The 72,089-nt window shown below is 36.3% G+C and overlaps 1 long non-coding RNA gene across 1 annotated transcript; it reads right to left on the reverse strand.

The window, feature by feature from the left end:
• Positions 1-24,925: 24,925 nt before the first annotated feature.
• Positions 24,926-37,941, reverse strand: LOC139363646 (uncharacterized). Its single transcript, XR_011624359.1, has 3 exons — positions 37,817-37,941; positions 28,152-28,224; positions 24,926-25,209 (listed from the first exon to the last, which is right to left on the reverse strand). It is a non-coding gene; the product is annotated as an uncharacterized lncRNA (long non-coding RNA).
• Positions 37,942-72,089: the final 34,148 nt, after the last annotated feature.

The following is a 72,089-nucleotide window of genomic DNA, read 5'->3' on the forward strand; positions in this document are numbered from 1 at the left end:
ATTAGCCAGGCATGGTGGCGGGCAACTGTAGTCCCAGCTACTCGGGGACTGAGGCAGGAGAATGGCTTGAACCCAGGAGGTGGAGCTTGTAGTGAGCCGAGATCACACCACTGCACTCCAGCCTGGGCAACAGAGCAAGACTCCGTCTCAAAAAAAAGAAAAAAAGAAAAAGAAAAAAGGAGAGAAGAGAGAAAAGACCCATATAAATAAAATCAGAGATGAAAAAGGAGACATTACAAACTGATACTACAAAAATTCAAAGAATTCAAAAATTCATAGCTGCTACTATGATCAACTAAATGACAATGAACTGGAAAATATAGAAAAAATGGACAAAATTCTAGACACATCTAACCTACTAAGATTGAACGAGGAAGGAATCCAAAACCTGAACATATCAATAGGAAATAACAAGACTGAAATGTTAATAAAATGTCTTCTAGTAAAGAAAGCCTGGGACCCAGTATCTTCACTGCTGAATTCTACCAAACCTTTTTAATAGGAACTAATACCCACCTATTCTGTTCCTTTTTAGTAGGAACTAATACCCAACCTGTTCTGAAAATAGAGGAGGAGGAATAACGTCCAAGCTCATTCCATGAGGCCAGTATTGCCCTGATACCAAAACAAGACAAATACCATAAAAAGAAAACTACAGGCCAGTATCCCTGATAGATATTGATGCAAATATCCTCAACAAAATGCTAGCAAATCAAATTCAATAATACATTAAAAAGATCATTCATCATGACCAAGTGGGGTTTACCCCTGGAATACAAGGATGTTTCAACATATGCAGAACAATCAATGTGATACATCATATCAACAGAATGAAGGACAACAACCATATTATCATTTTAATTGATGCTGAAAAAATATTTGATAAAGTTCAACATCCCTTTGTGATAAAAACTCTAAAAGAACTGGGTATAGAAGAAACATATCTAAACATAATGAAAGCCACATGTAACAGATCCACATCTAATATTATACTGAATGGGGAAAAGCTAAAAGCCTTTCCTCTAAGATCTGAAACACAACAGGAATGCCCACTTTCACCACTGTTATTCAACATAATACTGAAAGTTCTAACTAGAGCAGTCAGATAAGAGAAAGAATAAAGGGCATCCAAGCTGGAAAGCGAGAAATCAAAGTATCCTTGTTTGCAGATATGATCTTATATTTGGAAAAAAAAACTACAGACTTCATTAAAAAAAAAAAAAAACAATTAGGGCTGGACTCAGTGGCTCACGCCTGTAATCCCAGCACTTTGGGAGGCCGAAGCAGGTGGATCGCTTGAGGTCAGGAGTTCGAGACCAGCCTGGCCAATATGGGGAAACCCCATCTCTACTAAAAATAGAAAAAAATTAGCCAGGCATGGTGGTGCACAAATGTAGTCCCAGCTACTTGGGAGGCTGAGGCAGGAGAATTGCTTGAACCTGGGAGGAGGAGGTTGCAGTGAGCTGAGACTGAGCCACTGTACTCTAGCCTAGGCAACAGAGTGAGACTCTATCTCAAAAAAGAAAAAAAAAACTATTAGAACTTATAAACAAATTCAGTAAAGTTGAAGGACACAAAATAAACATTCAAAAATCAGTAGCCCATATTTATGACAACAGCAAACAACCTGAAAAGAAATTTAAAAAGTGATTGCATTTAAATAGCCAAAAATAAAATAAACAACCTAGGCATTAACCTAATCAAAGAAGTAAAAAATCTTAGTATAATGAAATTTATACAACACTGATTAAAGAAATTTAACAGAACACACACAAAAAATGTAAAGATATTCCATGTTCATGGATTGGAAGAATCAATACTATTACAATGTCCATACTATTCAAAACAATGTACAGATTCAATCTAATCTCTATCAAATTATGAATGGCATTCTTCACAGAAATAAAGAAAATCCTAAAATTTACATGGAACCACAAAGACTCAGAATAGTCAAAGCTATCCTAAGCAAAAAAAAAAAAAAAAGAAAAAGAAAAAAAAAGAGGAATTACATAATCTGATGCCAAATTATACTACAAATCTATAGTAACCAAAATAGCATAAAAGTAGCTTGGTACTGGCATAAAAGTAGACACGTAAACAATGGAAAGAGTAGCAAACTCAGAAACAAATCAAACATCTATACTGAACTCATTTTCAAAAAAGGTGCCAAGAACATATACTGGAGAAAAGACAGTCTTTTCGATAAATGGTGCTGGGAAAACTGGATATCCGTATGATCCATATGACGAAGAATAAAACTAAACCCCTGCCTCTCACATTACGCAAAAATAAAATAAAAATGGATTAAAGATTTAAATCCAAGACCATGAACTATGAAACTGCTACAAGAAAACCTTAGGGAAAATCTCCAGGACCTTGTCCTGGGCAAAAATTTCTTGACTAACTTTGCTCACAAGCATGGGCAACCAAAGCAAAAATGGACAAATAAGATCACATTGAGAAAAAAAATTTCTGCTCAGCCAAGAAAAGAATTAACAAAGTGAAGAGATAACCCATATACTAGGAGAAATTATTTGCAAACTACCCATCTGAAAAGAGATTAATAATCAGAATATCTAAGGAGCTCAAACCACCCTATACGAAAATATCTAATAATCTGATTATAAAATGGACAAACGATTTGAATAGACATTTCTTAAAAGAAGACATACAGAATGACAAACAGGCATATGAAAAAGTGCTCAACATCATTTATCATCAGAAATGCACATAAAAACTACCATGAGCTATCATCTTACCCCAGTTAAAGTGGCTCATATCTAAAAGACAGGAAGTAAAAAATGCTGGTGAGCATGTGTAGAAAGGGAACCCTCATACTCTGTTGGTGGGAATTTAAGTTATTACAACCACCATGGAGAACAATTTGGAGGTTCCTCAAAAAAATAAAATTGGAGCTATCATATGACCCAGCAATCTAACTGCTGGCTATATACCCTAAAGAAGGAAAGTCAGTATATTGAAGAGATACCTGCATTCCCATCTTTGTTGCAGCACTCTTCACAATAGCCAAGATTGTGAAACAACCTAAGTGTCCATAAACAGATAAGTGGTTAAAGAAAATGTGGCATATATACACAATGGAGTACTACTCAGCCATTTAAAAAAGAATGAGATCCTATCATTTGCTACAACATGGATGGAAATGAAGATAATTATGTTAAATGAAACCAGGCACAGAAAGAGAAGCATTGCATGGTCTCTCTTATTTGTGAAATCTAAAAAACAAAACAATTAAACCCATGGAGATAGAGAGTAGAATGGTGATTACCAGAGGCTGGGAAGGGTACTGTGAGGGTAGGGGGAAAAAGGGGATGATTAATGGGTATAAAAAAAGTAGAAGGAGGGGCGGAGCAAGATGGCCGAATAGGAACAGCTCCAGTCTCCAACTCCCAGCACGAGCGACACAGAAGACCGGTGATTTCTGCATTTTCAACTGAGGTACTGGGTTCATCTCACTGGGGAGTGCCGGACGATCGGTGCTGGTCAGCTGCTGCAGCCCGACCAGCGAGAGCTGAAGCAGGGCGAGGCATTGCCTCACCTGGGAAGCGCAAGGGGGAAGGGAGTCCCTTTTCCTAGCCAGGGGAACTGAGACACACAACACCTGGAAAATCGGGTAACTCCCACCCCAATACTGCGCTTTAAGCAAACAGGCACACCAGGAGATCATATCCCACACCTGGCCGGGAGGGTCCCACACCCACGGAGCCTCCCTCATTGCTAGCACAGCAGTCTGTGATCTAACGGCAAGGCAGCAGCGAGGCTGGGGGAGGGGCGCCCGCCATTGCTGAGGCTTAAGTAGGTAAACAAAGCTGCTGGGAAGCTCGAACTGGGTGGAGCTCACAGCAGCTCAAGGAAACCTGCCTGTCTCTGTAGACTCCACCTCTGGGGACAGGGCAATAACAAATGCAGCCGAAACCTCTGCAGACGCAAACGACTCTGTCTGACAGCTTTCAAGAGAGCAGTGGATCTCCCAACACGGAGGCTGAGATCTGAGAAGGGACAGACACCCTGCTCAAGTGGGTCCCTGAACCCTGAGTAACCTAACTGGGAGACATCCCCCACTAGGGGCAGTCTGACACCCCACACCTCACAGGGTGGAGTACACCCCTGAGAGGAAGCTTCCAAAGCAAGAATCAGACAGGTACACTCGCTGTTCAGAAATATTCTATCTTCTGCAGCCTCTGCTGCTGATACCCAGGCAAACAGGGTCTGGAGTGGACCTCAAGCAATCTCCAACAGACCTACAGCTGAGGGTCCTGACTGTTAGAAGGTAAACTATCAAACAGGAAGGACACCTACACCAAAACCCCATCAGTACATCACCATCATCAAAGACCAGAGGCAGATAAAACCACAAAGATGGGGAAAAAGCAGGGCAGAAAAGCTGGAAATTCAAAAAATAAGAGCGCATCTCCCCCGGCAAAGGAGCGCAGCTCATCGCCAGCAACGGATCAAAGCTGGACGGAGAATGACTTTGACGAGATGAGAGAAGAAGGCTTCAGTCCATCAAATTTCTCAGAGCTAAAGGAGGAATTACGTACCCAGCGCAAAGAAACTAAAAATCTTGAAAAAAAAAGTGGAAGAATTGATGGCTAGAGTAATTAATGCAGAGAAGGTCCTAAACGAAATGAAAGAGATGAAAACCATGACACGAGAAATACGTGACAAATGCACAAGCTTCAGTAACCGACTCGATCAACTGGAAGAAAGAGTATCTGCGATTGAGGATCAAATGAATGAAATGAAGCGAGAAGAGAAACCAAAAGAAAAAAGAAGAAAAAGAAATGAACAAAGCCTGCAAGAAGTATGGGATTATGTAAAAAGACCAAATCTACGTCTGATTGGGGTGCCTGAAAGTGAGGGGGAAAATGGAACCAAGTTGGAAAACACTCTTCAGGATATCATCCAGGAGAACTTCCCCAACCTAGTAGGGCAGGCCAACATTCAAATCCAGGAAATACAGAGAACACCACAAAGATACTCCTCGAGAAGAGCAACTCCAAGAGACATAATTGCCAGATTCACCAAAGTTGAAATGAAGGAAAAATCTTAAGGGCAGCCAGAGAGAAAGGTCGGGTTACCCACAAAGGGAAGCCCATCAGACTAACAGCAGATCTCTCGGCAGAAACTCTCCAAGCCAGAAGAGAGTGGGGGCCAATATTCAACATTCTTAAAGAAAAGAATTTTAAACCTAGAATTTCATATCCAGCCAAACTAAGTTTCATAAGTGAAGGAGAAATAAAATCCTTTACAGATAAACAAATGCTTAGAGATTTTGTCACCACTAGGCCTGCCTTACAAGAGACCCTGAGGGAAGCACTAAACATGGAAAGGAACAACCGGTACCAGCCACTGCAAAAACATGCCAAAATGTAAAGACCATTGAGGCTAGGAAGAAACTGCATCAACTAACGAGCAAAATAACCAGTTAATATCATAATGACAGGATCAAGTTCACACATAACAATATTAACTTTAAATGTAAATGGACTAAATGCTCCAATTAAAAGACACAGACTGGGAAACTGGATAAAGAGTCAAGACCCATCAGTCTGCTGTATTCAGGAGACCCATCTCACACGCAGAGACATACATAGGCTCAAAATAAAGGGATGGAGGAAGATTTACCAAGCAAATGGAGAACAAAAAAAAGCAGGGGTTGCAATACTAGTCTCTGATAAAACAGACTTTAAACCATCAAAGATCAAAAGAGACAAAGAAGGCCATTACATAATGGTAAAGGGATCAATTCAACAGGAAGAGCTAACTATCCTAAATATATATGCACCCAATACAGGAGCACCCAGATTCATCAAGCAAGTCCTTAGAGACTTACAAAGAGACTTAGACTCCCATACAATAATAATGGGAGACTTCAACACTCCACTGTCAACATTAGACAGATCAACGAGACAGAAAGTTAACAAGGATATCCAGGAATTGAACTCATCTCTGCAGCAAGCAGACCTAATAGACATCTATAGAACTCTCCACCCCAAATCAACAGAATATACATTCTTCTCAGCACCTCATCGTACTTACTCCAAAATCGACCACGTAATTGGAAGTAAAGCACTCCTCAGCAAATGTACAAGAACAGAAATTATAACAAACTGTCTCTCAGACCACAGTGCAATCAAACTAGAACTCAGGACTAAGAAACTCAATCAAAACCGCTCAACTACATGGAAACTGAACAACCTGCTCCTGAATGACTACTGGGTACATAACGAAATGAAGGCAGAAATAAAGATGTTCTTTGAAACCAATGAGAACAAAGATACAACATACCAGAATCTCTGGGACACATTTAAAGCAGTGTGTAGAGGGAAATTTATGGCACTAAATGCCCACAAGAGAAAGCAGGAAAGATCTAAAATTGACACTCTAACATCGCAATTAAAAGAACTAGAGAAGCAAGAGCAAACACATTCGAAAGCTAGCAGAAGGCAAGAAATAACTAAGATCAGAGCAGAACTGAAGGAGATAGAGACACAAAAAACTCTCCAAAAAAATCAATGAATCCAGGAGTTGGTTTTTTGAAAAGATCAACAAAATTGACAGACCACTAGCAAGACTAATAAAGAAGAAAAGAGAGAAGAATCAAATCGACGCAATTAAAAGTGATAAAGGGGATATCACCACCAACCCCACAGAAATACAAACTACCATCAGAGAATACTATAAACACCTCTACGCAAATAAACTGGAAAATCTAGAAGAAATGGATAATTTCCTGGACACTTATACTCTTCCAAGACTAAATCAGGAAGAAGTTGAATCCCTGAATAGACCAATAGCAGGCTCTGAAATTGAGGCAATAATTAATAGCCTACCAACCAAAAAAGGTCCAGGACCAGATGGATTCACAGCTGAATTCTACCAGAGGTACAAGGAGGAGTTGGTACCATTCCTTCTGAAACTATTCCAATCAATAGAAAAAGAGGGAATCCTCCCTAACTCATTTTATGAGGCCAACATCATCCTGATACCAAAGCCTGGCAGAGACACAACAAAAAAAGAGAATTTTAGACCAATATCCCTGATGAACATCGATGCAAAAATCCTCAATAAAATACTGGCAAACCAGATTCAGCAACACATCAAAAAGCTTATCCACCATGATCAAGTGGGCTTCATCTCTGGGATGCAAGGCTGGTTCAACATTCGCAAATCAATAAACATAATCCAGCATATAAACAGAACCAAAGACAAGAACCACATGATTCTCTCAATAGATGCAGAAAAGGCTTTTGACAAAATTCAACAGCCCTTCATGCTAAAAACGCTCAATAAATTCGGTATTGATGGAACGTACCTCAAAATAATAAGAGCTATTTATGACAAACCCACAGCCAATATCATACTGAATGGGCAAAAACTGGAAAAATTCCCTTTGAAAACTGGCACAAGACAGGGATGCCCTCTCTCACCACTCCTATTCAACATAGTGTTGGAAGTTCTGGCTAGGGCAATCAGGCAAGAGAAAGAAATCAAGGGTATTCAGTTAGGAAAAGAAGAAGTCAAATTGTCCCTGTTTGCAGATGACATGATTGTATATTTAGAAAACCCCATTGTCTCAGCCCAAATTCTCCTTAAGCTGATAAGCAACTTCAGCAAAGTCTCAGGATACAAAATTAATGTGCAAAAATCACAAGCATTCTTATACACCAGTAACAGACAAACAGAGAGTCAAATCAGGAATGAACTTCCATTCACAATTGCTTCAAAGAGAATCAAATACCTAGGAATCCAACTTACAAGGGATGTAAAGGACCTCTTCAAGGAGAACTACAAACCACTGCTCAGTGAAATCAAAGAGGACACAAACAAATGGAAGAACATACCATGCTCATGGATAGGAAGAATCAATATCGTGAAAATGGCCATACTGCCCAAGGTAATTTATAGATTCAATGCCATCCCCATCAAGCTACCAATGAGTTTCTTCACAGAATTGGAAAAAACTGCTTTAAAGTTCATATGGAACCAAAAAAGAGCCCGCATCTCCAAGACAATCCTAAGTCAAAAGAACAAAGCTGGAGGCATCACCCTACCTGACTTCAAACTATACTACAAGGCTACAGTAACCAAAACAGCATGGTACTGGTACCAAAACAGAGATATAGACCAATGGAACAGAACAGAGTCCTCAGAAATAATACCACACATCTACAGCCATCTGATCTTTGACAAACCTGAGAGAAACAAGAAATGGGGAAAGGATTCCCTATTTAAGAAATGGTGCTGGGAAAATTGGCTAGCCATAAGTAGAAAGCTGAAACTGGATCCTTTTCTTACTCCTTATACGAAAATTAATTCAAGATGGATTAGAGACTTAAATGTTAGACCTAATACCATAAAAATCCTAGAGGAAAACCTAGGTAGTACCATTCAGGACATAGGCATGGGCAAAGACTTCATGTCTAAAACACCAAAAGCAACGGCAGCAAAAGCCAAAATTGACAAATGGGATCTCATTAAACTAAAGAGCTTCTGCACAGCAAAAGAAACTACCATCAGAGTGAACAGGCAACCTACAGAATGGGAGAACATTTTTGCAATCTACTCATCTGACAAAGGGCTAATATCCAGAACCTACAAAGAACTCAAACAAATTTACAAGAAAAAAACAAACAACCCCATCAAAAAGTGGGCAAAGGATATGAACAGACATTTCTCAAAAGAAGACATTCATACAGCCAACAGACACATGAAAAAATGCTCATCATCACTGGCCATCAGAGAAATGCAAATCAAAACCACAATGAGATACCATCTCACACCAGTTAGAATGGCGATCATTAAAAAGTCAGGAAACAACAGGTGCTGGAGAGGATGTGGAGAAATAGGAACACTTTTACACTGTTGGTGGGATTGTAAACTAGTTCAACCATTATGGAAAACAGTATGGCGATTCCTCAAGGATCTAGAAGTAGATGTACCATATGACCCAGCCATCCCATTACTGGGTATATACCCAAAGGATTATAAATCATGCTGCTATAAAGACACATGCACACGTATGTTTATTGCGGCACTATTCACAATAGCAAAGACTTGGAATCAACCCAAATGTCCATCAGTGACAGATTGGATTAAGAAAATGTGGCACATATACACCATGGAATACTATGCAGCCATCAAAAAGGATGAGTTTGTGTCCTTTGTAGGGACATGGATGCAGCTGGAAACCATCATTCTTAGCAGACTATCACAAGAACAGAAAACCAAACACCACATGTTCTCACTCATAGGTGGGAACTGAACAATGAGATCACTTGGACTCAGGAAGGGGAACATCACACACCGGGGCCTATCATGGGGAGGGGGGAGGGGGGAGGGATTGCATTGGGAGTTATACCTGATGTAAATGACGAGTTGATGGGTGCAGCACAGCAACATGGCACAAGTATACATATGTAACAAACCTGCACGTTATGCACATGTACCCTACAACTTAAAGTATAATAATAATAAATAAATTTAAAAAAAAAAAGTAGAAGAATGAATAAGACCTACAACAAATAACACAACAGGGTCACTATAGTCAATAATACTATAATTGTACATTTCAAAATAAAAGAGTATAATTGAATTGTCTGCAACACTAAGGATAAATTCTCGAGGGTATGGATACCCCATTCTCCAGGATGTGATTATTATGAATTGCATGCCTGCATGAAAACATCTCATGTACCTCATAAATACATATATCTATTATGTGCCCACAAAACTAAAAATTAAATAAAAACTTTTTAAACAATATTACAAAATTGAAGAAACTCAAATATAAAAATATTAAGATCAATTAGATCACGAAGCATAATTTATCATATAAAATACATTATATTATGCTTATAAGGATTAGTTAATGGATGGAAAAATGCTTATTACATGATGTTAATTTTGAAAGAACTTGAAAGCAAATTAGCTATCCAGTAATGTGCTAATTTTGTTAAATCACAAAAATGCATACAAAGAGGACTTTTATCTGCAATAGAAGTATGGGAAGATTTCCTTTTACTCATATTTTCTATAATGAACTTTAAAAATTTCATACAGAGATTTGTTTCTTTTTATATTCTCTGAAAATAAAATAATCTGGCTCTTTGCTTTACCTTTTTTCTCTAAGAACTGTCACATAATTAACATCTTTTTGTTTTTTTCCTATAGTGAAATAAAAGAAAGATGATTTAAACCCAGAAAACTTTGATTGGTTCATATATAAATATTGCCGGTTCTCATGAGCCAGAAACATACTTGACAAAACATTCTTGCAGTCCAACAAAAATGTCTACCTAGGGGCCATGATTGAAAATTTTGCCATTATAACTCCTTATAAACAATATATTTCAGGTTCCATTGTCATCCGTGTATTTTTGCTTTCATTAGTATCAGTATTGTTCCTACTTTATAAAAAGATGTTCTGAATCTTAGAGAAGTTATGTGGATATACTTTCAAAATTATATGCTCTTTTTGTTAGATGAACTCAAATAGTTGATTGTTCTAGGGGCATGGAATCGACCTCATAATGATTGTAACATGAGGAAAAATCCACATAACAGAGAAACTTGAAGAAAAACAAGAATATGCCATAGAGAGAATCAGATAGAAGAAAACAAGGAACAGAGAGAAAAGTGTAAAGGGCTGTGAGATTTCTAGTCTCGTTTAAAAAGTGATATCAAGGCTGTGTAGTAGAGTTGGTGTAAAAAAATTTTGAATCACAAGTTACCTGGTGACATTCAAAGGGTGATGGTCTCTAGGCAGCTGTAAATAGAATATCAAAGAATAAAGCTGTGCCCAAACTGAAAGATAGATTAGAAACCAAAAATAGCCACAAGGAAATCTGTGATTATATGCACCCACTGCTAGAGGGATTTAAAGAAATAACAGAGAAAAAAGTTCTGAGGATCAGACAACCAGAAGGATCAGCAGGAACATGTCTGCTTGAGGTCAGGATGGCCGGATAACATATCAAAGCGAAGCGACACAGATGCAGATTAACTCATTTGATACGTGCTGATCTATCTCTGGACTTAATACAAAACTTTTCATTTGCCACTTTATCAAAAGGAAAATACTCACTATTAGAATGCATGTTTATGGCACTGATAAGGAGAAAAAATAAAAGAGAATCCTTTCAAGTTTGTAGTTTATCACCCTATATAATGTGATAAAGAACACAAATAGTCTGTTAAATCATTGAGCTCCCTCTAGTACAAAGTCATTAACTTCAACAGTCATACAATTAATTTCTGTTTTTTAAATATCACCATGTAATCTTTTTTATCCTCATTGACATTTTTGATATGTTTTGCCGTACTCACTGGTGATTTAAAGCTCTATTACTGTATTAAGTTAAAATTATTTTATTTCAAATGTGAGAGGCTTTGTTGAGTCTGACCTTAAATTAGTGTTTATGTTAATAACAAAACTAGAGTTTAGGTTAATAACAAATAATATTTTTTGCACAAAAATAAGTGCGGCCTATCTAGGGGCAGATTGATATGTGTTCTCTGGTCAACATTTTCCTCACTATTTTATTGCCTCATTTAGTTCAATTATGGTCCTCAGGAGATTTTGAGCAATTGTATTTTTTTCAAATATTTTATTAGGGACATCTCAAGTATACAAAAAAGTTAAAATAATTTTATAGTGAATGCTCATCTGCTCACCATGGGGATTCTACAAATAGAATTCTACTCTACTAGTTTTATCCCATATCCTTCCATCCATCTGCCACTGCCAATCTATCAATTGTCCAACTGTTTCAAAGAATTACACAAATAGTAGCAGAAATTAACTTACTTTCCCTTAAATACTCCAACATTATATTATTAATTAGAGTTCACAATTTATTTATTATAAATTTTTTTCTTTTTTTCTTTCTTTTTTTTTTTTTTTTTTTTTGAGACTGAGTCTCACTCTATCACCCAGGCTGGAGTGCAGTGGTGTGATCTCGGCTCACTGCAACCTCCACCTCCCGAGTTCAAGTGATTCTCCTGCCTCAGCCTCCCAAGAAGCTGGGATTACAAGCATACGCCATTACACCTGGCTAATTTTGTATTTTTAGTAGAGATGGGGTTTACAGCATCTTGCTGTGTGGCCAAGACTGAATTACAGTAGCATAATAATGGCTCACTGCCGCCTCCACCTCCCAGGCTCAAGCAATCCTCCCGCCTCGGTCTCTCAAGTAGCTAGGACCACAGGCACGCATGTACAACCACACCCAGCTAATTTCTTATTTAAAAAATATTGTTTAACTTTTTTTTGGTAGAGACAAGTCTCACCATATTGTCCAAGATAGTGTTGAACTCCTGGGCTGAAGCAATCCTCCTGCCTCAGCCTCCCAAAGTGCTGGGATTACAAGAATGAGTCACGGTGCCTGGCTAAATTCATGTCTTCAATGTGAAATGAAATGCACAAATCTTGACCGTACATTCATTGTGTTTTTAACAATGTGAACAAATGCATAGAAACCTTCCAAACTGAAATAAAAAGAGAAACAGAATGGGGGGTGGAGAAGAACAGAACAGCCACATACTGTGGAAAAATTTCAATAGCTGTAATATGTGCATAGTGGGAACACCAGGAGGAGAAGAAAGAGAGAATGGAGTCGAAGAAATATTTGAAGTAATATTAGCTGAGAAATTTCCGGAACTGATGTCAGACTCCAAAAATGGATCCAGAAAACTCAAAGAACACCACCAAGGGGAAAATAATTACATTTTGAAATATCATATTCAAACTGTAGCACACCAAAGACAAAGGTCCTAAAGTAACTCAAAGGAGAAGAGAGCGGAAAACACCATACTCACAGAGGCATATGCCTAAGAAATTCAGTGGATCTCCTGTCAGAAATTATGAATGCCCAAAAATGGATAGTTAAATATTTAAAGTGATAAAAGAAGAAAATGTCCAGTAGCCCATAATCTATGTCCAGTGAAACTGTTTCAAAAGCGAAGGAGAAATAAAGACTTTCTCAGATCTGTGGGAGAATGGGAGCCAATATTTGATAAGCGGCCATTAGCAAACACAGATGGCCTCACCTTGTGCTTCAGCTGAGTTGAGTTCAAGCACTCTCCCTTATTGTAATGGTTAAATAAAGTCTTCCTTGCTGTTTTTAACTAGTATTTGGTGCAATTTAGCTTTTACAAATCTCAAATCTACATAAAGGAAGAGAGTTGTAGAAGGAATAAATAAAGAAGAAATCTATTTTCCTTTTTCTTAACTAATTTGAAAATAACTTTGTTTGAAATAAAAGTAAAAATATATTGGGTGTTTTTAGTATATGAACAAGTAAAATAAATCATAGCAATATTATAAGGAGCAAAAGGGAAAAATTGGGAATACTGTTTTATAAAGTACCTGCATTATACATGAAGCAGTATAGTGTTATCTGAAGATGAATTTATATTAGTTAAAATGGATACTGGAAATTCTAAGGCAGCTACTGAAAATATTAAAACAAGAAGTATAGTTACTATGCTAAGAGGAGATAAAATGGAATTATATAAAATTTGCAGTTAAAACCATAGAAGGCAGAAAAAGATAAAAAGGAAACAAAGAACAAATGGAATGAATAGAAAACATTCACATACATGGTATATATTAATCCAACTATATTAATAATCATTTTAAATACACCAATTAAAAGACAGATTGCCAGAGTGGATTAAAAAATATCTCATTATGCTGTATTTGTAAGAAACCCACTTTAAATTTAAAGACTTAGATTGGTTACAGTGAAAAGGTTGGAGAAAGACATACCATGCAAACACTAATCAATGAAAAGCTCATTCTCTCTACAATTTACTTTTTACCCATTGGTTATTAACGTTATGTTAATTTCCAAATAGGTTCAAACAAGATATTTTATTGATAGCTAACTAAATGCTATTGTGGTCAACATACCCTGTGTTATTTCAGTTCTTTTAAATTATTTGATACCATTTTGTCATAAAATATATGTTCTATATTAGTAAATACACCACCACAAAAATATGAAAAAATGTGTATTCTAAATCTGCAGGGTGGAATTCTTCATAAGGTTTAGTTCTGATCACCTTTGTCCTCAATTTTTTCAGTAGTTCTATCAATTGCTAAGACATTATTTCATATTTTTCCAAATAAAATTGAAGAAAAATTTATTGTCCCCTTGGATCCTGTCAACTTTACCTTGAGGAGTTGTTATTAGGTACATACACATTTAAGTTTATTATGCCTTCCTATAGACTTGACACTTTTATCATTGTGAAATGTCATTTGTTATCACAGGTAGCACTTGCTGCTTTGTACTTTATTTTATATTAATATAGCTATTTCAGGCCTCTTACAGTCACTGTTTGTAGGTACATTTTTACAACCATTTTTACTCCTACTGTTTTGTGTCTGTATATTGCAAGTGCATCTCATGTATACAACAATTAGCCGGATCTGTCTTTTAACTGGGTGTTTTGTCCATTAATATTAAACAATTTAGGGGCTGTTTATTCCCTGTTTTCCTTGGATAACTTGAATAATTTTCTAGGATCTTATTGTAATATATCTGTCAGTTTACTGTTGATACTTCTGTGCATCATTTTTAGTGACTTGTTTAGGTACTACAATATACATTCTTAACTTTTCACAGGGTACCTTAAAATTAATATTTGTTTTTTTGAAATTTAGCAATTCATTGATAATAGGACAGAACACACTGGTGTGTGAAGAGATGAAAGGAAGAAGTCTTTGCTGCTTACAGCTCCAAGTGAGAGAAGGCTGCCAGATAGGGTCACGCAAGGTGTCACATGCAGGGACACGGTCACAGCAAGCTGGAGCTGCTAGGGGCAGTTCACATATGTTGAGTGGAATGAGGTTAGTAGCTAGATGGTTGAAATCTCTGAAGATTGATACATTAGTTTTCTAGGGCTTCCATAACAAACTAACATAGACTAGGGGGCTTAAACAATGGAAATTTATTTTCTCACAATTTTGGAGTCTTGAAGTCCAAGATTAAAGTGTTGGTAAGGTTGGTTTCTTCTGAAAGTTTCTTTTTGGCTTCTTCTCCCACTGCCCTGACATAATCTTTCCTCTATATGTTCATATAGCCTCATTTCCTCTTCTTTACGAGGACACCAGTGATATGGAATTAGGACACACCCTAATTACCTCATCTTAACTTAGTTACCTCTTAAAGACCCTATTACCAAATATAGTTGACTCTCAGGTATGAAGGGTTAAGGATTCAACATAAGGATTCAACATATTAAATTAAGGGGGACACAATGGAGATGCAAAACAGCCCATAACACTTGGATAATTTGAATAATGTCATGGGCTCTATGACAAAAGCTCTGTCTGTAGTTGTCATACCTGGTCCCAGAACAATTAGGACAGGTGCATAGAGGCCTGGAATGTGAAAAGTGTGAAAGCCCCATAAAGGAAGTGGTTTGGGTGTGGACTTAATCAACTGCTCAAGAAGAGAACTGACTGGCCTCTAGCCAGTACCTTGTAACCAGAGCAAGACATAATTAAATTTAAAAAAAAAAAACAAAACTGTATTACAATATGGCACCACCTATTTAAAAAAAATAGAAATCTTGGAAATATCCATTAGCATTTACCCCATTATTATGTATGCCATGGTTTATACACACACACACACATACACACACACATATATACATATATATATATTACATCTGAGTATATTATTTGTAAACTTTTCATTTTGAAATAATTTTAGACTCTCATAGAAATTGCAGGAATAATGAGAAGGCTCTCACTTTCCTTTCAACCAAGTTCCCCAAATGGTAGCATCTTAAGGAACCATAGCATAATTATCAAATCCAGAAAATAGGCATTGGTACAATAGTGTTAGCTGCAGACCTTATACAGAATTTATTATTTTTATATGCACTTTTTTTGTGTGTAGAAGTGTGTAACAAAATTTTATCACGTGTAGAGTCTTGCAACCACCACCACAATCAGAATAGGCAAGCAATGCATCTCCCCAAAGAAAATCCTGTGTTACCTGGTCATAGTCATGTCATCCCTCCACACTTTAACTCTGGCAACATCGCTTGTTATTTTGGTGATTTTATATAAATGGAACCATATACTATGCAACCCATTGAGACAGATTATTTTCTCTTATAATGTTTTCATATTCATTAAGATTGTGCACATCAATGAATTGTTCCCCTTTTTTGCTGAATGATATGCCATTATATGGATGAATTGCAATTTGTTTATTCATTCTGCTACTGAAGGACATCAGGGATTTTTTTTTTTTTTGATGCTATTGCTAAGAAAGATGATATGAAATATGTGTACAGGTTCTTTTTCTGAATATACATTTTCAGTTCTCCAGGATAAGTACGCTAAAATGGAATGGCTGAGGCATGTAGTAACTGTATGTTTAGCTTTCCAAGAAACAGACAACATTTTTTTCCAAGTGACTACACATCTGTGTCTTCACTAGCAAGATGTAAGAGATTCTAGAGCTTCACAGCCTTATCTGCACTTGGTGGAGCAAATTTATTCATTTATTTACTTATCCCATTCCAGTAGATACATAACGATATCTAATTTTTGCTTTAATTTGCATTATCCTAATGCCTACTGATGTTAAATATTCATTCATGTAGCAATTTGCCAGTTATACATACTTTTTGGTGAAGTGTATTTAATTTTCTGATTGGATTATTTGTTTTCTTAATGTTAAGTTTGGAGAACCCTTTTTATATTCTGAATACAAGTTCTTTGCTGGATATATTATTGGAAAATATTTTTGTCCATTGTGTGGTTATCTTATAGTGTCTTTTGCAGAGCAAATAGTTTTAATTTTGAAAAAGTCCAATTTATTACTTTTTATTTTATGAGTCCACAAACTGCTTGCTTAATCATAGGTCACATAGATTTTTTTTTCTTGTGTTGTCTTCTAATTGTTTTATATTGTATATTTTTAATTGGTACCAATTATCTATTTTGATTTGATTTTTTGAAAGGTATAAGGCTTATGTCAAGAATCATTCTTTTGCGTACGGATGTATAATTGTGTCAACATCACTTTTGAAAACACTCCTCTTTCTTTGTGCCTATCTCAAAATTCAGTTGATTCTACATTTGTGGTTCTATTTCTCAATTTTCATTGGTTCCATTGATCTGTGTGTCTATTTCTGTGCAAAACCACACCCTTTCCATCACTGTAGAAATATACTAAATTTAAAAATCTAGTTGTATGGTCTTTTGATTTTTTTCTTCTTAATTTAAAATTATGTTGATTCAGTTCTTTCTTCATTTCCATATAATTTCAGATTTAACCATATCTATAAAAATTCTTGCTGGGTTATTGAAGGAAAACGAGTTAAACCTAGCATTTCATATATTTAGGTTTTTCACCAGCATTTTGAAGTTTTCAGCATACAGATCATCTACATGTTTCATTAGATTTATGTAAAGCTATTGTAAATCATTCTTTTAGTTTCAAAATATTCTGTGATAATATATCAAAATATTGACTTAGTTGTTTTGACCTTCTATGATTGTGCAAAACTCACTTATTAGTTCTAGGAGATTCTTTGGGTAGCTTGGGAATTTCTGCATGAACAATCCTGTCATATGCACACATAGTGTAGTTTTATTTCTTCTCTTCTAATCTGTGTGCATTTCACTTTCTTATCTTGCCTTATGTCACTGGCTAGTCCTATGCTGAATAAGAGTGATGAGAGTGGGCGTCATAACAATTTTTTCTATATAGCAGGACAGCATTCACCTTTTCAATGTTATGTATGTTATATATTATGTTAACTGTAGGATATTTTTGTAGATACTCTTTATGGAGTTGAAGTTTCTCTCTAATACTAGTTTGTCAACAGTAGGTGTTGGGTTCTGTCAAATGCTTTAACTACATAAATTGATGCAATAATGTGGTTTTTCTTCTTTTGACTGCTAATATGGTGGATGACATTGATGTATAAATATTGAGCTAGCTTTTTTTATTATTATACTTTAAGTTCTAGGGTACATGTACACAACTTGCAGGTTCGTTACATATGTATACATGTGCCATGTTGGTGTGCTGCATCCATTAACTCGTCATTTACATTAGGTATATCTCATAATGCTATCCCTCCCCCCTCCCGCCACCCCACAACAGGCCCTGGTGTGTGGTATTCCCCATCCTGTGTCCAAATGTTCTCATTGTTCAATTTCCACCTACGAGTGACAACATATGGTGTTTGGTTTTCTGTCCTTGTGATAGTTTGCTCAGAATGATGGTTTCCAGCTGCATCCATGTCCCTACAAAGGACATGAACTCATCCTTTTTTATGGCTGCATAGTATTCGATGGTATATATGGGCCACATTTTCTTAATCCAGTCTATCATTGATGGACATTTGGGTTGGTTCCAAGTCTTTGCTGTTGTAAATAGTGCCGCAATAAACATACGTGTGCATGTGTCTTTATAGTAGCATGTTTATAATCCTTCGGGTATATACCCAGTAATGGGATGGCTGGGTCAAATGGTATTTCTTTCTTTTTTTTTTTTTTTTTTTTTTTTTTGAGACAAGAGTCTCCCTCTGTTGCCCTGGCCGGAGTGCAGTGGCGCGATCTCGGCTCACTGCAAGCTCCGCCTCCTGGGTTCATGCCATTCTCCTACCTCAGCCTCCCGAGTGGCTGGGACTACAGGCGCCCGCCACCACACCTGGCTAATATTTGCATTTTTAGTAGAGACAGGGTTTCATCGTGTTAGCCAGGATGGTCTCGGATCTCCTGACCTCGTGATCCGCCTGCCTCGGCCCCCCAAAGTGCTGGGATCCTTGAGGAATCACCACACTGTCTTCCATAATGGTTGCATTAGTTTACAGTCCCACTAACAGTTTTTAAAATAAACCCAACTTGGGGAATTTCTATCTTCAAACCCCTTTCAGACAGTTTAATAATATTTCCCTTTTAATAATCTCAAATGAAAAGAACAATCATCTCTTGAGTGAAATCAGGTTGTTGGCTAATTTTTAAAATGTGAGTCAAGATGCTAATCCTGCCTCAAATGTTGTTCAAATCCTTATTCCTTTATGAATGTTTCACAGGTAATTATTTCTTATAAGTTTATTTACCAAAATTCCATTAGCTGTAAATTTGATTTCCTAAAAGCATTCTGTAAAACATCTGACTCTGGCTTAAAACCATTCTATTATGTAACATGTGTGACATTTAGCTCTTTAAACCAATGTATGCTTTCATTTTTTTCTCCAAACTAATCATTATAGTTTATTATAAAATATAAAATAAATGTTTGATGCTTCAAACCAAATGCTGCCATTAGAACCAATATTCATAAATAATATAGCTTGGCATATACACAGCATATAATATTTAACATAATTATACATAAAATTTTATTAAGGCATAGACTTTGAGATAAGTGCATATTAATACAATTATTTGGGTAATAGTAAGTTAAAATGAAGTGACTCTGGTGAAGCTGTAAGCAACATAAATATAGTAAAACTGTTAATTAACTGTGCAATAATCTGCCATACAGGAAAAATGCATTTAAGCTATTATTTTCACATTAAAATTTTTATTTGAGGCCAGGCACGGTGGCTCATGCCTGTAATCATAGCATTTTGGGAGGCTGAGGTGGGTGGATTATAAGGTCAGGAGATGGAGACCTTTCTGGCTAACACAGTGAAACCCTGTCTCTACTAAAACTACAAAACATTAGCCAGGCGTGGTAGTGGGTGCCTGTAGCCCCAGCTACTTGGGAGGTTGAGGCAGGAGAATCACTTGAACCTGGGAGGCGGACGTTGCATTAAGCTGAGATCGTGCCACTGCACTCATGCCTGGGTGACAGTGCGAACTTCCGTTTCAAAAAAAAAAAAATTTATTTGACAGGTTTGATAGGAGAAGAACAATTCATGCTTGTGGACTTAATTTAAAGTTATTTGTTTACTGTTGAATTTAATAATTTTTCTTGGAAATTTATATTTCTTATATTTTGGAACTTAAAATTGTTATATTAAAGTCTAATTCAAAAATTATTATTTTATTGGATCATTATTATTAGAAATAGTAATGTCTTTTTCCTCTCTACTTTTTGACAAGATCAATGTTTTAAACAATCAATATACTTCTTTTTGCCAAATATAAACTAGGGACTCAGTAAATCTTGGTTGAATATTTGGCCTTGTAAAATTCACCTGCCACAGTGGCCAAATTCAATCGAGGTGGTAAAAACAAAAGCTTTCCACCAATTATAATTTGTGATATTCAGAAATTCTCAGTGGACATATGGAGCTGAAACAAGAAGAAAAGTACCAACAAAATCATTAGAATCAGTCAGGGAATTGTTAGCACATGTCTTATGATCCATGCAAATATTATATACCTTTTAACAGGAATAAATGTCATAACAAATATAATACATGTATGAAACAAAGCAAACCTAGCCATATGTCCCGAGTAATGAGCCACTGATTCCACTAATTGTCATGTTGGGAAAATGATTGGACAATAATAAAGCCATGATGAAACTAACAATCACTTATCGAAAGCTTATCTTTCTTTATCAAAATTTCCTCATCTGTGAAATGAGGACTAAATTACATAGCTGTGAGGTCCCTTCCAAGATTGATCGTATTTTACCACAGTACTTTTATTTATTCTTCACTCATAACCTAAAAGTTAAAAAGAAGCATTAAAATGTTTATCAGAAAGTTTCAATAAAGTGATTTCTAAGTATAACCAGTATACAATATTTCTACCTACTGTTATTTAAGTAACATGATTGGTACCTAGAAATATGGGTTTCTTGACTTAACAGACATATGGCAAAGAGAACTCAATTGCTGGTGGTTATGGTTTCTTTTTTTGGTTTGTTTGTTTGTTTTTTGAGATGGAGTCTCGCTCTGTCTCCCAGGCTGGAGTTTTGTGGCTCAGTCTTGGCTCACTGCAATCTCCGCCTCCCGGGTTCAAGCGATTCTCACCAGGATGGTCTCGATCTCTTAACCTCATGATCCGCCCACCTTCGCCTCCCAAAGTGCTGGGATTGGTTAATTTTGTGTGTCCACTTCTCTGGTCCACAATACCCATATATTTGACTAAATGCAAGTTCACATGTCACTGTGAAGGCATGTTTAGATGAAATTGAAATTTAGATCAGTAGAATCTGAGTAAAGCAGACTGCTCCTCAGAACGTGAATATGCCTTATCCAATCAGTTGAAGGCCATGAGGAAAAAAGACTGATTTCCCCTGAGAAAGAAGGAATTTTGTCTCCAGACTTCCTTCAGATGGGAGCTGAAATATCAAGTCTGTCAATTCCTTAAGACAAATATGTAGATAGATTGACATAGAAAGAAAAAGATATATAGAGCTAAGAGTGATATGTACCTAGATATACATATAGAAATAAAACCTGTGTACCTGTTTGCTGTAGCACAGAGCTAAGGGATTTTCACCCATGGTCATGTGGGATGGGATATAGGTGGGAAAGTATAAAAGCTTTTGCAACATCTCCATAGTGGCAATGCTAATCACAAGGACACTGTCATATTGGTTTATTAATTTTTAGTAGCTTTGCAGTACTAATGGAAGAAAATAACAGCGTTGGTTAAACAACTACAAACTCAGGGCATGGTCAGAAAGCCTCTATATTAGTTTCCTCGGCATTAGTTTTATAGTAACACATACTGTTTTAAACTGTATGTTTAAACTGTATGTTTGAAACAGAAGAAATTTATTTTCTCCTGTTCTACAGGCTGTAAATCTGAGGTGTTGGCAAGGCTATACACTCTTTTGGAAAACTCTAGGGAAGGATCCTGTCTTGTCTCTTCCTAGCTTCTGTGGTGTTCTAATAAGGACACTGGTCATTAAATTAAGACCCACTTATTCCAGTATGATCTCATCTTAACTAATGACATCAGCAAAGACTCTTTTTCTGAATTGGGTCACATTGTGAGGTTCATGGTGATATGAATTTTGGAGGAACACTAGTCAACCCAGTACAGTCTGTATGGATAGTACTAAAGACCCCATCTCTTGTATCTAGAAAGATGACTGTACTGAAAACCAATTCAAGGAATGCATTGTGAGAGAAAGGAAGTGCAGAGAAAGCTGAATTCACAGCCCTAGGAAGTCTCCTTGTGGCAGATAGAATTCTGAGGTGACCCTCAAGGTTCCCATCCCTGGTAGACACACAGCTTTTCCAGGTATTCAATCAAACACTAATCTAAGTGCTGCTGTAAAGGAGTTTTACAGACATATTTAATATTCTAACCAGCTGACATGAACATAAGGAACCTGGCCAAATCAACTAATCTTTTAATAAGATTTAAGTCTTCCTAGCAAAAGAAATTTACACATGAGAGAGATTCAACACAAGAGAGATTCTTCATTGCTGACTTTGAAGATAGAAGTTGCCACATGGCAAGAAATGTGGGCAGTCTCTTTGTGTTTCATCTAGCTGTCTAGCAAGAAAAAAATACTTTAGACCCACAGTGAAAAGGAACTGAATTGTGTCACAACCACCTGAGCTTGGAAGAGGATGTTAATCTTCAAATGGAAACTTAGATAAGCCAATACTTTGAGTTTCATCTGTGAGAACTTGAACAATCTATCCTCGCCATGAACAGGTTTCAGATTTTCAAAGTTAATAAATCAATGGTGTTATTTGAAGCTTATAAGTTTGTAAAATTTAGCTTGATGTTGATGGTATTGTTTGAAGCTGACAAGTATATAGCATTTGGTTTGCATCAATAAAAAAAAAATAGTGCATTTCTACACTACAATTCAGGCTTTGACAGAGAAGGTGTGGTCCCAGGAGACCTGGAGTAGGAACATCCTAGTGGATGTGTTTCAAACACAGATATACTTAAAAGTCTAGGGCCTCTAGCTCCTGAAATTATGTTCTCCACTTTGCTGGTGGAAAGCAGCCTCCACTCCCTTGAAGAACAGGGAAAGTCTTCTTCTCTGGTGGATGCTTTGCCAGATGATACTTTTCATCAAATCTACATCAAACTCATTTCATTGCTACTTGACTAAAACTAGGACTGCGTTTAAGCATGATTTGATCAAAGAAGTCCTGTTCTCCCTTCAAGACTAAGGAGGTTATTCACAAAAGAAGCTATGAGATGTGGTTAATAGACTCAATAAGTAACTCAGAAAACATGCTTGGGAATGGGTCTTGCAGATGCTGAACTGGAGAAGGTGGTGAATATAAAACTGGTAGGCAATAGTTTTATGACTGAGGATCACACCAGGATGCTGGGAAAGGTCATGGGCCAGCAGATGTACTGGCTAAGAATGAGAGGAATCTGGAATTAGTGGTAGAGGAAGGAAATGATGAATAGCAATTATGACTATGGGAACAACCATGGTGTGGAGAGCTGCAGCTTGTTCTGTTACACTTATTGTGTTTCTATTAATTTGTAAAATATAAGCAGCTATCATGTGAAGGATCGTGACAGGTCATGACATAGTGAATGTGGAGTGTGAGGATCTGAGCATTACAAGAGATGCCTGGTAGCGGATAGTGGCCTTACCAATCACGTACAAGAACAGAAATCATGACACTGTGGTTAAGTGCACAGCATGAAAGAGAAAAGATTAATAAACAAAAAAGTTAGTACTGATAACAAACAGGCATATTTAAGGAAACGAGAACAACTTTCAAAATAATTTGTATTCAGAAAGATATATGAGAGGATATTATATTTTTAAAAAATAATTGGGTCATATATAGAAGTTGAACAATATAAGAATGAGTTTGCTTTGTTAAAAGCCCTGAAATTATACAAAAATATTAAAATTAAAAGAATTTCCCATAATGCAAAGAAAAAATAATAATAAAAAGATGCATAAAATGTTAAGAAATACATAGAATTAAAACAGGATGGCAAAATATATTACATTAGAATAAAGGAAAAGATATATAGATGAAGAATAAAAACAAAGGACTAATAACAAAAATATCTAAGCTTAAAAAGTAGATAAAAGCATTTGTAATAAAAGGCTCTGCCAGGTAACCACCAGGATAAATTTATAAAGGACCATCACCTTGGAACATCATGTTGAAATTTCAAAGAATAAAAGATGAAGAGAGGATACTAATGGCTTTAAAAAATGATCAGGTTATTGGCAAATAAATACAAACCAGACTGTCATCAAAGAATCCATTAGTAGCACTGAGTTCAAAGCTCAATAGAGCAATATCTTCAATGTTCTGAGGGAAAAGAATTTTGCATTTAGAACTTTTTACCCAACCAAATTATAAATTACGTGTACAAAAAATTAAACATATTTTTTGTTCTTGCAAAAGCATCTATCCATTTGAAAATAAAACTGCTTGAGCATGTTTTAGCTAAACTGAAAATAAAAAAGCAGTGAGGAAGTCATGGGATGCAAGAATCAATGCATTTAATTAAATACACAAGGTAGTATAAAAATACCCAGTCCACAGCAGGCAGAAAAAGAAATCAGTTTAATCTAAAACAGGAAGTAAAAAATGCTTTGAAAAATGTTTTTGTTAAAAATGTAGAAATTAATAATGATAATTCAGTTGCATAATTACTTATGTATAATGATATAAATCAAAATTATCTGAAAACTGAAAATTTTTCTGACTCCTTTGGTAGCATAGCTGAACTGACAGGAAACAACATATTATAATCTGTATGTGTGATATTTTGTATAAATATTCATATTTATGTTTAATTTCAGAAACATTAACATTTTTTAATATGGAGCTATGCCTTCAAATCTACTGCGGTTGTTATATAATTTATAATACCTGACTGGTATCTCCTAACATCTAAAAAATAATCGAATTTCAAATTATATTTTGCCCCAAGGTTTTCAGAAGAGAAATTGAGGAACTGCAATTGTAATAATAGTTCAGAAGACTGTATTCAGTTTTACAGATTTTATACTTTAAGAAATAACTCTAATTGCTATAAACTTTGGAAACAATGGTCATGAAGGTAACGTCTCCTTAGTAAAACCATGCCGTTGTTCTGGAATGGCAAAGCTGTGCACAGAATCAAGGTTTGCTCATCATTTTCAATACACAAGAATCGAGAAACACAAGCAAAGGTTAGAGAAAGCCGGGACAGAATGTGACTCCTCAGGTTCTTTCTGCTGCAAATGTGCTTTCCGTCCGATTGAAGGATGGAGTCTCCAAATTCAGAACACAGTCACCCTGAAACATCAAGCAATATTTTAGGTCATGAAACATCTATTTTTTTTTTTTTTTACTTAGATAGAATTTACATGAAAATTTCCAAGGATTCATGCCCACAGGAAATAAGTTTGTCTGCTAAACCAGAAACAAACTACAAAAAAAAAATTTTTTTTGTAATGAAATAACACATACCATTAGTCTAGTAACCAGAAGGTCAGTTGCCAATGAGTTTATGATGCCATTGAAATGCCACCTGCCTTCCGTGTGTGCATCCTCCTGGTAGAGGGAAATCAATGGATTCCAGACCAACTGCTTGACTCCTTTTTTGTCTACTATTTCTCTTGTGCCTATAGCAGTGTCGGGCACACAGTAGTCTGAAACAATCCTTTTCTTAGTGACTAAATTGAGTAAGTATTAGCAATAGCCATTGGAGTTGTGGAACACTGCGTTCAGAAGGAATATGGAGACCCTACCTAGACCCCTGTGAAATAATAGAACATGATATGGTTGCAGTGTCTTAACATATGAGCATAGGAGAGAACCGTGATAGCCCAATATCCACACATTCTTCTCGGGAGCTCTTTTAAATAGACCACAGTCTTCTTTGAAAAGGAATAACTAATAAAAATGAGTTAGTGCCCTAATGTCAACACCTACAATTTAACAATTTTCAAAATAAAAACTTTAGAAAAAGGTGATGTTTTTGAAGTCATGAATTCCTTAGCTTTGTCCAGATTTCCCACTGTACTGTCATAAGGCTATTTCATCATTTCTGTTCTTTGTTTTGTAATTAATTATCTTCAAGAACTTAATGGGACTGATGATTGCTTTCGGTGAGACAAGTGGACTTCATCCAGATCTATATTGTAATCCAAAAATGATTATCTTCAATCACCTATATTTACTTGCCAGGGCTTCCATAACAAGGTACCACAGGCTGGGTGCTTAGACAACAGAAATTTATTTCCTCACGGTCTGAAGGCTGGAAGTCTAAGATCAAAGTGTTGATAGTGTTGATTTCTCCTGAGTCCTCTCTCCTTGACTCATAGATGGTCATCTTCCCCTTCTGCCTTCACATGATCTTTCCACTGCGTGTGTCTCTAACTTAATCTCTTCTAATGAGGAGACAAATTATATCGGATAAAAGCCCATACTAAGGACCTTAAATACCTTTTAAAAGACCCTATTCCCAAATACAGCCATAGCCTGAGGTACTGGTATTACTTCAACATACAAACTTCGGGGAGGGGACACAATTCACCCCATAGCATCATCCAAAGCACAGACTTGTCCTACTGTGATACAGTATGGTTATGTTTTCAGCACTCTTTTATTCTACTTGATGTTAAGAATAGTAAATGACACTGTTTTATCATGGAAAAATATTTGGCTTTCTTCTCCAATAAGATTCTTTTGGCCGGGCGCGGTGGCTCAAGCCTGTAATCCCAGCACTTTGGGAGGCCGAGGCGGGCGGATCACAAGGTCAGGAGATCGAGACCACAGTGAAACCCCGTCTCTACTAAAAATACAAAAAAGTAGCCGGGCGCGGTGGCGAGCGCCTGTAGTCCCAGCTACTCAGGAGGCTGAGGCAGGAGAATGGCGTGAACCCAGGAGGCGGAGCTTGCAGTGAGCCGAGATCGCGCCACTGCACTCCAGCCTGGGCAACAGCGTGAGACTCCGTCTCAAAAAAAAAAAAAAAAAAAAAAGATTCTTTTGTGAGTGCATGAGATGTGCCTTTGTTAATACACCAATTACTATGCTTTTGCAAAAGTACATTATTGATGGTACCAAATTATATACAAAATTTATGAAGGCAGAAACCTCTGGTACAAGAGATGAATAAGATACCCACCAGTTCACCATTTAAACCTATAAATCTCTGTAAAAGAAACAATTAGAAAATAAGAAACCTATTCAAAAATAACTTCTCACAAATAATAAATATATGTGAGCAAAATATTATGTTTCTACCATCACCGAAAATTTTCTATGACTAAAGAGAAATATACGAAAACAGTACAGTGAAAATTAGAGTTTCCAAATAATCTCTGATTTAGTGATTTATTAAAAAATTGTCTAAGTTTCTAAAAAAAGTTTAGTAAATCTTAAAAAAATAATTATTTTCTTTGAAGACAAGTTTTTACAGAAACTCTGATTACTGCTCAAAAAATTAAGGTTGCTAGTGTTGTTATAAACAATCTAAGTTTTTCTTTAAGAATTCTCAAATTAACTATCATTTCTAGAACTTTATATAAGAAACTATGTTTGTAAAGATTCACATTTTTTTTTCTTTATTCAAATATTCACAGGGCCGGGCACAGTGGCTCACGCCTGTAATCCCAGCATTTTGGGACGCCAAGGCTGGTGGATCATTAGGTCAGGAGATCGAGATCATCCTGGCTAACACAGTGAAATCCCATCTATACTAAAAATGCAAAAAATTAGCCCGGCGTGGTGGCACATGCCTGTAGTCCCAGTTACTTGGGAGGTTGAAGCAGGAGAATCACTTGAACCTGGGAGGCAGAGGTTGCAGTGGGCCATGATCGTGCCACCACACTCCAGCCAGGGCAAACAGAGGAAGACACCATCTCAAAAAAAAAAAAAAAAAAAAAAATTTATTTTACAAAACTCTGAAGTATCTCAGTATTATTTTGAAGGCAAAAAACACCCCAAAATATTTAAGGTTTAAATATGTATTGTATGTTCTATGTTTGTAAGCAAGAAACTCTTAATTTCTTCAATCTACTTTTTATTTATTTTAGTAAATAAAATATCAGGCAATTGGCTTAGTGAGTGAAATTATAAATTGATATATAAAAAAAATTGACATAATTTCAGTTCAGATAGAAAAAACTAGACAAATTGAAAACCAGTGATTTTTCATGAATCTTGAGGTCTCTGGACAAACTCCTATCCCCAAGGCACCTGCAAGGAGATACAAGATTTGAGAATTTTCTTACCTGGACAGAAGCCACTGGAATCCCCAGAAACCAATAGTAAGATCAAACTGAATTGCTGGAAGCCAAATATGGGCTAGGATGAGAGTGAGAAATGCTTGGGATCAATAGTCATAGGGATATCATCACACTTTTGTAGGCTTTTCCTTCAAGAACCCCTAAAGTCTCTTAAAACGTGAAACTGCAAAAAGTACCCCCACAACACCCCACCAGTGCCAGTTGTGGGAAGGGATGAGGGAGAGGCCCAAAGATCCTTTTCCCTTATAGAACAAAGTCTCAGTCCATCAGGGGTAGAAAATCAGTAATGCCTCCTGAGTAGTACAATTCCATTATAGTTAAGGGAAGCAAATTAAGTGCAGCTCCAGCCACCCAATCTTGCTTAGGACACAGAAAAAGACATAATCTGCAAGAACAATGGCCTAAGGGACATTGGGGAAATTGTCCAATAGCAACCAGAAAACGGATTAGGAGGACAGAGAGAAAAGTCTCTAGTCCTGAAGGAGAAATAGAAATGCTTCTGAAGTTCACACCCCTGAGACACAGGCTTACTGTGTACTCCAAAGACAAAGACTTAACAGAAGATTAGATAATGCTCTTCCCATGCTCTAACCATGCTAGGAAGCCATTAATAACACAACAGTGGGCTGCAGCTGACAGAGTGGCAACAAATAGACTTTCTCTGAGATACAGCTAAAAGGGAAGCCCCCAAATCAGAAGGGAGATGAGAAACAAGGTCACTAGAGGAGTTTGAAGCCTCTGGTTCCCACACCAACAATACACTTCAAATATAGCTCAAGTACAGAGTAAATTAATTAAAATTCTCACAGTAAAGTTCTATCTACTAAAGTACACATTGCCTTGTGAAAACATATTCAATTTTCAGAAGAAAAAAGCAGAAGTCGTGCCCACAGGCAAGAAAAAGCACAACGTGAGAAAACAAAGTAATGATCAGAACCATACTCAGATAAAACAGAGACAATGAAGTTATTAGAAAGGAATTTAAAATAATTAAAGGCAGAAAATCTGCAATATTTGATGAGTAGTATCATCAGAAAGATGGAAATTACAAGAAAGAATCCAACGGAAATCTTATAAATAGAAACAGTAGTAAAAGCTGAAAATACTTTCAACAAGCCCATAAGTAGACTTAGTACAGCCAAATTGTCTATGAAATTGAAGATGGCACAATAGAACACTGAAATGCAAAGAGCAAAAAGTCAAAAACACAGAATATGACAAACAGGAACTCTCGGGTAATAAACAATGTAAGATATTCATCATCATTGCAATCCCACAAGGAGAAGATATTTAGAGCAGCAGAAATTTTTAAATTATCAGTTACCCAAAACTTTGCAAAACTAGTTACAGACAACAAACCACATAGATCCAAGAAGCACAGACTGCACCATAACAGAATAAATATAAAGATAAAACTAACACACAAAAATAAATCAAATCAGGCATATTATATTCAAACCACTGAAGACAAAAATCCACACAGAAAACCAAGAAGGCAGGTTGGGGTGGGGAGAGGGGACACGTCACCTGCAGATGAACAAAACCAATAATTACAACAGACTTCTCATCAGAAACCAGGCAAGTAAGAAGACACTGGACTGAAATGTTTGAAATTTTGAAAGAAAAAGTTGATAATCAGAAATTGCATGTGCAGAGAAAATATTCTTCAGAAGTGAAGACTCAGATAATGGAAAACAAGAAATTTATTACCAGCAGAACTGTCCACACGATATGTTAAAATAAATTATCCAGATAGAAGGAATATGACATAGGTCAGAACGGTAGATCTATAAAAATTAAAAAAGAATGTCTGAAAAGGCATAAATTAAAATAAAACGTAATCTATTTGTATAGAGAAATGCTTTAAACGTTGGGTCAAGAGGGCAGACTAGAGCAGTTCATGTGCTCCACTCTCATGGAAAGCAAAACACAGGGCTGGTGAACACTGACCCCTACAGGCTGATCATGTAAGAAGCCATGCTAAGATCCATCAAGGCATCAGGGGGACACAGAGAACAGAGAGGGGGCAAAACTGGGCACTAGCCTAACAGGGCCCAGTGTGGAGCCAGGAGAAGAAGCTCCGCAACTCAGGACAGGGTAAATGAATGAGAGCCCCTTGGGGGATTTACACACTCCACAGGGACCCTTGCAAGACTTGGGAATGAGAGAAGCCCCTTGGCCCCCTCCACTGCACTTCTAAACTGAGACAGAAAATCTCCCCTTTGCAGAGGCAACTGTCGAGTCCAAGGGGTCCTCTACAAGCCTTGGACACTGAAACAGATGAGCACGAGCACTATAGCTCCAATAGAAGCCACAGTTGCGGTTCATGGGAGCAGTAAGATGGCTCTACCCCACTTGACCAGACAAGGCTCAGTACCAGCTTCCAGCACAGTGGTCCTGCTTTGTCTGAACTTGGCCAGCAGCTGCAGCCTCCTGTTGTCCCAGGAGATACCTGGGCGACAGGGCCAGCAATCCCCTACCTGCCATCCCTGCCACTGGTAGCCAGGAAGGCAGTGCATGCTAGAGCTTCCAGCCCAGCCATCCTGCTTTTATGTGAACTCAGTCAGTCAGGTGTAGCCTTCTATTGTCCCCAGAAGCACCAGGCACCAGGGATGGTGAGTGATTCATCCACCACTGCCACTGTTAATCAGGTAGTCAATGCTTTCTAGAGCTAATAGCCCGGCAGTCCCACTTCTGTGTGGACTATGTTGCTGGGTACAGCATCCTTTCATCCTGGGAAACACCTGGACAGCAGGGCAGGGGACCCCACCCATCCCTACCACTGGTAGCCAGGTGGGAAATGCCTGCAGGAGCTTTTGGCCAAGAGGAGCCACTTCTTTCTGAATTCTGCCAAGGAGCACAGCCTCCTGTTGCCCTGGAAAATATCTAGATGGCGGAGAGGACAACACCACCCACCCCACCTGTCTCAGTTAGATGGACCGCACCTCTGAAAGCTTCCAGCCCGGTGGTCCCACTGCTGCCTGAAGTCTCTGGGCATGCACAACCCCATGTTTTCCTGGGTAGCACTCAGATAGCAAATTAGGTGACCCCACCTACATCCACATCTTCTAGCTCAGCAAGACTTGCTGGTTTTGGCAGTGTCTAAGCAGGGAGGAGCCCCCACTCTCGAATCACTGAGAGAAGTGAGATGCTCGGGTTTACAGATCAGTGGAGGAGTAGGGTGACCCAAGAAGGAGACGGCCTGGCTGCAAACTGCAGCCCCTGACTGAGGGAGCCCCATGGACCAGAACACCCAACAAAAGAAATGTAAGCACAGAGACAGTCATCAGAGGGGGCTCCTCCAAAATACAGGAGTGGACTATGTAAAGAGTCTTCTCTTTCCCCATCCACCACAGAACACTACTGCCAATTACACCGAAACACACACAAAAAAGCCGTGCAGTCAAGTAAGAGCATATCTGATGGCTTTTGCCAACTACACTGAAACACACAAAAACAGTCACGCAGCAGAGTAAGAGCGTATCTGATAGCTAACACTCTTAAGCATCACCTACTGGATCACAGTCCAAAATACAATACCAAAATATGTTGCCAGTATGAAGCACTTGTGAGTGCCCCACACCAGTCAATGTGTGTGCACCCTGCTGCACCACCATACCTGCTGGCACATGCAAGCAAGCACAGTTGCCACTGCTACCACCTTGATGAAGGACTTTGACGAGCAACATCCATCATAGTGTTGTGTCCAGAAGACCAGGAACACCTCAATCCCTCCAACACAGCAGGTTCCGATCCTCAAGGGGTCAGAGAACAAAACCAGGGGCTTGATCCCAGTCCCCTAGAGTTACAGCATGCGGCCCAGAAGCACGGAACTGAAGCTTGGCTACCTGAAATCTTCCAGAATCAAAGGAAGTTGTCTGCACTCACCTTATACCAAAATAAAACCCCCAAGGACACCAGAGAAGATAAAAGCCCCCCCAAAATATCTCTCCAAAGGACAGCAACTCCAAAGATGAAAGGAACAGCCACCCACACAAATGAGAAAGAGCTAATGCAAGAACTTTGGCAACTCAGAAAGCCACCATGTCTTCTTACCGCCAAACAACTACACTAGTTCCCCAGTAATAGTTCTTAAGCAGGTTGAAATAGTGGAAATGACAGGAATATAATTCAGAGTATGGATAGGAACAAAGATCATCAACTTTCAGGATAAAGTCCAAAACCCAACTCAAGGAATCTAAGTAATCCAATAAAATGACACAGGAGCTAAAAGACAAAATGGCCATTTTAAGAAAGAACCAAAGTGACCTGATAAAACTGAAAAACTCACTTCAAGAATCTCATAATACAATCACAAGTATTAAGAGCAGACTCAACCAAGCTGAGGAAAGAATCTCAGAGCCTGAAGACCAGCTCTCCAAAATAACTCAGTGAGACAAAAATAAAGAAGACCTCTGAGAAGCATGGAATCATGTAAAGAGAACAAATATTACACTCATTGGCATCCCTTAAAGACAGGGAAAGAAAGCAAGCAACTTGGAAAACAGTTGAGGATGTCATCCATGAAAATTTTCCCAACCTCACTAGAGAGGGCAATATTCAAATCCAGGAAATTCAGAGAACCCCTGTGAGATACTATTCAAGATGATCATCCCCAAGAATAGTCTGTCATTCTTCAGGTTCAAAAGGAAAGAAAACTTGTTAAACACGGTTTAGAGAGAAAGGGCAGGTTATCTACAAAAGGAGCTCCATGAGGCCAACAGTAGACCTTTCAGCAAAACGTCTATGAGCCAGAAGAGATTCAGTGGCTATATAAAGCAGTCTTAAAGAAAAGAAATTCCAACCAAGAATTTCTTATGCAGCAGGAATAAGCTTCATAAGGGAAGGAGAAATAAGGTCCTTATCAGACAAGCAAATGCCAAGGGAATTTGTTATCACCAGATCTGCCATATACGAGGTTATTAGGGGAGTGCTAAATATGTAAAGGAAAGATTGTTACTGACCATCACAAAAATACACTCAAATCTATAGACCATTAACACTATAAAGCAACCACACAATGAAGTGTATATAATAAACAGCTAACAACACAATGACAGAATCAAACTCATACCTATCAATATTAACCTTGAAATTAAATGAACTAAATGCCTCCATTTAAAAGGCACAGAGTGCCAAGTTGGATAAAGAGGCAATACCCAACTATATGTTGTCTTCAAGAGATCTATCTCACATGCAGTAACACCCATAGGCTCAAACTAAAGAGACAGAGAATAATCTACTAAGCAAATGGAAAACATGAAAAAAGCAGAGGCTGCTATTCTAATTCCAGACAAAATAGACTTTAAACATACAATGATCACAAAAGACAAAGAAGGGCATAGATCATTGAGACAGAAAACTAGCAAAGACACTTGAACAATGGAAGTAACAGACATCTATGAAAGTCTACACCCAAAAACAACAGAATATACGTTCTCCTCATCTGAACATGGCACATATTCTAAAATCAAACAGAAAACAATCCTCCAAAATTCAAAAAGAAAAACTGAAATCATACTAAACACAGCCTTGGACAATAGTGCAATAAAAATAGAGATCAATACTAAGAAAATCATTCAAAACCATACAATTACATGGAAATTAACAACCTGCTCCTGAATGACTTTTGGATAAAACAGTGAAATTAAGGCATACATCAAGAAATTATTTGGAACTAATAAGAACAAAGATACAACATGCAAGAATCCGTGGGACACAGCTAAAGCAGTGTTAAAAGGGAAGGCTATAGTGCTAAATGCACACGTGAAAAACTTAGAAAGATATCAAATTAACAACCTTACATCAATACTAAAGAAATACAATCTTATCCAATTCACATTATTTTGTTGTTATTTTAGGCTTTTAGCAGCCCGAAGCCATGGTTTTTAGTTTCTGTCTCTAGTGATATGCAGAAAAGTGGGATAAGGAAGGATCTTTTCTGGCCCAATCAGAAACAGAAACTAAGAAACCACGACTGTATTCTTTCCTTTGGGAGCCCCTGGAAACAAGAGCAAACCAACCCCAGAGCTATCAGAAGACAAGAAATATCCAAAATCAGAGCTGAACTGAATGAAGTTGAGAAAAAAAAAAAAATACTGAAGATCAACAAATCCAAGACTTTTTACCTGGGTGAAGAAATAATCTGTATACCAAACCCCCAGGACACATAATGTACCTATATGACAAATATATACATGTATTCCTGAATGTAAAATAAAAGTTAACAAAAAAATGCTTTAAGGGTATATTTACTCTGAAAATTCAGAGAAATGCCTAAAAATTCTAATGACCTCAGATTTCTCCTCAGAAACTCTGATTTTTTTTCAACAGCAGTTAGAATAATTGGCCAACACTATAAAGAAAAAGAGAAAGAAATTTGACACAAATCTTAAACTTTACAAAAAGTTATCTTAAATTTGTTATAGATCTAAATCTGAAACCTAAAGTTATAAAATCAAAGTTGTAAAGAGAAAATCTTCCTGTCCTGTGGTTAAACAAAAGTCTCTCATACCTCATCAAAGCTATAATCTACAAAATAAAAACGGACCAAGTGGAGTCTGTATTTTTAAAAATTTTCTTGCAAAGACTCTATTAACATCATGAAAGGACAGATTTTTACACCTGCATAAATCTTTTAGAATTACGTCAATAAAGGACTTGTATCCAGAATATAAAAAGACCTCTCAAAATCTACGCAAAAGGAAATTGAAAACACAATTAATAATGGACAAATAATTTGAAAAGACACTTTATCAAATAGGATATACAGGTAGGAAATAGGCACATAAAAATGTACCTTATTAGACTATAGGGAGCTGCAAATTGAAACTTCAATGAGATATCGCTATACTCTTATAAGAATGGTTAAAATAATACCAATACCAAAGGCAGGAGAGAATGCAGAGCTAGTAGCAACCTCAGACAAGGCTGGGGGGAATGCAAAATGGTACAGCCCTTAGGAAATCACGTTAGCAATGTCTTATAATTTTCTATCTACGCCTATAGTATGGTCCAGCAATCTGCTTCTAAGAATTTTACTAGATAAATAAAAAGTTGAGTCCAAACAGAAACCTATACATAAATGTACATAGTAGTTCTATTCATAAGAGCCCATGCTTTTTAAACCAAAATATTTTCAACTGGTAGATGTATACAAAATGGAATACGAATCAGCAATCAAAATGAACCAGTTATTGATACACCCAGTAGGTTGTCTGAATCTCAAAGTTATGACACTGAGTGAAGGAATTCAGTCTTGGAATGATTCTCCTGTTTGCCAGAGGCTCGTTACTAGGAAAGTGTATGGTTGGGGGATTATATAACTATGAAGATATTTTCTAGGATGATAAAACCATCCTGTTTTATAATTTGTGGTTACACAAATCTGTACAGATGGTAAAGTTTATAGAACTGTACATCAAAGCAAATAAATTTAATGTTTTATGTACTTACTTTAGAGGTATAAAAAACACAATTAAGATATATGTGAATGGATGAAAAGTTGACAAGGCGTTTATCTGGAGCTATGTTTCCCAGAGTCCCCTCCCCCATATGATTTGGGGTTAGGGTTGATTTTAAAGGCTTGGCATGTGATGTGGCATGAGGATATAAACCACAGCTATCACTATATGAACACCATTGAAAGGCTCTTGTGGTGGCAGGGGTAGAGTAACCAGCAAATTCCAGCTTTTCCTTGCTCTGTTAAATACCATACCCATTTCTTATTCCTGACTTTTGCCCATAATGACCAAAAATCAGACCTATCAGCAGAACTTTGTGTGCAGACGCACAGTGAGGGGAAGCTGATAGCTACCTACAGACTTCTCAGTCAGTCATCTTTATACAGGACCACTCTGGTGTCTACATCACTGGCTGCTCATTTTGATCCATGAAGCCTGATGTGCATCACCTCAGTTTCTTGGAATTTTGTCCCCACTCCAAGAAAAAAGACTGTGCTAGCCTACTGAGAAGAGATCATGTGGAGCAAAAATTAAGTTTACCGAGCTACAGCCGTTCTAACCAGTCTAACCCTTGCTGACCCAGGAGCTTACCAGACAATGAGGAAAAGCAGCTGAAAGAGCCATGGCTGGGCCAGATTCACAGAACCCTAGACCAAGGGTGACGGTTTCAAGCGCCTATGTTTTTGGTTCATTATGCAGCACAGGGCAACATATAACTCACATACTTGTTACAATCTATTTTGTTATTCATGAAAAATAGTTGGAACCTTTATTGAGAAACATCAATCATCTATGTACCAGGCACCAGAGGAGGGATTTCATATGGTTTATCATATTCTCACAAGAAGAATTTAGAGAATCTAAGTAAATTGTCTTAGATTACCTTCCTATAAGGAGCTACATGCTTATAAGTCCCTATAAGGGACTCAGCACTTGTGTCCATTATTTTTCTGCTGCACCCTTCTGCCTCCTCCTTGTATGAAAATAATTTAAAGTCCAGGATAAATTTTTAGTGGAAAACATGTTATTTGAAATGACCACCCTTCCCCTGATTATGATTAGCTCCACGTAAACATACACACCCACACACCTTCTTTAGTGACAAGAAATTAATAGCTGGTAAATAAAATCAGTCAAAATGAGGCAGCTTTTTAAGATAATCACCAAATTAAATTAGTAGATCCTATACACAAAGTAGCTTGAGTTTGCAATGTTCCAAATAAAAGGAAACCTACATTCTAAAAGCTAAGAATCTCTCTTCTAGTAAAATCTTCATGTTTTTCTACTCTATCATACTAACTGCCACCTAAATTACTGGACTTAAAAAAAAAAAAAACTTACTTGCTTTATTCATTGTCACCTAAAGTTCTCTGTAGTATAACAATTCTATAAATATATGTCAGAAAATAAAAAAATCTAGATCGTAGCAAACAACTTTTGAAGATCTTCGTTTTTTGTACATCATTTATTTTGCTTACCTTGAGAACTTTGGAAGGCAATTAAGAAAAGAAATAAAATATTCCCTGCTTTCTTTTTATAGTTTCACAAAGGCAGGAGATACTATCTGGGCTTCTCTAGCTTAGGGATCATTAAAAAGTTGCCACTTTGATGTGTGTATAGAAAAAAGTTTCTCTAGGAGTTCCTTGCAGGTTTCTGGATATGCCAAAACAGAACAAACAGATAAAGATGAAGATGCTAGAAATCCCATGTGGCTTGTGACAGATTTGCAAAATGATAGTTCTTAATAATGCATGGTTCAATTTTTTTCATCAAGCATAATAACATAGTAATATTTTCCTTTATTTTTCTCACAATAAAGTCACTAGAAGAAAAACACATTTTTTTTTTTCCAAGATAAGTGAAGGTCATAAGGAGGTGAGCAAAGAATGAATTACTTATTGATACATCAAAGGAAAAGAATAAATAATTTGTTGTAGCTACTGACATAAATTTTGTATTTTGAGCTAAAATCCTAGTTTCTAATTATTTCATTTTGTCCTGCCAATGTGGCATTCTGGGAAACATAGACCATGTTTTCTATTTTACTTATTATAATAGAAACTGTACTTTCTTGTTTCGGATTTCACTAGGGATTGCAATTCAAAGACCATTTATCTTTCTCACTATTTAAAATGCCCTTAGCAACTATCATCCTAGCATAAAAGTCGGTTAATTTTGGACCCTTACCTTTTTTTAATGTGCCACTTGGAATACGCACGCAGGACAAAAATTGCAACTTCTACGATCTCTTGTTAGAAATGAGAATGGTTTGTTATTTTTCCGTATTTTAGCAAATGGAATGTTTAGCAAACTGTGAATGTAAATTAAGAAATAAAACGTACACATCATTACAACTCCTCACTTAAATATATACTGGGAAGATAATTCTGCTGCTGGAGTTAGAGAGCTTATTGTTCCAAATATTTGGCATACAGTTTCTAGGCATTGTAAGGCTTCATTTGTTCTCCCTGTTGCATTATTAGTTTCTATAAAAATACTAGAAATTTTTTTACTGTTACAAATAGCAAACATTAGGTCAAGTGCAATGTGGCATATCAACCTTCTGCAAATGTTAAAATAAAAAATGGCCTTCGGTGTTGTAGGCAAATCACATCTGTTTGATTTCTTTTAAATATTATAAAGTGATCATTTGTAATGAAAAGTTCAAAAATTTTACTTTATTTAAAAGGAAAAATTAAGAATTCAGCTTGAAGTATGATAATAGAACTTAGTCATGTAGCAAAGAAATACTGAAGAAAAAATAAGTCATAGATTGCACCTAATGTGAAACACACACACGACATTTTAATTACATGCTATATATGTGTTAATATTTTATTTTAAGTGCCATAAATCTCTAATTTGTTATGAAAACATATAAAACTATGATTGTGTTATAATCACTAAAATAATGAGAATAATGTAAAGGTGCTAGCAGAACTGAGTTTTCTAGAAAATAAACTTTTAATTAAAAACTATAACAGATTTTTAGGTAGTATTTAACTTATATTACGTTTCAAGTTCTCATGCATGTTTGACATTAGCCATTTCAAGTTCAAATGTATATGAGTATAGTAGATTGACAAAGTGGACCAACTTAGTCTAAATATTTTATTTTTTAATTATAATTAATTTTTGAAATTACATAAAAATGGCATTCCAGTCATTATGTCTATGAATTCAGAGCCTGTATCATTATTTCCAATGTCTAAAATGTATTTGTGAAGACTGTTCAGAGCACCCAGAGGATGACAGAGGCCATTGTATTACCACAAAAAAGAACCCTTCTGAGAGTTGGAAGAAAGAGTTTTACTCTACGTTCATCCACTAACTACCTTTGAGGCCCTGGGAAATTCAATGGAGCTTAATCGGCAAGGTTTCACTTTTCAATAAGAAAAGAAAATTTGACTACATTATTTCATTTTTATTATTATTATACTTTAAGTTCTAGGGTACATGTGCACAATGTGCAGATTTGTTACATATGTACACATGTGCCATGTTGGTTTGCTGTACCCATTAGTTCATCATTTACATTAGGTATTTCTCTTAATGCTATCCCTCCCCCATCCCCCCACCCATGACAGGCCCCAGTGTGTGATGTTCCCCTCCCTGTGTCCAAGGGTTCTCATTGTTCTATTCCCACCTATGAGTGAGAACATGCAGTATTTGGTTTTCTGTCCTTGCAATAGTTTGCTCAGAATGACTACATTATTTCTAAGCCTACTTTACTTTAAAAATAGAAACCCCATCACTGATGACTCTTTACTGCTCATGAACACGAAACACATTTCAGCACACACTGGATTCGAAGCCCTCTAAGGAGGGAAGGGCCCATATCATCACATAAACCCCCAGTGCCCAGCTCAGTGCTGTATGCATTCCATACGCAAGGCACTGGTAGAAATTTGCTGCGTAAATGAACACATGAATGAATGCATGAATATTTTCTCCCAAGTTAATACTTTTCTTGTCATGAAATGATCTTGCCTGGTGATTATTTATTTTCATTGTCTAATGTTATTCCAGTTATTGTCATTAGAATGAGAATGCTTATCAAGCAAGTATAATGAATGTTAAAAGCACAAAAGTTTGGTTTTCTTTGCGGATTTGATGTGGGTAAACTTGACTTGCCAGATCTTCACTCACAGATTCAACATTTTAGAAGGAATATGTTCAGCCATAGGAATGGAAAATTATTTAAAATTATAGAAAAGGTTTAACATTTGTCCCCTTAAAGTGAACTAGAAAATTCAGAACAACTTTCCTATGAAGAACCATAGACAAAGCATAAACCAGACTGGGGCCTTATAAGGCTCTGAAGTTTACGCGGCCGCAGTCTTGGTAGGAGACGGACATTCAGAGAGAATTCTTTTCAGTTCTGAAATAGGTGTCTGACACGCTACGAATATGAGCAGGATGTTTGAAGGTTTTGTGAGAATAGAAGGATAAAAGTTGAAATTCACAGCCAACTAGTTTGGGGTTCTGCTAAACTGCCTGAATTTAGCAAGGAGCCCTGAAAAGCTGTACCTCAGAAATAAGGGTGAAGCAACCTTACTTCCAACCTCCAATCTCAGTCCCCGAAATTGGGGTAGGAGACCACAGACTGCTGGGGTCTCTGAGAGGTGCCTGGCAGACATAAATGCAAATCCCCTCTGAAAGAAGTTAATGTTGTCCTAGGCCTCCAAATAATTCTTAAAACAGTTTTATTACATATGGTGCTTGGCACCTAAGAGCAAAAGAATGAAGCTAGAAATGTTTGTTTCCCCAGAAAAGGTCACTCTTTATCTTCCTTACAATAGATTTTACTTCCATATAAATTTGTCACTAAGTATAAATTCCAGTCTTATTATATTCTTTATTTCTTTGTAAGTATTTTAATCAGAACCTAAATGAATCATATAAAGTCTGAGACTGGCAGCACCACAAACTTTCAAAACATGTGTCAGAGCTATTGTTTAGCATATAAAAGGAAAAGTAGTACTGTCTTTCTTCTATGACAAAATTTTTGTTACTGCTGAAGTAAAATAACATTGCTGAGGGAAAGATTTGTTTTCTCCCATGAATATTGGCATAATTAAAATGGATATAGTTGAAGCATTCTGGTCTTCAATGGTTGTGATTTATTTCCACTGACAACTTTTTAAAATTGTATATAGATGTTTGAGGAGGGAAATTCTCTGAAACCAATTTTTTTTGAAAGCATAAGCACCTAGTATTTTCATGTCACAATTGGGAAACTATTACATAGCTAATAGGTCATATGCAGTGTGTACGATTTGCTCTTCTTAATCAGAAATTTATATGGCAGTAACTAATGAAATATGTTTTCTCTTTCAAATGAATTTTTAAAATACTAAATTAAAAAGTGTTTTTTCCTATTTTAATTACAAAATTCCAAAATAGCACCAGAGAGTTGTGTTATAGAAAAATGTTGCAAACACATTAGCTTATCAACATTAAATCAACATCTTGGAATTCCCAAGGGGTTGGTATTTGAACATGGGACCTTTGGAAAGAGATTAAGTCATTAGAGCAGAGCCCTATGAATGGGATTAGTGCTTGTATAAGAAGAGACTGGAGGGACTTGACTCTCTGTCTCTGTTCTCTGCCACCTGACAACACCAGAAGATGGCCATCTATAAGTCAAGAAGCAAGCTCTCTTCCGACACCAGATCTGCTACTTCCTCCAGAACTATCAGAAGTAAATATTGTTCAAGCCAGCCAGTCTAAGGTATGTTTGTTATAGCAGCTTAAACTGACTGAGACACTAAGTGTTTGATACATGTTAACTCACCGAATCTTCCCAACAGCAACATGATAGAGAATAATGCCCTTAGTAATGATGACATTTAAGTAGCATTTACTATATTAGCATAATAAAATATCACAGTGATCAAATATTAAGTATTGTCAACATTTCTGTTCTATAGATGAGATGCATAAAATTAAGTTACTAAATCAAGGTCACAAAGAAAACAGTGACAGGACGAGTGGTGGAAGTGAGCAAGTATAGCTTCCCCAGTCCGGGTTCCCAGCAAACACTCCTAGCAAGAAGGGACCTCTTCTCTTGCCCTCTCTCTGTCTTATTCTTCTCCTCTCCCTTCTTTTCTCTTTTTTCTTTTTTCCCTCCTTTTTACTATGCCTCTTTGTCCCTCTCTTTCCAAATCCGTCTGCAAGTGGACTAACATTTTAATTGAGTGTGATAACTGGTTTCTGAATCAGAGAGAGAGGATCTGTTCTCTTTCCAGAATCACAAGTATATAGATTTTGATAGGCTATTTAATTAAATCTATCATATTTCTGTTATTGCTAACAAAGGTTTATGCACACAGATACACACACACACGGCCCAAGCAAATCATTTTAATAACAGTGAAAAATATTAACCAAGGTTTTGGTTAATTTTCTTCAAAAGGTTTAATAACATGAGGGTTATATAAGTATAATCTCTCAATCAGCACCCACAAAATTTTGTTAAAATGCTTTTTCACATGTTAATCTCATAAATCTAATAAAAATTCATTTTAAAGTAAAATTTGATAAAATATGTATTACATTTGTAGGACCATCTCAATTGCGACAAAAGAAGGTGGATGGAAAATGTCAAGTACCTACGATTTCTTTAATTACCTGAAGCTTTTTTTCTCTTTTCTACACCACAGTGGCTGACTAATCTAGGGGTAATATGTTATTTCACCAAATAATGCTGATCGTCTACTTTATTGCAGTACTGATTTAGAGATGTACTACAGACTGGAGGCTGTATAACATGGCTGAAACCTGGTTATCATTTTTAGTAAATGTAAGGAGTCAATAAATATTATAATCAAATTTACTGTCCTATTAGTGTTAATTAGGTTAGCTTCATTTAACTCATTTGCTGCTGCAGACTTGTCTTATAATATGTCTTTTCTTAAAAGATATCAGTACTTGTGAAAGAGCATCATTATCAAATGTGTAATTTTTTTAATATAGAAAATAATACTCAAGTGCCATGTCTTAAAATGTATGATGCACAGGCCCTTTGAAAGCAACCGCCTCCCCCACCAAATAGCTACCTATCACTTGTAAAGTGTCTTCTAGGAATTAGTACCTTATGGTAAAGAAAATAATCTTCTCTTTTGTAACATACTAATATCACATCAAAATGATCCATAATCAAGATGAGAAAGACAGCAATAGAGTTACCAGGAAGCTATGTTTTCATGCTATTTAAAAGAGGCTAAATGCTTTGCAAAAGAATAGTTTATTTCTGACAATCAAGCAGGAGGAGGTATTGCAGTTGGTTCAAATATCACAAGAAGAAAGCAAAGGTATAAAAGGCAGATGAACTTACTAGAGATTTGAGGCCATGGATATTTAACAGCTGTTAAAGATTATATATCACATCCTACATCCTCCTATGGAAGATTTTCAAATAACCCCACCATCAAATAGATACCGTCATGCACACATGATCAAAATGAATGGAATTAAAACAACACAATGACCAAAATATACAAACTCAAAGATATGTTTTATATAATTGACATTTTCACACACATGCTCACATGCAGACACACACACACACACACACGATGCCAGCTAAGATATGTCAAAATCTGAAGCAGCTGTAGTGCAAATCAATATATTGCTTAAATACTCAAAATGTAGATTGTTGTGACCACACTGGATTTCCATATTGTATCATCAGTGTAATATAGAAGGTATGTACTCCTGGTGCCCACGTTACCTTTCTGGTTCTGGAAGATACATTATCTTCTCAGTTCCATCCATAGGAAGGAGTGACTACAGTGAATCTATGAAGTGCTGTTAAAAATACATATATTCAGCCTCAAAAACACTCAATCCAAATTTTCTAAAAACAAAATAATGTCTCAAGTAGAAGACTTCATTAAATTTTAGAAATATAGTACTAGGTGGTGTTTTATATGGAATTAATTTATCAGGTACTGAGTCAAGGCTTACCAAGGTTAAGCTTGGAGGGAGAGGAAAATTTGGTACTCCTATTCACCTCCCACAACCCCCAAACAAGGGAAAGCATTTAGAGTTTTCAAAGTGATGTTCTTTAAAAGGTGAATTTCCTTTGAAGTAAATAAGACTTGGATCAAAACATAGAGTTAGACAAATTTGAATAAATGCATTATTTTAAAATTCTGAGCACAAAAATATCCATGTAGACAATTTCATAACATAAGTAGATAAATAAAAGCATCACTTTAAAAACGAAAGGCAAAAGAGATTAAAGTAAAAAATTGAAAGAATGTGGGTACAGGAATATAATACTTTGAGAATATAATACTTTGAGAATAATATTCAATATCCTCCAGTGTTCAATTTTATGAGTATTTCATTGCTGTTCTCCTTTTCAAATTTCTGGTTTTTATCAAATCTGAGGTACCCAATCTCCTTTAAAAAGCCTGTTATTTAATTTATCTTGTTTAGTAAATTAAACACATACATGCACTTTGAAATTAATTCCATTCTGGTTTATCATAAAGGAGACAGATTTCTGGTAATTCATAGGATAAAAAAAGACTCTTCTCACCCCTGTATTTCTAAATTTACTAATTAGAGTTGACATAATTATCTGTAGATTTCATCTTTTAAATCATGGTCTACAGAACTCTTTAATCTCACAGGTGCTTAGAGTACTTAAGATAAATAAAATAATGGTAAAATTTTGCCTTTGAAATACTTTATCCTATAATTTGAAAACATACTTACTATAAATTAGTTTAGAATAATGATATTTCAACTCTACTAAATTATATTTTTAAAGTATAATTAGTCAAGTTTTATCTCCTGAGCAGAAATTTTTCATTAATTTGTGTTCCCTTCTCACATTTCAAATTGTTCTCTTCTCCTAACAAGTACTACAAGTACTTCCAAAAGGCAACAGGTCAATTGTCTACCAAAAGGGGGCACATTCATTAGTTACCATGACTATGTTCCAGATAACATGGACAAGAGACAGAGATTGCTGTTCCAAGTCTCAAAGACGTTAATTTGCATTTCCATCCCCACATCCAGCTTGGACATATTCACTGTTGCCTATAATTCAAGAAAGTATATGTTATTGTAGAACATCATTAGAACCATACATATGATTATGAAAGATGGATGAAAGACTAGTTTATACTAATCCTAGTAGGACTTTAGCTCATGTTCATCTTTCTTTTCCTATGTTAGTCCTCTCATGCTGCCGTGACAAAATACCACAGACTGATGTCTTAAACAACAAAAGTTTATTTTCTGACGGTTCTGGAGGCTAAAAGTCCAGCATCCAGGTGTCAACCTGGATGAATTCTGATGGGAACTTCCTTCCTGGTTTACTTTCTTGCTGTGTCCTCACGTGGCCTTTTCTCTGGGCATGGAGAAAGTGCTTTTGTGTCCTCTTCTCTTTATAAGGACTCCAGTTCTAGTGGATTCCGGTCCCACCCCATGACCTGATTTTACTTTATTTATCTCCTTAAAGACCTTATCTCCAAATGCATTTGGTGTTAGAGCTTTGATATAATAATTTGGTGGTGATACAGTTCAGTCCATAACACCACCCATCTGGCTAAACCCAAATTGCCCAGGCAATGGTTGCCAAACTGTGACTACAGTCTTTGCTGCCTGCTACATTCTGCCTCATGTCTATGGTAACCCAAGTTTTTCCACAGCTTCCAAGAATTCAAACAGTGTATGATTCTTAGAACAAAATTTAAAATCGACTCTATTCCTCAGCCTATTTTATAAAACCTTTATATTTCTTCCCTCCGCAGAATTCCCACCTTAGAGTTATTCTTGTATTGCAATATTATAAGACTCAACGTAAGGAATTTAGGTTGCTTTTCTTTTCTATTCTATATGTATATACTTTTAGGAGTTACAAATGCGGTTTTGTTATATGGATGTATTGCATAGTGGTGAAAGTCTGATTTTCACATTTTTATACAATATATTTTGATTAAGATTACATATGTTTGTAATTATAGTTATAGCTATTCCTTAACTTAAAAATTTGGAAATCCTAATAATGAATACATTTATTATATGTCTATGAAAACTATTGCAAAAGGAAATTGGCCAGGCCACATGGCTAATTTATTTGTAATAAACAACAGGTTTGTTGAAAAAAGCTCTGAAATAAACAAGACAAGATGAACTACATAATGCACTATAGTAGCAAACTCTAGAGTATAATTACATGATACATTGTATGATTCATGAGTTTCTTTACATATATGGACAAATTATTGGCTTTAATTACAAATGAAAAATAACCAAAAATTTAGAAAAAAATACATATATTTACATAATTCTAAATCTCTTTAAGGAATGGTGGAGTGTCCAATAAATTACGGATAATAATCAGAGGTAGAACTGTAATAAGTAAGTAAATAAGCAACAGTGAGGGGTGTAAATCAAGAAAAAGCAAGATAAAGTTGACTATTGCCTTGGAGGAATTTGCCAAGCTTGTTTTCTGTAACCACGTCAAAAATGTTAAAGAACCTTCTCAATCAAGGATGTCAGATCAAAGTCTTCATGAAGAGACTCAGCTCACAGTATGGGTAAACTATAAATACACAAACACTCCCATTTATACCCCCAACACAAACTCACCTGTAGACACTCAAATAAAAAGATGTTTCATCTGACATGGCCTTTGTACTAGACAGAGGAGGGGGTCTCCTCTGAATATCAATGACCATTAACTACCTATCATATAGGTTTGGACCCAAATGATTCACTAACCACAAAATTTAAAACAAACAAACAAAAAACTAAAAATGCACTTTCTGAGATTTGTTTTGTGTACTGCAGAAGCAAGTAAGACTCTTCTTTTTGTCTCCATTTCAGAGAAAATGCCTCATACCATTCCCTAAATAATTTTAAACATGAATCTCAAATGAACATACTCACAACATAAAATTACAAGAAACATGAAATAATAAAGCCCATTAACAAAAATCCAAACAAAAATAAACAGAACCATTAGAAAAATACTTATTGAGATTATTGATTATGGAATATAAAATAAACAAACATCGGTAAGAGCATTAAGAAAATAAGATGAAACCTAAAGTATAAGTATGGAAATAGACACTATAAACACTAATAAACATATTTGAATATATAAAACTTTATAAAAATATAGAAGGGTAAATTTAAAAACCTAAAATTTTTCAATTCAATGGATGAGACAAAGTATATTTTAAAAGCTGAAAGGAAAATTACTAAAGAAAAAAAAATACCACTAAGTTTATTAAGAAAATATTACTGAGAATAAAAGAAATGGAAAAAATGGAAGTGAGTTTAAGAGGTTAAACTTAAAAATGCCTGAGAATTTTCTAGAGCTAGACAGTTTAGAAACTATATATTTTGAAAGTACAATAAATCCCTAAAGGGACATATAAAAATAACAAAATAAAATAAAATGGCACCTAGATAAATTTACCTGACATTTCAAAGCACTAAAAGCAATGTTGAAAACCTAATACTTAATAGTTGGAAAATACAAATCACAAAGGAATACCAGTCATGTGCCACACAGTGCTTTATTTAATGACAGGCTTCATATATGACAGCATTCCTACATTGTAGTATCTTATTTTTACTGTACCCTTTTTTATGTGTTTAAATTTGTTTAGATACACAAATACCATTATGTTACAACTGCCTACACTATTCAGTACAGTAGTATATTATACAGGTCTGTAGTGTAGGGGCAATAGATTACATGACATAGCCTAGGCTTGTAGGAAGCTATACTATATAGGTTTGTGTGAGTACACTCTACAATGTATAAAATTGCATAGAATTTCCTCTAGTCTATTGGTATAAGGTGTACATGAAGCATGCATGAATTTTGTTTCATCTTGAGCTCTATTTCCAACATATCTCATTATGCATATTGCAAGTATTCCAAAAATAAAAAAAAAAATCTGAAATCCAAAACACTTTTGATCTCATGCATTTCAGATAAGCAGTAATTAACCAGTACATAAATATAAATATTTTTAACTAGTCGGTGGATATTTATTTTCAATAACTATTTAATAAGAAAAGGAAAGGTAATGAAGTTTCTGTCTGATGACATTAAAGACAAAAACTATTCTTGATCCAGGTCAGAATGTGAATGATTATTTTGCACTATTTCTCTCCATTGGAACCAATACCCTACAGCAAAAGTAGAGAGATACTATTGATAACACCATTTGTCTACAGATGCAATTTAAATAAATTATTGTAAGTAGAAACATTTGAAATTAAAAGTATCTTCTCATTCATGTAGTGTGGTCTTAGGTTTTGAATATTACTGAAAGTACTAATTTAACTTTAAAACTATAGCATTGGAAGACAAATATATCAACAAAATAAAACGTGATCAATCTCACACAAAAGAGTTAAATCAACTTTGAAATCTAGGTTAGCTTGGAAAACCTGTTGATCTTTTTTTGTTAGTGTACTTTCAAATCAGAATGTTTTCACTGTAGAATGCAGTTAGTCAATTATCCATGATGTAGTCATGAAAACGAATTTGAAATCTCAGTTTCTCAAGAAGGGAGGGATTTGTATCCAACTCAGATTTTGTGTAGCTTTATCTGATAATGTTGTGTTGAGAATTGTAACAGCCGATTTTCATTGGTGATATCAACCTATCGCCCAGATGATGATGTAGTTGTCTGGTTAGTGTACTTAAGTAATTTTCAGTAGTGGGTTGTTCACATCTAAAGTTAATACCTGGTTCTTACATTAAACCAGAAAAGGCAAAGTTTTTATCTTCAGGGTTTTTGATCGGGATGCATCTCCTTGATGTAGTTGTGACACATGCTAAAAATAAAAAGGCTTAGTTAACTGTGCAAATAGAAAATGTAAACCTAATCTTGTGTACAGTATATATAAAATTTACTTAGTTTTATGACTGCAACCATATCTAAAAATTAAGCTAGGAGTTTAATTAGTGAAACATCTAGCTGCTGTGTAAATAAATGAGACAACTTGTCTTTTAAATAACCAATAAAGTTACTCATCAATTATGTGTAGTAGGAAATAAATTTACAATATAATCTACATTAAAATTAATATCCATACAATAACAATATATCTATGACTTTTGGTGTATTTATTTTAAGATCCTGAACATAGAATACAATGTTTCTTTTTTAAGGAAGCAGTGAGGATTCTGGTAATAAAGTCACTTATATTACTTTTTTCCTCCAAATTGTATTTGTTTGACATTAGTAGCATTAATAACAGGTTAGCAGGCAATGACTATTTTATAAAAATTGACAGCGTTGTCCGTTTTGTTCTATTTTAAGTATTCATAGCTGATATTAGTTTATTTTAACCATTTATAAATGTCATTAGAATAACCAATGATATTGTTACTAATTAAAATCTTAGAACGGTGGGTAAGGTGTTCAAGAGTAAGGAAGCAGCCTGGCTTTACTGAGATTTTAGGTGATCTCACTTGTGAAAACTTTATTGCTTCTAATATTTTTTTAGAAATTAAATAATATTAAATGTTGTTGGGTCCAAATTCTTAAAGCTTTGAACTTCTCTGAGATAGGTTGTTTTTATGTTATGGAATTCCTAAGGGCATGCCAATTGAATTGGGAAAACGGTCCCATAACATCCGAGGACTTATCCTTGCTGTTACTAGCCTAGACTGTTCCACAAGGGTATGGCAGTAATCTTAGCAGCCGGTCTTCTGGAAAGGGCTGGAACTTGACTAAGAGCATGTATGGAAATCTGGAAGACTGGCTTTTAGTCTAGCATCCTAACACTGCTTAAAATCAAGCTCTCTCTTCCTGTTATGTAGTAAGCACATGGTGACTAACAATCTTGAGAGCCTTTTTCACACGCAAGGTTGGCCATGTAACATGGTGGCTGCTTGGAAGCAGAACAGGAAGCCCTTCATCAGGAGGGTTTCCCAACTCCCTGTGAACTTTGTGGGGCATTAACATCTTGTCTTTCAGCTGCCAGAGACGCCGCTCTCACACGGGAGTCTGCTTCTGACCAACATCCTCTGTCAAGCTATAGATGGCTTCTGACCTCAGGTTGCCATTCTGAACACATAACAAAAATAAAACAAGAGAAAGCATAATGTATAAAATGTTATTCAAAAAAAGAATGATGAAACAATGAACTAAATCCTGGACAGTAAATATTCTGTCTTCAAGATCCCAAATGGAAAATTTTTTAGAAAAACTTTTCCTACCTTTCCTACTTTTTGTCATGTGCATCTGGAATACTAGAGAAAGGCTCCCTAAGGTTTGCTGGAAAAATACCTTAGCTTCCCAGGTGCAGAGTTCTATTAGTCCAGACAGTAGAATTAGATTCCCACCACCACCACTCAGCACCTAACCCAGAGAAACAAGCAAGAGAAGCCTGCTGCTGGGGGATGGGCAAGAATTCAGATAAGATCCCTAGTTTTGCACCAAGTGTCCAAGGACTGAAGAAAATTAGAGACAAAGCAGGAGCTCGTAAGAAAGATCTAAGCATCACTCTAAGCCCAAGGCAGCAACACCCCATCTTTAATTAAAACCACGCTGGGGGCCTGGCGCGGTGGGTCACAGCATGTAATCCCAGCACTTTGGGGGGCCGAGGCGGGCGGATCACGAGGTCAGGAGATGGAGACCATACTGGCTAACACAGTGAAACCCCAACCCCGTCTCTACTAAAAATACAAAAAAAAGTAGCCAGGCATGGTGGCAAGCGCCTGTGGTCCCAGTTACTCGGGAGGCTGAGGCAGGAGAAAGGCTTGATCCTGGGAGGCGGAGCATGCAGTGAGCAGAGACTGTGTCACTGCACTCCAGCCTGGGCGACAGAGCAAGACTCCATCTCAAAAAAAAAAAAAAAAAAAAAAAAAAAAGCCACACTGGGAATTTGATGTCTGTGGAGCACTGAAAATGATAAAAACAAAACCCAAACCTAGTTCAACTCATGACATGACAGAATTCCTCACTCTGACTGCTTGACAGATGAAAATGTGTGCCCATTTCTCTGCATTTCTCTGTGTAGTTTTCATTTATCTCAGTTCCTAGCATTCTTCTACAATTAGTGTCTGGCTTTCAAACAAATATGGGATACACAAAAAGGCAAGAAAAAAAACAACCTATTTTCAATAGGTAAAGCAAGCAACATAACCAGACCTAAAGATGTGGCTCTTAGTGAGGACTATGATTAATACACACATTTAATGCATGTAATATTTATTTCATTGTATGCAATTTTTACATAAAGTCTATAGTCATGTTGCAGATTCAAGTTAATAATATGTGAAGTAATCAAGGGGAAATGTATTGATATCTTCAATATACATTGAAATTTATTCAAAAATGAAATGTGTTAATGGATGAAAGATCAATAAATTAAAAGTGTCTGACAAAACAATATAATAAAATCTTAATTATAGAACCCTGAGGTTATGTAAATTCATTCATTTTTTAAAATTTGAAAATATTCACAATATAATATTGGAAAATATAAATTAGATGGCATATATTTCAGAAAATCCATATTGTGCATTGTGCAGAAATATACTCCAGGTTAATTAAAGGGTTAAATTTAGGAGAATAAACTTTAAAATGTTAGAAAAAGTATAGAAAAAGATCCTAGCAATTTCAGTATCAGAAATGATTTAGTAAACAAGACAAAACCTGGCCTAAAAATTTCCAAAGATCAGATCTGAATGTTTTAAGAATGTGTAAACCCTCCCATCATATATACTGATGTAAAATGCCAAATTGCAGTGAACTGCATTGTCACAAAAAAGTGAAAAATATGAGTAATGCAATTAACAAAAATGTCTTAGTGCTCTGTAATTTCTGTTTACAATAAATTATTATTTTTATAATTTAAAAACTTCATTACAAAAAGATGAAACTGTCCAGAGTAGTTTTCTATCATTAAAGCTATTTAATTTCTTATTAAATATTGATCCAGAAAGTGACTACATATCAAAATCTATACTTGTCCATGGCATATGTAAATGCAGTCAGGGATATTAATGACACTTGATGCCATCCTGAGAGCTTTAAAAGCAGACACTGCTATGAATCTTTCCTATGTATACACATTTTTAACCTTATCTTTTTAAAAGCTCTTCACTGCCAGTCACAATATAGCTTCATTCTCATAGTTGAACCATTAAATAAAAGCACAAAATGATAAATATCAATTTTTGATACATTTTTGGCCATGTAGGGAAAAGTTTCTAGAACCATTTATTTTATTCTAAAAAACTGTGATAATATAGGCAAATATATCCCCTTGTTCAGCCTAATAATAAACATCTCCATTTAGACTGAAATAAATGTAATTACATAAATTATTATTGGTTTTATGCATCAAATAAATAGCTGATATAGACTATTATTTTCATAGAAATTGTTTTCAGGCTACAATTAATTTCAATTATGATTATCTGTAGCAACAGCAATGTGATATAGATTTAAAGACAATCCACGCCAAAACTGCTGAAGCTATTCCTGGAATAAACACTGCAATGTATACTATTTTGAGAGAGCCCTATTCCACTTAGCAATAAAAAAAAAGTACAATGGCCAGCGTGTGCCTGAAATCTTATTTTACATATTCACATTGGTCCATAAAACTATTAGAAAAAATACTAAGTATATGGAGAATGTACATATGAGATTGGAGATGGTAGAAGCCTTATCTGAAAAAGTTCAGATAACCAGAAGAAATGATCAAATTATATAGAATAAGCTAGGTCTACCATTTTGTGGTTTTAAAAAATTACTCTAGTATAGGAAGAGCTAATATAGCCAACTTTTCAAAATAGTGAATAATTCCATTAAAAGCCAGCTCACTGTGTTTAGATTTAGAGAATTTTAAGAGCCTTTGGCACAGTCTTTGATGTGATCAAACATTATGGTTCCCTAAAGATCCCAGTATGTCTGGTCCAATTAATTTAATGGAGTTCACAAAAAATTACTCTTACCTTGTCCTTGATTCAAGAAAATCCCTGAATGATACTTAATTAACTTTTACTATAGACTTGGAAAGAGATCGAACATTACCAAAAGAAACAAATACACCACAAACCAACAATATGAGCAACAGAAGATAAGAATCAATAGGACAAAAAGAGAGGGTAAAAAGGTAAGTTATGAGTGTTGTTTATAGGTGAAATAATTGTGTTTCACTAAGAAAACACAAAATACTCCAAAGGTTACTTCTGCTAATCACAGGCAAAATGAATAATGCTTCCTGATTCAGTCTCTTCTCTTCTCATTTGTATTTTTAAAATATTTTCTTTTAGTGACTTCTTTAACCTAATGGGAATAAAACTGACTCTACAAAAACCATCAGTCCAGGCACAGTGGGCACACCCATAAGTCTCAGTTATTCTGGAGGTTGAGATGGGAGAACCACTTGAGCTCAGGAGTCTGAGGCTGCAGTGAGCTATGACTGTGCCATTGTTCTCCAGCCTGGGCAACAGAACTAGACCCCGTCTCCAGATAATAATAACAATAATAATTAGTTAACTTAAAGAAAAAATAGTAGTCTGGATTATTAGGGATACTGTGTATTCAAAAACAGTCTTTTTTTTTTTTTTTTTTAAGTAACAAGGAAATAAAATTCTCTGTGATTTTGGCCTGAGTCTCTGTATCCACAAGTGTCTGCACCTCAATATTTAGTGCAGCATCCACCAGGAAGATACAGATTTTGCTTCTGGCACTTCAGGCAACAGAAAAAAGTACAAAATCCAATAGAAGCCTTTCTAGAGTATAATCAGTCTTCATTCTCTCCTCACATGCCATTGTTAATTAAATCCTCAATTTTTCTTTCCCCTTTTCTCCCATGCCTCAGGTATTTTCCCTGAGATGTTCAAATAAACATTATGAATGAAAATATTCATTATTTATTCTAGATTCCTGGGAGAAAGTTGGCCGTCAAGCAAAGAGGAAATCTTGTCACTCATCACAGAAAAGTGGGGAGTGGGTGAGTGATTAATCTAAATGTTTTAATGTACATATTTACATTTTGAAAGATCAAGTTTTCCATATTTTAATTAAAGAATAGTTTATTAGAATGGCATGGGACAAAGACACAGCAATGGCAAGGGGATTCTGATTAAATGTCCCAGGGGCCTTATCAGGAAGTTGACATTTGAACAGAGACTAGTCGTAGGTAGCAATGTTATCCTTATGTCACAACCAGAGGAGAAACTTTTCAGGGAGAGCAAACGACCAGTGCCAACTTTTAAAGCATTAACTTTTTTTTTCCAAGAACAAAAAGGAAACCAGTGTAGCTTCAGCCAACTTAGAACAGAGAAATGTTAGTAAAAAATGAGTAAAAGAAAACGGCAGGAGAGTGTTTGAGGAAAAGAGATGATGTAGGGTTTCACAGCCACACCATTGCAAGTACTTGGGTTTTTATTTTGGTGTAATGGAGAACCATTGCAGGGCTTTAAGTAGAAGTTAGACATGATCTAATTGGTGTCCTAAAAGGGTGACTCCATTTTCTATGCTGAAAACACAATACAGTGAGCAAGTGTAGAACCAGAGAGCACAGTTAAAGAGCTGTGTAAGAATTGGGGCCAGCGAGGAACATTCCCTGTGGTAGAAATGGTGGTGGTGGGAAATGGCTGGAATTTGTATTGTGTTTTGAAATTAAAGACAGGTTTTGGTGCTTAGTAGATTATAATAAGTAAGAGGAGACCCGGAGGCTTAAAATTCACTCCGCAGAGATTTTTAGTCCCAGCAATAGGAAAAGAGTTTTTATCAGTTGAGATGATGAAGAAACTGCCATTGGAGCAGTTTTGGAGTCAGGGAAGTCAGAATATCAGTTTTAGAAGTTCTAAGTTTGATTGGCTAATTAGACACATAAAAAGAGATCTCTAACAGTCATTTGTATGTATTAGTCTGGAGTTCTTGCAGATATCTGGCAGAAGATAAAAGTTGAGAATTCTTGGGGTTTTATGAGATCACCAAGAAATATGCATAAAGAAAGGACTAAAAGAGAATATGTAAAACATGAGTGCTTAGGGGGAAAAGAATATTCCAGAAACAGAGACTGAGAAGGAGTAACAGCAGAACGTTGAAGGGAAGCCAAGGGTATGTGGTGTTTTGGAAGCTCAATAAGGAACGATGTCAAGAAGGAGAGATACCTCTGCCAAAGCTGATGGTAGGTCCGGAAAGATGAGTGCTAAAATTGACCACTAAATTTATACCATATGAGCGTCAATAGTGACCATAAGAAAAACAGCTTGTTGTCATTGAAGTTTTTTGTTGTTGAGAAGCGGAGGACATTAAGGAGAAGGCAAAAGCCAAATAAAAGTAAGTTTAAGAAAGAATGAGAAAAGGAGAATGCAAACACTAAGAATTTGGGACACTCTTGAAAAGTTTTACTAAAAAGGAAACTGGAGAAATGGGATACTAATTGGGAAGAAGAATTATGTGAATGTCTTTTTAAAAACTGGAGAATAGCATCATATCTACATACAATTGGAAAAGACGTGGGAGACAAAACAAACTGGCAATGTAGGAGATAGGAAATGTGCTAGAACAATGTTCCTAACTAAAGTCTGCTTTTTAAAAATCTACAAAATTGGAGAGATTGGCTTAAGATAGAAGTTTGGAGAGTTCTAACAGAAATGTTGCCTAATAGAATTATAATACACACAGCATAGGTCATTTTAAATTTTCTAACAGCCACACGAGAAAAAAAGGTAAAAGAAACCTGTGGAATTCACTCTAATATGTGATTTAACCCAATATATCCAAAATGTTATACTTTTTTTCTTCTATGCCAGTGAGTTTTATATTTTTCCGTGTTTTATGAAGATGGATATTGTCCTTTTGCTGCCAGATGTAGGGCTCCCTTAAGCATTTCTTGCAGGGCTGGTCTAGTGGTGATGAATTACCTCAGTTTTTATCTGTGTGGGAAAGATTTTATTTCTGCTTTATTTTCGAAGGATAGATTCTTATCAATATAACAAATTGAATGAGATATTTTACATTTAATTTTTGTGCTCCCCGTGAATCTAGTGTGATTTTTACCTAACAGCACATCTCACTTTGAACTAGCCTCATTCACTTCCTATGCCCCATAGCCACATGTGGACAGTAGCTACTGTATTGGAAAGCATAAGTCTGTAAGAAATTTTAAGCAGGCAGGTAGAATATGTAGATGCAGATGCTGGGAGTTGTGATGATGAGAGTTTATGAAATCTATCTTCTAAGAACTTCAATATTCATGGAGAAGAGGAAATGATAGAAAGACAGTTAAATGTGAGGCTGTCGGGAAAAGATGCTGAAGGTTTGTGAAAAGACAAAGTATGAAATTGCCACAGAATATGGGAACGTGAAATAAAAGAGGCACATGTACTGAGTGAATGAAGGGCACTCTTGAGGTTAGTGACTGATGTAGTTTGACTGTGTCCCCACCCGAATTTCATCTTGAATTGTAGCTCCCATGATTCCAAAGTGTTGTGGGAGGGACCCAGTGGGAGATAATTGAATTATGGGTTCCCCCATACTGTTCTTATGGTAGTGACTAAGTCTCATGAGATCTGATGATTTTATAAAAGGTTTCCCTTTCCTCTTGGCTCTCATTCTCTCTTGCCTGCCACCATGTAAGACATGCCTTTTGGCTGGCCTCCACTATGATTGTGAGGCCTTCCCAGTCACATGAAACTGTGAGTCCATCAAACCTCTTTTTCTTTATAAATTACTTAGTCTTGGGTATGTCTTTATCAGCAGTGTGAAAATGAACTAATACAATGAACATGAATTTGAAGAGAGTCCAGGCTCAAAACTTAAGCTCATTTCTGTATCAGTTGCAATATACTCCTTCTACCCTTCTCCCTTTCTTGTTTATCGTTTTATTTGAATAGACTTGCCAGTTTGTTTTGCCTATGAAATGATTTACGAAAAACAGAATTGCTGATTCTATAAGGTATGGATGAATATGAATGAAGAGCCATACAAGGATATTGCTCTAAGAATAAAGTTTCTAATATGTTTTAATAATATTTGTAAATATTTAAAACAAGACAAATGAAAAACCTAGTTTTATATAGATTGAATAGCTTTTTAAATTGCTATATGCACTCACTAGAGTGCATTTGTTGCTTACTATTACAATGCTGAGGCAGTAATTAAATTGGATTTTTATTGTGCTTAAACCATTCTTTTCTACATAGTTAACTATAGCTTTATAAATTGTTATAATTTTATTTATTATCACCTCTCCACTGGTAATAATAAACTATATACACAGGTACTTATTACTGATAAATAAATCAGAAAGAGCTGTTTTATTGTTTAAATGACAAAATCAAAAAATTATATATTTTAGCATTAATACAGTCATTAATTTGTTTTTTTTTTTTTTTTTTTTTGCTTTTCTAATTTTATACGTATTGGGCCACATACAGAAATATTCACAGATTATACTAACATGCAGTGTAGATAAATATATACTATGCAGGTAGCTTTCCTCCTTTATCTTTGCATTTTCCTTATAAATTCATCCATTTGTAATTGCACGTCAGTTCTCATAGAAATCCAAACTTGCTCAATTCAGGAAACTGCAAAAGAAGTTCCAAGGATACTTTGGGATTTATATGGGCCTCGATACATTGGAAAGGTTTTCAGACAAGCCTGTAGGATAGGGTCAGCCACCTCTCTTAGAGCAGTTAACCTCTTATCCTCCAGGACAGTCAACTGTGCAGACCCTGGGGTAAGAACGAGCAGTTGTTACTCAGAGCAGACAGGGTGTCCTGGTAGGCCCACACATGTGAGGTTTTTATTTTCTGGAAGAGTGCAATACAAATGGCTGGGGATTCTGACATAACATCACTCCTGTGTATCTGGATAGTTTACCGCTCTTTCTCCTGCCCTCAGCTCATTTCCAGGCACTTCCAGAAACAAAAGACCATCTGTTGTGAGAACTCTCTTGGGAATTTAGGCTGCCTGTGTCATGTATTACCCAATAATCTTCACTGCAGCTGTTGCTCCCACTGCCAAAGCTGTTTCTAATATCAGGCTCTCTACTTTCTTCCTTCGTTTATTTCCTTTTGTAAATCAATGTTCATTTATGAACATTTATGAACGTTCATTTATGAACATTATGTTCATTTATGAACATTTATGAACGTTCATTTATGAACATTATGTTCATTTATGACCAATTAACCAGAGTCCCGATCTTTTTGTTGTTGAGACAGAGTCTCTGTCGCCCAGGGTAGAGTGCAGTGGCGCGATCTCGATCTCTGCTCTCGGCAAGCTCCGCCTCCCGGGTTCACGCCATTCTCTTGCCTCAGCCTCCCGAGTAGCTGGGACTACAGGCGCCCGCCACCATGCCCGACTAATTTTTTGTGTTTTTAGTAGAGACAGGGATTTACTGTATTAGCCAGGATGGTCTCGATCTCCTGACCTTGTGATCCGCCTGCCTTGGCCTCCCAAAAAGTGCTGGGGTTACAGGCGTGAGACACAGCACCCAGCCCAAAGTCCTAATCTTTAACAGTAGAAAAACAGGAGGTCCAATGACAAACTTTAACTTAAAATCTTCACAAATGTTTACCTAGTCACAGACATAAAATAGAAATGTATTTTAATTTTACACGTAATAGGGTTGTCCCCCAATTTAACGTAAACTTGCACAACGTAATTTTGTGAAATCACAAGATGGATGAGAAAATGGTATATTTTCTCTCTCAGATACATTATCTCTGAAATACATATATATATAAAATGCCCCATTCTCTGTGACAAGGAGAACACGGTCTCTGCTCACATCTATAATGAAATGAAAAAATAGCGTGGCTTGGGTAAGCAAACAATATAGATGACAGCACAGGTAAAATACCATACAGCCATGTGATGCATAGGTATGCTTCAGTCAGCAACAGACTGCATATAAAGTGGGAGTCGTCCCATAAATTCTAAGAAAGCTGAAAAATTCCTATCGCCTAGTGACATCATAATGTTGTGGCACTCATTACTCATGGGTTCGTGGTAATGCTGATGTAAACAAACCTACTGCACATCCAGTCATATAAAAGTGTAGCGCATACAGTTATGTACAGTAAATAATATTTGATAATGATAGTAAATGACAATGTTGCTGGTTTATGTATTTACTTCGTTATACTTTTTATCATCATTTTAGAGTGTGCTCCTTCTACTTACAAAAAAAAAAAAGGCAGGGCGCCCTGGCTCATGCCTGTAATCCTAGCACTTTGGGAGGCCTAGGCGGGCAAATTGCCTGAGCTCAGGAGTTCGAGACCAGCCTAGGCAACACGGTAAAACTCTGTCTCTGCTAAAATACAAAAGAAATTAGCCAGGCATGACGGTGTTAGCCTATAGTCCTAGCTACTCAGGTGGCTGAGGCAGGAGAATTGCTTGAACCTAGGAAGTGGAGGTTGTGGTGAGCCAAGATCATGCCACTGCACTCCAGCCTGGGCGACAGAACAAGACTCCGTCACTACAAAAAAAAAAAAAAGTTAATTGTAAAACAACCTCAGGCAGGTCCTTCAGGAGGTATTCCAGGGGAAAGCATTGTTATCATAGCAGATGGCAGCTCCATGCATGTTATTGACCTGGAAGAACTTCCAGCAGGACAAGATGTATAAATGTAAGACAATGATACAGATTCTTGTGACCCTGCGTAGGTCTAGGCAAATCTGTTTGTGTCTTAGTTTTTAACAAACAAAAAAAATGCTTAAAATTATAAAAATAAAAATAAAAAAATTTTTAAACAGAAAAAATCTTATAAAATCAGAATATAAAGAAATAAATATTCCTGTACAACTGCACAATATGTGCGTGTGTTTTAATTAAATGTTCTTACAAAAAGCCCAAAAGTTAAAAAATTTAAAAGTTCATGGAATAAAGATGTTACAATAAGCTAAGGTAAATATATTATTGAAGAAAGAAAACAATTTTAATAAATTTAGTGTAGCCTGAATATTCAGTGTTTATAAAATCTACAATAGGGTGTGGTGACGTCCTTGGCTTTCTGATTCACTCACTTCTGACTCACCCATAGCAATCTCCAGTCGTTCAAGCTCCATTCCTGGTAAATGTCTTATACAGGTATACCATTCTTTATCTTTTATACTGTAATTTTACTGTACCTTTTCTACATTTAGATATGTTTAAATACACAAATATTTATCATTATGTTACAGTTGCCTACAGTATTTAGTACAGTTACATGCTGTACCGGTTTGTGGCATAGGAGCAATAGGCTACAACATATAGTTTAGGTGTGCAATAGGCTGTACGATTTAGGTTTGTGTAAGTACACTTTATAATGTTCGCATGACAAAATTGCCTAATGATGCATTTCTATGCATGTGCATAGAACTTGTCATAGCTATGTGACTAATTGCCTGCCAGTTCTCTTAGGTTTACGCACAATTCCAGGCACACTGCTATACTACAACTTACTTCCTAACAAGGAATGTCTTCTCAAAATTGCAGACTATTTTAATTTCAGCCTAAACTTCCCAAAGAGAAGAAGAAGAGAAGGTGGACAGAACATACACATATCCATGTACACATGCATGAACACACACACGTGAACACACACACACCCGTTTAAAAGTACTGGTAAGACCGCAAGTCACAAAAGTTTTGAAAGGCCGAAGTCTGAGAGATGAGAGGCATACAGGGAGATGAGCTCAGTATTTAATGTCATTTTTCACCTGAGACTTTTGGCTGGCTCCAAGGAATAAAGGGACAAATTTAGAATTCAAGACCTGTACAAACTCCAGGGTGTTATTTAGGAATAACAAGGGATATATACCAGAAGTAAAGGGGAGCTAAACATAAATTAGCCCCCACAGATCTGCTCAATCTTTGCTTGGATTAGGGGAATCTGTCACTACATAATAGCCAACCCAATGCAAAAATAAATAATCTCTGAAAAATAGAAACAACATACAGAGCATCAAATCACAATGCCCAAAACACAGGGGAAAAAAATATCAAGCATCAAAAAAAGTAGATGGGCTGAGAAATGAGACGAGAGAAGAAACACTGAAAACAGACTAACAGGCAGGTCAGACACTGAAGGACTTTAAAGTAACAGCAATTAACCCTTTCAAGAAATGAAATGACAAGAATAATTTAAATGGAAGATGTGATGCCATAGGGAATAAAATGGAAATTCTGGGAATGATTGCTTTAATGACAAAAATTAGGAACTCAAGAAATAGATAAGTTTAAAAGTAGAGAAGAAAAACTAAACAGAACTAGTAAACCAGAAGACAGGTTTCAAGAAGAAAACTTTTATACAATATCTTAAAGAGTAAAAATGATGAGTTTACATAAGACTACAACACACATACACAACTGAATGAAAGGGTCTGGTCGTTTACTGTCAATCAAAACAAAGATCCAATTCCAACGTATTCAAACATCCTAATGCCTTATAGGTTTCTCACCCTTGTTTTTATGTGTAAAACAATAGAAAAAAAATGAAACGATAGCCTTTGTCTTTGGAATGTCACTGTATTTTATTATCCTAATGAGTCTCCTCAAAATTGATATTTCACTTCATTAGTCCTTTGGAGGAAAATTATAATCATCATTTGAATAGATGTTTTAATTGCCACATACACACACACACACACACACATTAATCTGATAGAATTAAAACTTATCTCAGTTCCCAATGAATATACCTAGAAGATAATGCCAACTCTTGCTCAGATAAGTGATCAGAAGAAAAGAATCCACTCTCAAAACATTTAATCATGTAATGGAGTATGACATGGTTGTATGCTTTCTCTCTTATCTCCTTTCATCACTAAATAAAGGTTATCGTGCCTGCCACAGCTGATTTCTGATATGACACTGTTTTGATGGTATCTCTAGAAACTAAAAGGTGCTCATTCAACTTTTAAAAGGTAAAGCTAGGATTAGTCTTTCCCAAGGTTTAGAATGTAATTTGGTCACAGTATTAGGGAAAGGAACATTCTGATGTTCTAAGCCTACATTGGATCAATCTCCCCACAGTCCAATATTTTTTTGAAAGACTGCTTTGTAAATGCGTGTCCTCTTCTCGCCTTTAGATTGCTAGGAGAGGGCTGTGATCGGGTTGCAGCCCTCAAGCAAGCCAAGGCACAGACAAGACACAGTTCTGCCTGGGCTAGATGATCCCCAACTGCATGAATAAATGGGATCAACATAAGACCTCACTTTTACACAGGAGGTTTAACTGCCTTCAAGCGAAAGTTCAGGTGATGAACTTAATATCTAAACTTTGACCTGAGCAGTAAGGAAAAAGTCACAACAAATAAGCAAAAAGGAAAACTAATAATCAAGAGAAATGTTCAGCATTAGAAGGCAGGGAGCATCATCTCAGTACCCAGCTGTTAGTAATAACACAGGTTTATTTCAATGCTATGTTTTTTGACTTCAGTGCCTTTCTCATATTAACTTGCTGCCATTAGAAAATGCAAATCACAGAGGGAAGTAATATAAAGTAACATATGTCTCCATAAGCTTATACATTCAAAAAGTGAGAGATCATACTATAGTCCTGGGGGAAAAATATCTTAACAACTTGTCACTTGATACTCCGTTACACGGCAAAAACATCAGGATTAAAAATATCAACCTAATTAAATAGAACTAAAATATGTTAACACTTTAAAAAATAAATCAAATGATAAAATACTGTTCTCTATACTTCAAATTATGTCATTGAAGTGTCAGCCCTCCAATAAATGAGTATACTATTATTAACTGAAATAGTATTTTTATGTTTATAGCTAAACCATCGTAAGAAAATATAACAGTCAAATATCAAAATTAAAAAGATAAGGAAGAGAGAATATGAGAGAATAACATGATAGTCCCTCAAAGAGGAGTGTATTGATTTAACATTATATGGTGTTACCATAGTTAATATGAAAGTCCACAACATACATGAAAACTAAATCAATAGGTTTATAGATAACTACATATAGAGATATTGATATAAATATAGATATTAATATAAATATAGAATATAAGGAAACATATTTAGAGAAGAAAATATGAATAAATGTCCTAAATTTAAAAAAAAATGTTAGCAGCATAAATCTAATTTAGAATATTCAATTTCAATCATTGCACTATTTTGTAAAGTCTTTTAAATTACATTAGTAAGCCAAGACTATGGAAGGCCAAGGCGGATGAATTACTTGAGTCCAGGAGCTTGAGACCAGACTGCGAAACATGGCAAGACCCCGCCACAACAAAACATACAAAATTTGCCTAGATGTGGTGCCACACACCTGTAAGTCCCAGCTGCTCAGGAGGGTGAGGTGAGAGGATCACCTGAGCCCAGTAGGAGAAGCCTCCAGTGAACTGTGATCATACCAGTGCACTACAGCCTAGGTATAGAATGAGACTCTATCTCAAAAAAAAAAGGAAAAAAAGGATACATTTGTTTGAAGAATTGCAGCAAACCTGAGACTCTATTCATTATAAAAATACAAAAAAAGGCACAAATAGATATATGCATTCAAACTAAATGCAATTTCACATCAAAAGTTGTTCTTTGTGTATCTAATTATTACATAACCTTATAAAATAACACAAAAAGGCCGGGCTCAGTGGCTCACGCCTGTAATTCCAACACTTTGGGAGGCCGAGGTGGGTGGATCACGAGGTCAAGAGATTGAGACCATCGTGGCTAACACGATGAAAACCCGTCTCTACTAAAAATACAAAAAATTAGCCAATCGTGGTGGCGGGCACCTGTAGTCCCAGCTACTCAGGAGGCTGAGGCAGGAGAATGGCGTGAATCTGGGAGACAGAGCTTGCAGTGAGCCAAGAGCACACCACTGCACTCCAGCCAGGCAGCGAGCAATACTCTGTCTCAAAAAAAAAAAAAATCCCACAAAAAATATAATGTTGAGCATAATTACTTTTATATAGTATTCATTTCATAATTTGCATTTCGATTCTTGTAAGTATGGAAGAAGAATTTTAAAATAGTTTGGCCAAATGTTAACATTAAAGCACTTCCACCTATAATACTAGCACTTTGGGAGGCTGACACGGGTGGATCACCTGAGGTCAGGTGCTCGAGGCCAGCCTGGCCAACATGTAGAAACCCTGTCTCTAATAAAAAAGAAAAAAAAAATTAGTAGCCTGGACAACAAGAGCAAAACTCCATCTGAAAAAAAAAAAAAAAAAAAAAAAAAAAAAAAAAAAAAGCACTTCCATAGAATACTTTGAATTCTCTTTTATTTCACATTTTTAAATATATTTGAGGTTACTTTTCAACCACTGAGTTTTTGGCCACTATGGGTATATTGTCCATACGTTTTACTAGAATGTAGAGTTTCTCTAATAAACTAAGTATTTTATTTTAAACACAGAGAGTATAAAAAATGAATCAAGATACTCTTTAGTAAATTCATTAAAATTTAAGTATCAAAATGTCATCATTTTTCTTTGATTTTAAGAACAGCAGTCTCTTTCACATTTCAAAACCAATCATGACTTCCCAACACACCTCCAAAGTCTTAGCTCATTACAGTATTCACCCAAAACTCTGAGTCCAAAGTTTCACCTGAGACAAGGCAAGTCCCTTCTCCTATGAGCCTATAAAATCAAAAACAAGTTAGTTACTTCCAAGATACAATAAGGGTACAGGCATTGGGTAAATGCTGCCATTCCAAATGTGAGAAACCAGCCAAAACAAAGGGGCTACAGACCCCATGCAAGTACAAAAGCCAACAGGGGGTCATTAAATTTTAAAGCTCTAAAATAATCTCCTTTGACTCCATGTCTCACATCCAGGACATGCTGATGTGAGGAGTGGGCTTCCAAAGCCTTGGGCTATTCGGCCCCATGACTTTTCATGGTACAGACTGTGGCTGTTTTCATGGGCTGGTGTTGAGTGCCTGAGGCTTTTATAGGCGCATGGTGCAAGCTGTCAATGGATCCACCATTCTGGAGTCTGGAGGACAGTGGCCCTCTTCTCACGAGTGGGGACCCTGTGTGGTAGCTTCAACACCCACGTTTCCTCTCTTCATTGCCCTAGTACAGATTCTCCCCTAGAAGTCCACCACTGCAGCAGACTTCTGCCTGGACATCCAGATATTTCCATACATCCTCTGAAATCAAGGTGGAGGCTCCCAAAACTCAACATTTGTCTTCTGTGCACCTGCAGACCCAACACCACTTAGAAGCTGCCAAGGCATGGGGCTTGCACCCCCTGAAGCAGTGGTCTGAGCTGTACCTTTGCCCCTTTTTAGCCACGGCTGGAACTGGAGCAGCTAGAACACAGGACACCAAGTCCTGAGGCTGCACAGAGAAGCAGGGCCATGGTCCCAGCCTACGAAACCATTTTTCCCTCCTAGGCCTCTGGACCTGTGATGGAAGGGGCTGCCAAAAAGATCTCTGATATGCCCTGGAGACATTTTCTCCATTGTCTTGGCTATTAACATTTGACTCCTTGTTGCTTATGCAAATTCCTGCAGCAGGCTTGAATTTCCCCCAGAAAATGGGTGTTTCTTTTCTACTGCATGGTCAGGCTGCAAATTTCCCAAACTTTTATGCTCTGCTTCCCTTTTAAATAAAAGTTCCATTTTCAGATAATCTCTTTGTGATTGCGTATGACTGAACATTTTCAGAATCACCCAGTTCACATCTTGAACGCTTTGCTGCTTAGAAATTTCTTCTGTCAAATACCCTAAGCCATGTCTCTCAAGTTCAAATTTCCACAGATCTCTAGGGAAGAGGCAAAATGCCACCAGTCTCTTTGCTAAAACATAGCATGAGTGACCTTACTCAGTTCCCAATAAGTTCCTTATCTCCATCTGAGACCACCTCAGCCTGGACTTCATTATCTATATCACTATCAGCATTTTGGTCAAACCATTCAGTAAGTCTCTAGGAAATTTCAAACATTCCCACATCTTCCTGTCTTCTTCTGAGCCCTACACACTGTTGCAACCTCTTTCTGTGACCCAATTCCAAAGTTGCTTCTCCATTTTCAGATTATCTTTATAGCAGTACCCCACTCTGCTGGTACCAATACTCTGTACGTGTCTATTTTCACACTGATATAAAGAACTACTTGAGACCAGGTACTTATAAAGAAAATAGGTTTAATTGACTCACAGTTCTCCATGGCTGGGGAGGCCTCAGGAGTCTTACATCCATGGTGAAAGGCAAAGGGGGAGCAACGCACTTCTTACACAGTGGAAGGAGAGAGAAAGTGCCGAGGAAACTGCCACTTTTGAACCACCAAATTTCATGAGAAATCCCTCACTATCATTAGGGCAGCGTGGGGGAAACTGCCCCCATGATCCAATCACCACCCACCAGGTCCTTTCCATGGACATGTGGGGATTACAATTTGAGATGATATTTAGGTATGGGCCTGGAGCCAAACCATATCATCATCCATGAATAAAAAACAAAAAGATTTGCATAACCAGTGTTAGTAACGTAAGTAGCTATTGCACTGGAGACTTTTAACAGCTACTAAATGCCTGTGTGAAAAATGCCATAAATAAACAGTGAGTTCTATTCCTTTGGACAATAACTATAAGAAATGCTAAACATGTATACTTCCCACAATGCTGTTTAATTTTCAAGAACAGTGTCTTTTTTTGTCCTTTTGCAAACATGCCATTGCAAGAGAAAACTCATTATTTGAATTAGAATGGGAATTTTGTCCATATCCCTGAATTTAGATTGTGATTTTGCAGTTCATTTTGGACAGTGATTGGTCTTACTTGAGGTATTCCGTGATAAACAAGATTCTTGTCTTCCATAAGAAACAATAAAATTATGTGTCAGAATAACTTTCTATATTACTTTTAATACTCAATATAAAACTAAATTATAACAATACACAGCATGGTTTCAATTCACTGTTGCTTAGACTTGTGCTTTTTCAAATGCTAGCTACCTATTTCTCTCCAGAAATGCTGTTTTCCCTCCAGTGATTGTCCAGATTCTTCCTTCCACATGCTTCACTACAAAATCAAACTTATTCCAATTATATGCATACTCGTTACCATCATTCTTATTCAAAATTACAGCTTTGAGAGGTAAATTATGAGGTTTTTTCAATCGCTTTGAAGACTTTTAACAACTATTAAATGCCTCTGAGAAGGACATAATGTAAAGTTGCCACATTTCTTTGTCACTAATTACACATTGCATTTTATTCTTTTGGACAATAAATGTGACCAAACATGACTAAAGATGTTAAGACAATGTCTACTATTGCTACGTGGATTGTAAAACTTTCCTCTTGATTGTACATTAAGAAAAAAAAATGACTCTAGAATGTTATATAGAAAGGAACAGAGATATACCTAATGATCAAAATTATCAAACTATGTAGATAAGAAAGATATACTATTTCTGAAATTAAATACATATTTTACTCATCACGACAATTGGGCATTTATCTTGTGTCAATCAAAAAAGAATGTCAATATTATTTTCTGGTTATTTTAAATGTTATTTATTTTGCTTTCAGCTATATATCCCCAAAAGATTTCATTCACTCCACATTTCAGTTACAGGATTTAAGGTCTTATGTCAGGCATGACCCAAACGGTCAGGACTTCCAGAGACATTAAGCAGAAGGAGTGTAGGGGATAATGCAGTTCAAGGCAGGCAATCTGTGCCCAGTGACCCACAGGTCTGCAAGCTCAGTTGGCTAAGGCAGGGATTTTGCCAGGGTCAAACTCTCTATCGGGGCCAGAGGCATTTCTCTCTGCTCTGTACCGGGAGTTCCCAGTGAGGTCAGAGAACTGCAGATGAGCTCTGGCCTATGTGAGAAGAAGACAGGAAAGCTACAGTCATATCTCAGTAATTTTCTTGCCTATCCAATGACAGAAGAAAATAAAATATATGCTATATTGTGCTCCTGTTGAGTCAATCTGTGGAAAACGGATGTTTGGGAAATAAGAAAGAAAGTGGCTTATTAATCCCCTGCTTTTTTTTCAAATTCAGGAAACTATAATATAAATACATATACATTATTTTATTAAGGTTTGTTGGTTATGAGTATAATGTGTATGTTCGTATAGCTGTATCAGGAATGTATGAAATAAATAAAATAATTTTACTATTCATTAAATAACAAATAATAAAAATAACATACATAGAAACGTTTGTGTCATGATATTTTTAGGTTTGCAATTCAAAGTTATTTGTAAATATCAGTTTAGCAGGTATGTAACATTTATTTACTTCTACAGAGTAATTTAAAGAATAATTGTTTCCAATTATGGGAAATTTTTGCTTTATTTTCTTTGCAAGGTTGTTTTATTTTTTGATATAATGCAGGGGAGGCTAGTTTGCTTTTGATATAATAAAAAAGGCAGCCATAAATATGAGAAATATTTATGAACAAAAGTATTAGTTGTATCTCATTTTTCTTATGTATTATGGAATTCAGTTGTTGTAAGTTCTGGCTCTTTATATATGTATGTCTATGTATTTGTAATTGGTTTTCAAGAGTAAAATCAAACACATTTACACATGAACAACATTTAATGTTTTCAGTGGGACTATTATACTACATTTCTTTCAACATAATGTTAATTGTTAAGACTTATCAGGAGAAATATTAATCTTATAAAATTGTAAGAATGTATTGAGGTATTTTTATAGCTGCACCTTTAGCTGTATCTTTGCAGGTTGGAATATGCCTTGTAAAATATCTGTATTCATTAATATATTTATATTTATTATAATATTTTAATGACTAAAAATAAATGCTTTTCATTAGTGAAATAGTAGATGGCCATTTTTCATTCAACAAGAAGAATATGTCTTGGCTAGTAAACTAGAATGTAGGCATAATGTAGAAATGAATAAGTGAAGTGATTGTCATTCTTACATTCTTATGACTATGACAGAGAAGGGTACTGAAGTGGAATTTACGCAAAGGTTGATGAGATTTATGGGCAATGGTACAGAAATTGATGGTCCTAATTATTCCAGGCATGGTGATTGTTGCCAAGCAAGTTGGCAAGGTCTATAAATGCACTGTATTCAGGACTCAATGATGTTTTCTCTGCCTTAATAACTAACTTCATGAAATAAGCGAAAGCACTCAAATAAGCAGGCTGGAAGTTGGTCACCATATTAAATCCAACTGAAAAACTGAAATAACTTTCATGGAGTCATATCAACCTGCACTGGTTAACTTTTCATGAGGGTTAAGACTGAACTAGGCAACACCAAAAAGTGAAATAATCGATCAAATTGTAATTACTGTCATCATACACAGATTATATGTATTTATGTTTTAAGTACCATGTTTAAGAGTGCAGTCTTGGAGGAATACCACCAGAAGTTGAAAAGTGTTTTCTCTAGGACAAAGGAAAATGTCCAGATTACTGGACTGTTTCTGTTGATGATGGTGACCAAACTGGATAATAAAAAATAATTAAAATATGACACTAATACATGTGATGTCTTACCTCTGGAAAGTTTCTGCCCAATCTGTCTTTTCAGTAGACTGGATATCAGTAACAGAAAGGTATTCCAACACATTCTGACCTGCAGGACTCCGAGCAGAGAGGTTTTGACTCCTCCCTCAGCTATCTGAGGGAAACTGACTATAAACAATAATCAGACTTGCAGGATTAGAAGACAGGTCTTTCACTGAGCTGTGGCCTCCTCTATGCCTTCAGTAGTCATTGATATGATAATAAATCAGGTATGTTGAAAAGGTGATGGCAAGACATATTTTAACAAAGAAATTTCCAAGACTGAAGATATGCTGAAATTTCCATCAAATCTAATCTCTGTTTAAGAGGCCCCTTTTTACCAAGTGACATCTGGATGTCAGCGGATGGTAAGATAGGGAACAATGTTATGTAATGTCAGAAAACAATGAGTACCTACAGAAATCAGATCACTGAGCCTACATCTAAGTGAAAAGCCTGAAATGATTCAGAGTAATAACATGTTTTGGCTTTTCCTCTCATCATGAAAAAAGGTAAATTCAGGAAAGAATTAGCCTATTTACATGAAGAAATTAAAGTGAATAAAAATAATAATTAGGGATTTAAAACCTTGGAAAACCTGTTTGCCTGTATAGTTCAGAGGTGTAAAATAAAACACAAGGCACTTTAAGTGATAAAGATATTAGTATTCACTCTCAGACATGAATATTTTCTTCTCACCTGATGCAGTTATTTCTAATAGACTCAAGGGAGCTGCCATTAAATTAAGAGAAAAACCAAGAGGTCATGGAACAAAAGAAATTTAGTCCAAATACACTGTCCCTGATTTAATAGGGTTGATATGAATAAATGTGGTGGAGTGCACATAATTTAACTCTTCAGTTATATAAGTCACCAGACTGAGAAGCTCTGTATCTGAAAAGAATAGAGACAACCTGCATCATTCAAAATCTATTCTTTTGATTGGACAAAGGAAATAGGTGCCGTCACTGGGATTGGGAAGAAAGGTGAAATGCTATTTGTTACCAGACTGTGACTATGTATGTCTGATCAACCAAATCTGCTTATTCTTCCTGTGCATAGAGCAAAACTATGTTTACCAGTCTCCTTTGAAGTTATAGATTGGGAAAATGATTGAGTCTAGACCAATAAATAAAGGTAAAAGTTACGTCAGCTACTTGCAGACTTATCACATCACGATCTCCCATGTGTGATTCTCTGTTTATCATCCTTAAAATGAGTATGACTTCCAAGGTTACTGTCTTAGTTTCTTTTTGCTGGTCTCACAGATTACCTGAGACTGGATAATTTATAATGAACAGAAATGTATTGTCTCCCAGTTCTAGAGCCTCAGAAGTGCAAGATAAAGGAGCTAACATCCGATGAGGGTCTTTCTGCTGAATCATCCCATGAGAGAAGACAGAAGGACAAGAGAGAGCAAGAAGGGCTGAACTCACTCTAATAATGGCACCAATCCCACCCTTAATAGTGAAGTTCTTATGCCTTAATCACCTCTTAAAGGTCCTGCCTCTTAATATTGTTACAATGGCAATTTCATTTCAACATGAGTTTTGGAAGGAAAACATATACAAACTTTGGTAGCGGTTACCTTGGTAGAAATGATATTTACAGTTGTTTAAGCCACAGGAATTAAGACAGAAGAGACCCCATTTCTAAATCAATGTTTGAAAGATATCACCTATCCAACATGTTTCATAGTGGATGGTTTTAAGAACAAGAAAAACACTTTTATCTCATTAAAGACCTGAGATATGGCCAGGCGAGGTGGCACACGCCTGTAATCCCAGCGCTTTGGGAGGCTGAGGAAGGTGGATCACCTGAGGTCAGGAGTTCAAGACCAGCCTGGCCAATATGGAGAAACCCCATCTCTACTAAAAATACAAAAATTAGCCAGGTGTGGTGGTGTATGCCTGTAATCCCAGCTACTCGGCAGGCTGAGGCAGGAGAATCACTTGAAACTGGGAGGTGGAGGTTGCAATGAGCCGATGTCGTGCCACTGCACTCCAGCCTGGACAACAGAGGGAGACTCTGACTCCGTCTCAAAGAAAAAAAAAGCACTGAGATGTGAAGGAACATTGACCTTCTTAGGGAGATTTACATGAGACAGACAAACTCCCATGGGAAGATGAGACACTAATAGCTGGCTCTTACTGACCTAGATTAGAATTACAATATTGATGAGGTTACCTACTGGAGAAGGAGAAATTGAGTCAAGATATCTGTATAAATACTTGTAGTCGTCTTTACTGCTTTGGAAAACTCCTCTCACCCTCATAATAAAACTGGGAAAAAGATAAGAGATGTCATGAAAAATGGGCAGCCAAAAGAAATACACTTTAATTGGAGTCATTAAAAAAAAGTCTCCTTCTGTATGAGTTAAGCCTGAGTTACCTAAAGGATATACAGGGGCCAACCAGAGAACAAAGTAGATATTACTATTGGATAAAGGGGTCCACAAAGCAGAAATAGATGAGTTCAGTAATGATGATCTTTCTACCTGATACAGAGTTTCTAGTGGGATGAATGAATTTCATTTGTTCAAGATACATGCAGCCTCCATGACATGCAAATCTGAAAGAGTTCACTTACTTTTATATCTCCTGATCCCTCTACCCTTCCCTGCCCTAACATGAGCTTGCTTAAGGAGAGAAGGGACTAAGCGTCACATGCGTCTGTATGAGTGTGCTGGTGAATCTTGGCAAGGAACGAGAATCGAATTTCTATCCCTACATTCAATACAGGTGGTTAAGTCACTATCCTACCCAGCCCTAAGAAGGAGGGAGGCCTTTGATTCAATCCATGGGGGTTGGCTAAGATTCACAATTAGGAAAGGAAAATAATATTACCTTGGGTTGGGCTAGGTCTCTTTAACCCAATTCAGTGTACTGCTGTGCTTGCTTTTTCACCTGAAAATACAAGGTCATCTACAAAACATTTGCAATAAACACCATACTTAATATTTCTGATAGTATCTAAAATAGTTGCAATAATTCCTGCCTTGATTTAAGGCAGGCC

Source organism: Macaca nemestrina, chromosome 6, assembly GCF_043159975.1.
Source record: "Macaca nemestrina isolate mMacNem1 chromosome 6, mMacNem.hap1, whole genome shotgun sequence".
In the NCBI taxonomy this organism is placed as follows: Eukaryota; Metazoa; Chordata; class Mammalia; order Primates; family Cercopithecidae; genus Macaca; species Macaca nemestrina.